General features: G+C 36.2%; 2 protein-coding genes across 3 annotated transcripts; one reads left to right on the forward strand and one right to left on the reverse strand.

The window, feature by feature from the left end:
* Positions 1–16,244: 16,244 nt before the first annotated feature.
* Positions 16,245–41,886, reverse strand: MS3_00002252 (uncharacterized protein; the record flags this gene model as incomplete). Of its 2 annotated transcripts, XM_035731230.2 has the most annotated exons (15): positions 41,316–41,886; positions 41,179–41,280; positions 41,033–41,146; positions 40,893–41,000; positions 40,721–40,855; positions 36,550–37,240; positions 35,176–35,281; positions 32,712–32,773; positions 31,209–31,510; positions 29,204–29,807; positions 29,065–29,084; positions 23,329–23,374; positions 21,668–22,258; positions 19,908–20,015; positions 16,245–16,378 (listed from the first exon to the last, which is right to left on the reverse strand). In XM_035731230.2, the coding sequence occupies exons 1-15, from the start codon at positions 41,658–41,660 to the stop codon at positions 16,245–16,247; spliced, it is 3,468 nt and encodes a 1,155-aa protein (XP_035588323.1). In that variant the 5' UTR covers positions 41,661–41,886. The 2 variants fall into 2 exon arrangements, with proteins under 2 accessions (XP_035588323.1, XP_051075287.1); XM_051209824.1 differs by lacking the exons at positions 16,245–16,378; positions 19,908–20,015; positions 21,668–22,258; positions 23,329–23,374 and having other exon boundaries at positions 26,073–29,807.
* Positions 41,887–53,797: 11,911 nt separating this feature from the next.
* On the forward strand, positions 53,798–68,269 carry MS3_00002253 (uncharacterized protein). Its single transcript, XM_051209825.1, has 7 exons — positions 53,798–54,076; positions 54,108–54,232; positions 54,270–54,380; positions 54,416–54,619; positions 55,522–55,762; positions 61,570–61,787; positions 65,164–68,269. The coding sequence occupies exons 1-7, from the start codon at positions 53,941–53,943 to the stop codon at positions 65,428–65,430; spliced, it is 1,302 nt and encodes a 433-aa protein (XP_051075288.1). The 5' UTR covers positions 53,798–53,940; the 3' UTR covers positions 65,431–68,269.
* The last annotated feature ends 3,820 nt before the right edge of the window (positions 68,270–72,089 follow it).

The raw sequence follows: 72,089 nt of genomic DNA on the forward strand, positions 1-72,089 counted from the left end.
ACAAGTACCTTTATTATTTAAACTAATCACTTGAATAACTAAATGAGTAAAATACCAAGCTGTAATGCACTGTGGTTTGTAAATTAAACAAATACATATTTAAGACCTTGTTGTTCTAAAACTGGACTAATGACTATGTTTTTTTAAGTAAAACTAGAATAAAACTGAGGTAGAATAATGTGGTTTCAATGTATTGTGTAATATCACTCCAGCTGATTACAACCGTACGCGTATATATATAGCCTTCAATTGTCCATATTCATATTTTGGTGTGTTGAGCAACCTGAACTGTTTTTGTGGCCCTATATCTGACTCCAGTAATATCGTATGATTGATTGTTATTGAAATAATTACTGTCGAAATATACATCCTGACTATTCTCGTATACAATCATCGACTTAATTCGCATTGATGAATAGCCGAATTAAATAAGCCAAATACGAAAATGGATTTTGAATATGTATATTTCATGTACTCATTGATTTGATCAGGCAATCAAGGAGACGAAACAAAGAGAGAAGAGCGAAGCATATTGGAGAATGCAAGTGTGCCAACTCCATTTAGCCAAGCGTTAATCGGTATTTATAGTCACACAAACACAAGTTACAGACATGTGATGAGTAAGATGAGAAATGTACATATATACGCTCATATAAAAACAATCAAGATTGATAAGTGAATAATTAACAAGGTTAAAATGTGACTCAAGAAGGGTGAAGCCAGAATAAGCTATGAGAACTCGACATAGTGCCAGCCACTATAGTGTCTTCTCACCTGGTCTTCAAGTATTCTGTCAAAGACCAACTTTTGTTGTACTGCAACTCTTCATTTCGTCGAAAAACTACGAGGTCACGTTTCGCAGAATATTACTTATAAGCAATGTTGTGAGCAACGTCTACTACACTGGTAATCGTTGTTATTTTATATCTTCATTCATTGGTTTCTTGGTAATACTCGCCTACTACTACTACTACTACTACTACTACTACTACTACTACTACTACTACTACTACCATCACCACTACTACTACTATTACGGTGCATGTTACTTATGTCGGCAGACAATCGGATGTGAAGAATCTGACAGCAAAATAGCTAAAAGGATCGAGTTGAAGAAAACATAAAAGGAAAAAGTAAAGAGTTTTTAATTTCAAGAATCACACAGAATGTGGAGGACAATTGGTTGAAAATCTACAAATGAATTATATAATGCATGGTTCTTATATTTTATGAAGATATTTTGTAATTTTGTATGAATCAATAAATTGGTTGTCACTACCTAAGTCACTTTCACAACACTCATTATTATTATTATTATTATTACTTATATATTTAGTCGATTTAGTTTGTTAAATGTAGTCATAATAGAATTTCTTTTAATTTTATTCTTTTCATCATTCTATCATACTTATTAGAATCGAAATTCCTTAATTTTAAACAACAAAACATTAGTCTACTATTAGATAGAACTACAATGTTATATTATTGAAATATGTATCTATTTCATATACTCTAAAAGTTATGCTTTATATAACGGTAAATATTCCTTCATCCTTTAGAAGTAAAAGAAGAAAAAAAAAGATTTTTGACCTCATACCATTAAAAGTCAATTTAGCTTTTACGTATATTCTATTTTATTATTTATAATAAAAGTCAATTATCAATCATAATATACATAGAGTATTTTTTTAGTGTTTTTAAAAAGGTCATAAATACCATGCCATATGGTTTTCACATTGAAATAACAATAAAAAACATTATAAATATCAATACCATTAGTTGGATTGGATCATTTTACTAATACTGATATCTTTAATTATAAAATATGGCATTATATGGTATGATTATCTTGTCTGAAGATCTTGATTGTTATTTTCATGAAATTCACTTTTGATTATACGGGGGTTTTTTCACTTGAAGATCAGAACTTCAGTAAGAATTGTGTAAGGATTATGCTGGTCATAGGATTTTTCGTCCAAATTAAGACGAATTATTACTTAATTTATTAATCCAGAGGTTTGTATTCTGTAGAAAATAGTCAAATAACCATGTAATTTTTAATAAAACTTATGGTTCCAAACAGTTTGTGACTGATAGCTCCGTGATTCTCAGTGTTTTTCTGTTTGGTACCGATAAGTGTCGAAAAACTATCTCTACGTTACAATAATCTCCACAAACTATTTGAAGAAAGTCTGTGGTATTTATATCGTTCTAACGTGAACATCTGCAATCTTACATGGAACCAGACACTGAAAACTTACTTCTTAGGTGCAGAGAACGTCGAGTCACGTCGATTGATGGATGTATATGAACTGTGTTAAAAGAAGTTTATCAGCACTAAGAACTAGACAAACACGGAAATTTTAGTCAACCCACAATATCGAACTACCATAAGCGATGCCATTAGCTGATCATTGGTTGACTACATAGTTACTGCGGCAAAACATATGTATACGTTTTTTACTACTAATAAGTAGTTTGATAATTTACATTGAAGTATGATGACGGACAGTGTTAAGTATGACAATTAACACGACTTTTATGTGGCAACAAAGGACCAGTTCCAGTCATACGTTTTGATGCTTTGTTTAGAAGTAACTGAGATTCAGCTGCCTGGGTATAAATAGCATTCGTTAAAAACACAAAGTGTTCCCGAGACTCTTTCTGCGAAGCAATTCAATAAAGGTCTGAAAGTACAAGGACAAGACCGTAATATCTACGGCTTATATATGAGTATTTAATGGATATCGTCAGAAATCCTAGGCACTTTATGTTTTTCTTACTTTCTCAGTAGGATTACTAACCTAAGAGAAACTCATCTTTATTATGAGGATATATTCAAGTAATTCAACTTAATTCTTAGCTATTGTTCTTTTAATAATTTGATTCCCTTTTGCTTTGATTTTTTTTCCTATGTTAACGTTCCGTGGTATTCTTCTTGTAACTACAACTAAGTCTATCACCTCTCAATCAGTTTGTACTTTTACTTATCGCAATTTGTTACCTGATCTATTGCTCTGTTATCACTGACTTGGATTAACTTCATATTTTCTATATACATAAGTAAATGTTACTGTATATAAGAGTAGAGCCCGATGAATATCTAGTTGAGAACAATGTGTCTTCTCATGTATGTAGTTCGAATCAGTAATTAGAAAATAGAATTTAATGGGACGATATGAAAACAGTAAGGGAATAAAACAAAAGGAAACTAATGTTTATTATTTAGACACAAAGTAAATAAAAATACAAGTCAGTTTTACACTTTAAAATAAATTAACTAACGCCTAAACTTACTTACTTTGAAGTTCCTAGGATACATAATTCAAGCTTTAAATTGTCTGCTTGCTGATTTTAAGGACTGTAATTGATCAGTCTCTGCTTACACTATGCATCGTGATCAGAATGCCTCGATCAGAAACGTCGGAGTAACTCAAGCCCTTCAACCTAAAAATGATGGTGGATGAAGAAATTCTTTTATGAATACGCTAAGATTGTTTGCTCTCGGAGAACACATGACACATATTACCCAAGGGTGATGTATAAATGCTTTTACTGAAAACGAAATGTACAAAGAGACAACATATTTGAAGGAATACATGACTATGAAGATTGAGTTATTAGAAAAAAGGCACAAACACTGCAAACGTATTTGATTACCAAGTCATTGTTTATGAATAATGGATAGATTGGCGATACTGAACCCCATCATAATTCGGACTTGTGATATTCAAACGAGGATAGTTCGGCAACACATGACGTCTTAAGCTATTAGTATTATTCTATTATTATTATTATTATTATTATTATTATTATTATTATTATTATTATAATCGTCACCATCATTGTTTTTTATTTCTTATGCACACATTAACCGTTTCTAATAGATATAGAGTGATTAGTCCCAGTATATTTTCTATTATTTTTTTTAATTAGAAAAATGTCATTTTTGAAAAGATAGTGCACATTTACAAACTTGTCAATGAATGTCATACATTTCTAGTTTAAAGTTACTTCATCCTTCTGGTTCACACTGCATCAAACTATAGGAATATTCTTTTTAAGAATCAATTCATATCATAAAGTGTATACCACTAAGGCATATTACATAAACAACTTCTTTTTAGAAAACATCAGAACCTGATTTGTAGATGATTACATCTACTACCATTAATTGAAATTAAGCCTACATAATAATTTGTTTGTACCAAATCAGTTATCATCTAATCATTGATGTGCATCAATTTCTGTGATTACGGCCAATATGGAAAATAATATGACGTTTTCAATTTGACTATTTGACATGTGACTTAACCATCTAATATTTGATAAGAGTGAAAAACTGTTTGTTTGTTTTTTTCATCCGAATATTACTTATCAATGGAATGTGAATAGGACCTTGATTGTTTGATGTCTATGTAATTGTCATCTTACCGACATCAATTCAATTCTTCTATTCAGAATCAATACAAAGACAATATAAACTGGATTCCAAAGAGAAAGAGATTACTGATTTATTAGGTTATATCATAAATCCTAACAAAATTGTTTTGTTTTTTTTATAATTCAAACAATAAATCATAGTTGATATTTAAAAAGTAATTTAACATCATTATATATAGTATTTACTGGAACCTGTAAGGAGCAACCTAAACTGATCAAATTTTTGATTATAATCAGCAGCCAAATAATTCACAAAATCATTTATATACGAACTTTATTCAGAAGAGTGAAAATACATTTCAACAAATATATTTAACAGAGAAGTGTGACAGAAAAAATGTCTCCCAGCACATTTTTACATTTTTTTATATTGAGATCATGAACCGATTGATGTTAGACCACCACCTTTGGAAACCTGGAAGCAATGGACGGCCGTTTCGTCCTATTGTCGGACTCCTCAGCAGTGCGCATCCACGATCCCGCTCGCGGGATCGAGTTTAGAGTTATATGTAGATATTAATGTAATGAATAATCCTACATTCTATGAAACATATCTCATACGTAAACCCAGATCAACAGAATTCTTCCCTCTCAACTTATGGAAAGTGATTTAATATGCACTTCTATCACTTCTGAAAATATTACATAAAAGATTTTTGGGCATACTCTTCGTCTACATTAAAAATAATTAATTCAGTTTCAGTTTGGAAAGGACAGGAGGCTTGATGGCCTGTGTTAGTCCTGGCAATGGTAGTCTCTCAGTTGATCCAACTTTCTTTTGGAAGAGTCGATGGATGGAGCGTCAACCACGTGCTGAGGTAATGAATTCCACTCGTTGATGATTCGATGGGAAAGTCGATAGTCAGCTGACAAGTAATTTGTTCTTGGCTTGTGAACTTTTTTGGAGTGTCCTCGTAAATTCTCTGTTTTGGAAGACAAGAAAAACGAGGGTATATCAGGTGCAAATTTATCACTAAGCAACTTGTAGACTGTAATCAAGTCGCCTCTAGTTCTACGATATGACAACGAGAAAAGGTTTAGCTTGGCCAGTCGAGCATCATACGGAAGCTTCGCTATTCCAGGAATCAGCTTAGTTGCTATTCTCTGAACCTTTCCCAGAAGCTCACTGTCTTTTTTAAGCAGGGGCTAGCCGCTTCTATGCAGTACTCAAGTTTAGGAAATACGAACACTGTATACAAAGTTAAAAACTTCTTAGCGTCGACATGAGTAAAAGCCCTACGTCTTAACCCTAAGGTTCTAAAACCTTTGGCAGCTATTGCACGGCAGTGTGCAGTAGTCTTTAAGTCTTGGCTAACGATGACTCCTAAGTCATTATGTGTCCGGACGACAGGTAGCTCAGTGTTATTCATCGTGTATGTATCTGTACCTTGATGACCGATATGCATCATAACACAGTTGGAAGTATTTATTGGCAAGTGCCAGGTTTGAGGCCATTCAGATAATTTCTTCAGGTCATTTTGGAGTTCTAAGCTATCATCCTTACATCGTATCGTTCTCCATATCTTGACATCGTCAGCATATAGCAAGACCGATGATGATAGGATACAAGGAAGGTCATTTACATACAAGAGGAATAGCACTGGCCCCAAAACTGTACCCTGGGGCACTCCACTAAGCACAGTTTCCCAGATAGATAACTTTGAGTTCACCCGTACTCTTTGTTGGCGCCCAACTAGGAAGTCTTTTATCCACATCAATAAATTGCCTCCAATTCCGACATTTCTTAAATTATATAACAGTCGGTTGTGAGGAACTTTGTCAAAAGCTTTGCTGAAATCAATGTAGGCTACGTCTACGGGTAACTTTTGGTCCTTAAAAGCGCACCACCTTTCACGAGCCACTAATAAGTTAGTGAGACAAGAATAACCTATTCTGAAACCGTACTGCTTCTCTGAAAGGATCCGGTTTTTATCGAGATACTTAAACAGCTCCTTCCGGATAATCTTTTCTAAGATTTTAACAACCACACTAGTTAGGCTAACGGGACGGTAATAATGGGGTTTGTGTTTCGTACCTGTTTTGAAGACAGGACTTACTATGGCGTTTTTCCAGTCTTTGAGTAAACGACCCTGCGTTACGGATAGGTTAAAGCATATACTTAAAAGGTTCGCAACGAAGTTAGATAATTCCTTCAGTAGCCTAGGATGTAATTCATCGGGCCCCGTAGATTTGCCCATGTCCAATTTATTTACCAGACCAAAGACATCGAGTTATTTTATGGCCACGCTGTTCAGTGATGGTGTGGGGGATTTGTATGGACTGATGGGACGGGTGTTTCTTCGGTATATACATTGCTGAGGTAGTTTGAAAATACTTGAGCTCTGCCAAACTCGTCCTCCACTAATGATAGAGCTGTACTATCTACCCATAGTGCCGGAATATTGCCCCTACATTTTGTCCTTTGGTTTATATACGAATACAATCGCTTAGGACATTCTATGGATTCCTTGACAATTTTCTCTTCGTGCGACCTTCTAGAATTACGTAGGTCCGAGGCATAAGTATTTCGAGCTTCTAGATATTGACATTTTGTCTCATCAGTCCCCAGTAACCTAAATCTATCCCACATTTTTCTTCTCTTACGAAGAAGTATGCGGACCTCCTTGCTGAACCATGGTGGGGAGTTTCTCGGCCCCCTTGGTATAGTCCAAGAGATGTGGGGTGTGGTAACTTTCAATAATGGATTTCGAAATGCGTCCCAGGCCGTTTCAATTGAGTACCCTGGGTCTATAGTCCAATCTACTAACGATGCTGAGTGTATGATATCTGGTATGTTTGCTTTCCAGACGTTAGGTCTGGATTGAGCTAACGCGTGCTCGTGATTGACAGTTATATGGAAGTCGAAAGTTAAAACTGCGTGATCACTTTTACCTAGGGGTGGCACGTAATGGAGGTTCGCAACGTCATCCTCATAGTGAGTCAATATATGATCTAGTAAGGATGATTCAGTGTCCGCGTCGTACCTAGTCGCTTCTTTCACATTACCAAACCTTCATACATATCTTCGTATATATCATTTCCAGTGGACATTTCACAGTGTGACTGTAAATGGTGTGTTCGTATTTACACATAGCACAAAGAAGATCAGATAATCTTTTCAAGTTTGGTGTTCAGGTCATTTCGCAATCAATAAACAAATTTACATTGACCCAGTTTACCAACCAATGAGAAATATAATAATCAACCACAAGGTCAGAGATCGGGCTAGAAAAACAAGATCGAAATATGTGTACAAGGACTGACAGAACATGTACTAAAAATAACCAATCATATCACATGCCGATGGAATAAGTTGCTACCATTTATTCAGAAATTCGAACAACTTTCTTGTGATTTTACCTAGGGAATGAATGTAGTGATTCATATGCCTATATTTTAGCTACGATAATTCAACACCATTAGCCTAAGCTACAACATTCATCTGTGAAATAAGTCAACAGTCATATGCTTAAAGCCTAGTTCTTATCATTTGCACAAGATCTATTCGATTGCAGATCTTGGCTATAGTGACATAGGTCTTCTGCGTTATTCCTATATACATTTTGTAAAGATTGAATAAAGTGAACAGACACAGAAGTTTATCAGAACTGACAATGTTTGTCTTCTTCTTACACTACTGAAATTTATCAAAGGGACTAATTGCTTTAAATTTCTCAAATAATTCTTAATTTCGTAGCTTAAAGGAAATTTTCACCAACTTAATTTTGTAATACAAGAGAGTAGTGGTCTTTAAATAAATTAACATATTTGTAATATCTTAATGAGTAAAAAAAATAGATTTTCGGACGTTTCGTGACTCAGTGTAAGCCACTTCTTCAGAGAATAAATAACTAAATCAAAACTAATCCAAGTTTAAATAGTACAAAGGAACAACGCAATAATATTATGTGTGATCAATATATGGTAACTAAAATGAAGTCAGATCAATAAGGTTGACTGAAGCAATCAAACATAGTAAACACATTACAGTATGATGCTATAATATTCAGATTTTAATCATAATTAATAGTAAAGGAACATTTATGAAATTATTCATAATGAATTTACTCACGACGACAGTTCTTCAGAATTTATTCACATATATTTTGAAGTCTCATTTGAACAATTGACCAAGTTATTACAAAAATTTGTATAATAGTAAAATTATTAAATAAATCTCTGGAATTCTAATTATATGTATATAAACAGAACGTCTGTTCAAGTAATTAGGTATATTTTAAACGAAAATGTAATTTCTATGTGAAAAGATAACTAAGGGAAGTCAGTTTGACTATGCTATGTTTATATAATTGATTAATGAAATAATAATACTTCAGATTTTCGAATTAATTGTTTACTCAATAAATTAATACCTTAACCATAAGAGAATAAGTCTTGAAAGACAAAAATACTGAGAAAATAACTAAATTTTAATAGTTGAGATCATGAGTCAGTCGAAGCTAGACCACTATGGAAAACATAGAAGCACTGGACGGCCGTTTCGTCCTATTGTAGGACTCCTCAACAGTGTGCATCCATGATCCCACCTCGTGAGATTCCAAATCAGGACCTATCAGTCTAGCGCGCGAGCATTTAACTACTAGAGCACTAAGCCGGCATCCTGCGATGTTAATGTCTAAATTCAACTAATCCACAAAATTAAGTGACACATCCACTATTGTCTTCAATGAGTCAATATCTCACAACAGACCCAGTTGAACTCCACTGGTCACGGCTTCTCACTAGAACTCCAGGAAATACCTCTTGAAGCCAGTCACTAGTGAGCATAAAATAACTAAGTGTTGGTTAGGAATGGATAAGTAATCACGCTTATAAAACCCTAATTCAACAAAAAAACAAAATAATTACAAATTATTCATTATATTATGTGATGTAAATGATAATAATACAAGTTTATCTAACATCTACAAAACGTGAGCAAATAAAGAAGTGGTATAAAAATAATGGTCTTGTCCTACATAACGGTGTGAATGGATTAAGTTAATTAAAACGAATGCTTCAAAACTTTTATAGGGATTAAATGAAACGATATTAGAAACAGTTGTAAGTTAATTTTAGTTGAATTTGAGACATTACTTACTTACTTGCGCCTGTTACTCCCAATAGGCCACCAACCAGCATTCTCTAATCCACTCTATAATGGGCCTTCTTTTCTAGTTACATCCAATTCTTGTTCATTTTTCTCATGTGTATCACCATTTCCCTGCGTAACATGTTCTTTGGTCTTCCTCTTTTCCTTTGGCATTGAGGATTCCAAGTGGGGGCTTGTCTTGTGATGCAGTTCGGTGCTTTCCTCAATGTGTGTCCTATCCTTATTTCTCCCTCCACTGGGATCTGGTTTGTTCTATTCCACAGTAGGTTGTTTCTGATAGTGTCTGGCCAACGGGTCCGAAGTATTTCGCATAGACAGCTGTTAATAAACACCTGTATCTTCTAGATGACGGTTTTGAAACATGGTTAAAGAGAATTGGGATAGTTTCAAATGTAGGTTAAGATGAAATAATAATAATAGTCTAAGGTCAATGTGACAACTAAGATAAGGCTTTCATTTTGTATACAGAAATCAGATTTAGTCTGATCAATGAGGAAAAGGTATTTGTTATTTAAAGTGATTAGAAATAAAGAAATCCTTATAAATTTAGACGGATTATATGAACAACCTTTAAATTTACATATAGGTTATTTTTATAATCAGAGTTAAATGAATGTTCAAGGGTGAAAATTCCAAATGCTTTGTTTTCACTTTTGTAATAACAGGCTGAAATATTTTTTCATATCCTTTTTTGGAAGGTAGGCTCTGTATGTTCTTGCTCTACAGGAACAGGTGAACTGTTAAATAAACATTTAGACAAACAGCCTGATACAGCTTATCGTTTACAGATGAGTGAAATAATTTTCTTATTTATGAATATTTATCACAGTTTTGTTGAAGACATAAGATTCTTGGATACATCTGAAGTTTGGTCACCTTTGAAACTGGAAATTTACCTAACTTATTCGTACAGTTTATTTTATTTGCTCATTCACTGTGGAAATTACACAAACTTATTTACATTATATTGACCAGTATTAAAATATTTCTATTGTATAGTCATATTTATCAATTGCTCATACTTCTTCATGAAATTAGTTCTTCAAATTTTATAACTATGTATATGAAGAGTAAAGCTCAATAATAAACTAGCTGAAAAAAGATCCCTTCTCTCTAACTAACGTCTAACCTTACTTACTTTGAAGTTCCTAGGATACATAATTCAAGCTTTAAATTGTCTGCTTGCTGATTTTAAGGACTGTAATTGATCAGTCTCTGCTTACACTATGCATCGTGATCAGAATGCCTCGATCAGAAACGTCGGAGTAACTCAAGCCCTTCAACCTAAAAATGATAGTGGATGAAGAAATTCTTTTATGAATACGCTAAGATTGTTTACTCTCAGAGAACACATAACACATGTTACCCATATTTAAAACTGTTTCAACTACCTCAGTCAGCTCCCATCAGATTTATAATAAATCGTATCTTTTACGTATAGATTATATTATTGTAAAAACCTTAATGTGAATACCAGCTTGTTCTATATATATATAGGAATAAACATTTGTTTTTTTAAGCAAAGATTGATAGTGGTTAGCGGTGGTATCCAGGACACGCGTTTCGTCCTATTTGGGACTCGTCAGCTGGATGTACCTGCTAGGCACTATCCATCTTTGCTTAAAAAGCTTGTGACTTCAGGCTATATCGAGGCAATCAGCACAGGATGCACATATGCCAACGCGAAACTGATCAATTGCTGTCCCAAATAAAGATGGGAAGATACAAGTAAAACAACACTAAGTAAATTTAAACATCACCCCATTGCACAAGCCGGTGGCTATCAGGGTCCAGTAGCTAAATGGATAACGTGGTGACGTTGAAGCGAATGGTACTGGGTTCGAGTCCCGGAATGAACATCAACTCTGGGATTCGTATACAACCAGCTGACGAGTCCTAAATAGGATGAAACGCGCGTCCTGGAATCCACTTCTAGCCACTATCCATCTTTGCTTGTGACTTAAAGTAATATCGAGGCAATCCACACAGGATGCACATATGCTAACATGAGACTGATCAATCACATTCCTAAATAACAATAAGAAGATATAAGTAAAACAACACCAAGTGAATTTATTGTCATTATTTAATAACTTCCTTTCTAGTTGATGGCGAAAGTGAAACAATATATCTACTTTCATTTCCTTTAAAGATAGTTATATGTACACAGTATATATATATATATATATATATATATATATATATATATATATATATATATATATATACAGATCATAAAACAATGTGAATAAATCTATATTTCAGTTTGTTTTGTTGTTGAGAAAAGACAAAAAACAACTATCAAAGAACCATAGTTAGTTATACATTAATAACAAATAGTTTATGTATAATATATATCAAACAGTTGTTTTATAGGATTCTTGATATATAGTCTTATCTTTATAGGTTATTGCTTGTTACAACTAATAGTTTTGTCAAATATTTTTCTTACTTATATTATGAATAACAATAGTTAGATAACTAACTATAAACAGTCAATTCATTTTTAATAGTAAGAAGGTTTTTATTCATGCAAATATAGAAATTTAAAAATTGTAACAATACAGTATGATCAGGTAAATTTTTCTGTGTATACACATTGAATTATAAATTGTGATGAGAATGAAATTTGTGGAGATTGTAGTAATTTTAATAGTTGAATGCATAAGTCGATGTAAGCTAGACTTACTTACTTACTTACGCCTGTTACTTCTCGTGAAGGAGCATAGGCCGCTCACCAGCATTCTCCATCCAACCCTGTCCTTACCAGATGTAAGCTAGACTACCATTGAAAATCTGGAAGCACTGGATGGCCATTTCGTCCTAGTGCGGGACTCTTAATTAGTATGCATCCACGATCCCGCATGCGAGACCCGAACCCAAGACCTCTAGACCACTGAATCGATCGGCATCCAACAGTGTTAATGTCTAACTTTAATCGATCTATGATCTTGCGCAATCATTCATCCATTGTGTGAAGTAGATACTTGTCTCCACGTGACACGGATTGAACTCCACTGGTCACGGCATCTCACTAGAAATCCAGGAAATCATTTTGAAGTCAGTCACTGGTGACCACATGACGATTGTGATGAGAATGATGTTTATGGAGATTGTAGTCATTTTAATAGCTAACGTCGACTTATGAATTCAACTATTAAAATTATAAATTAGACTAATGCAAAGTGTTCGTAACTGTTAATCTAACTTTCTGCTGTTCTAATTAAAGATTTGTATAGAGTATTTTATCTATCATTTAACAAATATACTAACAATGTAAATTAAGTTGTTGTTATTTGAAGATATAACACATTTATATCTGTAGTTCATCAATAGATAAACATTCGAATGTGTATTCATCAAATTAATAAGCCGGAATACGTTTTACTAATCTTCATCCAAAATCCCAAATTTCATTAATCAGTATCACTTGAAACACATTGCCATCGCAAATATATTTGCGATTGTACAGCTTTGAAAATGAACTCGCCGAAAAGAGAACTCTACGCTGAATTAATCTTATTTAAAATCCATAAAACATGAAATTATCATTAGTATTTATACAGGTTGAAAAATTTTAGTTCATGAAGAAATAATTTAGATTATTGATCAAATCTAAAGTTAAAAAGTTAGTTTATTAGGGTAACACCAAAAATCATGTTATTAATACACTTCAAAGTATTGTCTTATCACATCGTACTGTACCTCAGTTCAAAAATCCTGCTTATTCTCCCTTTGTGTATTGTTCAAGTTATAAGAAACCATTGTATAACATTTATTTCAGTATCGCGTAATCAGTACATATTTAATCATGTTGTCAATATAATTTATCTTTCTCCAAACACTAAATAGTCTCTTGTGCAGATCTCTCTTTATAATTATTCTGCATGGGCAGGTGAGTATCACTGAATTGCAATAGCATAACAGTTCCTACTGGAAAAATTATTATATTAGATCTAAACTCATATTCTGACTACCAGTAGATTCGTATTATCCTAGGTATAGATCACAACAATAATCCATCATCCAAGGTTATCTCCGTTCAAAGTAAAAAATTATCACTAAGTAAATTAATATTTCTTCAGAACCGATCAACCTACCAGAAGATAAACACTGTGAATCAAATAAGTAAATAATTAATATGAGGCCTGATAATTTACATGATTCATTTTTCATGTAATATCAGTGATTACTTTGTTATGTTTAAGGTTATGTGTATTTTTCTCACCAAATTATCAATCATAAGAGCATAGACTATAAGACCAGAACCTGATATGTATGACAAGAAACTACCAATAATCAAAGCTGTGAGTTTCTTCTCAAACTAAAGATAATTTTTAGAGAATGCTATAAAATCATTTCCGTTTATTCCTACTGGGCTAATAAACTGTTATTTTTAAAATATATCCCAGTTAGGAAGTAATTTTATCGGTTATAAAATAAAATATGCCGTATCTATTCTTGAACAATACTCAAATATTTACGGTTAGTCAAGCATCTGTAGCTTCACTGAGAACATCAAATTGTTTTTCTCATCCTTTAAGTATGATGACTTGAGCAAAGCAATTATTCTCTTCACCAAATCGATAAGGTGGACTTGTGCATGAGTTATACACTTTCATATTGTTAATAATGTTCAACAATTTTTAAAGACCAGTCTCCTATCTTGTGTTCATCTTGTAGATATAGACTCGATTGCATCTCACAAAGAACATAGAGATTTCACCTACCATTTCTTAAAGTACGCCAATGAACTATACAATTGCTTACCAACCTATGCTACGATCGTACATGTAGAGGATGTGTATCAATTACAGACATTTGACCCTTTTTGCGGCACCAAAAGGGTAGTGCTTGAGTAGGGAAGAATCTCCTACTCAAAAGAATGTCTGCTTTCGGGTTCGGCCACGTATTAAACATATCGATTCACCGATTACCTCGATGCGGGATACTGATTAAAGCGGAAATTAGACATAACTGAACGTGGCAAAAACAAAATATTACATTTATTGTCAAGTAATAAAATATTACATTATTCACTGGATGCCATTCTACGTTGTAAAGAAAAATTCGAACTTCCTAGATGAGACTCATGACATAATAGCACTGGGTGATTATGCAACTAGCTTGATATAACTCAGTATTGACCATTATAGCGCAGATGTTTATAATACATATTTCCCTTTTATTTTTATGTAGTTAATTTACATCACTTTTAACTATATCCCTTTATCGTTAAGTCTCTACCGTTGTAATGTGTAGCACTTGGACCCATGTGCACTGGGAAAAGTTCTTCATAGATATTTATCTGTAGAAACGTAAGGTAATAAATAATCCAATGTCATTGATTGAGATCATGAATCGATCAATGTTAAATTAACATTAAAATCCCTGGGGTCATTGGACGGCCAGCTCGTCCTAGTATGGGACTCTTCAGCAGTGCGTACCCACGGTCTCGTACGCAGGATACGATTCCAGGACCTCCGATCTCGCGCGCAAGCGACTAACCTCTAGACCACTGAACCGGCCGGCATCCAACGGCGTTAATGTCTAACTTAAATAGTGATCTAACGTTCATTAATTTGTGGTCCAAATCGAAAACCCAACAATCCCTACAACCCCAAACTGATAATTCAATGTCAGTTAATTGGTGCAAATATGTTGGTTTTGCTACACAAGTTTCCAAAACTTCGCGTTATTAAACGCATATACCTATACATTTCAATGTTTGGAACATTTTGGAAAGAGTTATGAAGATTTCTTAACTTACATTTAGATAATTGATGGAGATGCAATAATCCTTACCGCCTTATCATTGCTGATACTAATAAACTCGAACAACTGTTTTTCATTCAAGTTGCCAACTACTATTTCTTACTTCACAAAACTGATGGTACCAGATAATTGGGTTACACGATACAAGTGAAGAAACACAACAAGAACAAAGTAAACAATGTCATACATGACTCACTAGGCTGCTTCAAAGAATCCTTATTTAAGAACAACTATATGCTTATCAACTTCCTTAGAAACGATAAGGTTTTCATAAAAAACTGTCATCAGAAAGTTTTACCTGTACCCTTCAATGTACACCTAGTTAAGAACAATTACGACTGAAGCTCCACTATAGAAGAATCTTCATATTCATAGATTTCTAAAATCACATCTAGCACAGTAATGTCTACTTTTTTACAAGTATCACAAGTCTAATATTACTTTGAAGTAAAAATTCAGGAGAAATATGTATATTTCAGCAGTTTAAAAATCCTCACAGAATATTCAAATATTATTTGCATTTAAATATGTATATAATTTGAAAAGATTGTATTATGGTTTAAACAGTAAGTAACACAATAAAAGAAAGTGTTCTGGAAATTACAAGACATTATAACACATATATATATATATATATATATATATATATATATATATGGAAATAATCATAAACTTTTTGCAAGTCCGTTTACTTAGTACGTAGTATAGGACTGGAAAGAAATAAGTAGATCAAGAATATTATATTAATGTTAAAATCGTTTACAAGTAAAGGTCAGCATTCTCAAACAGGATATGAATATTTGGTTTCGAGGAGAGAAAAGTTCATGGAAAAATGCCATGACAGTAGTATATATTTCCTCATTCTTGTTATTTAGTATATGAAACTAACATATCAGATAATCCCAATTATTGATTATTTATTTCTAGATTGATCAATATCGCATATTTCACAATCGTCATCCTGGAGTATACGATGATAACCTTCAGTGGAAATTGCATCTAAATCATCCAAATTATTTGTCTCCCAGTAAACTAACTTTTCAGCACCTAGAATTAAAGTTAATTACAGAAATTAAGAAAATTTTCAATGAAGATGGTGTTGAAATTCATTTTAGGTAGAACATTAACGTGACAAGAAATGTTTCATAAATGTAACTTGTTTTTGAACAAAAAAATGATTGGCATTGGTATGTACAATCAAATCAATCATCACCGAAAACCAAGAAGGCAAGTACAGTGAGTGGGCATACGTTATGCATCCCAACCATCGAAATCGATAAACATTCACTATCTCGTCAATGGATTTGACATGTTTAACTAAAACTATGGGTCCAATTTCGGAACTGCTGATTCGACGGTCCAAAAATACACGAGCAATGTTTCGAAGAGACCTATGATCAGGAAATAGTAATCTACGAATATGCTATGTTTTTAATGGTCACCTTTCAAATCCATAAAGCAGAAGGGAGAAAACTACTCTATAGTTGATAATGATTGGCTGTTTGTTTAGTCAGACTGGTAGATAGTCTAACAGGTATTAAATTAGTTATATATTCTCCTACCCTTATTATTACTATGACTGTTGCCGATTTTTGGTGTGGAAATATACTTACGTTCTAGTCAGGCTAGTGACCTGTTCTTGATCTGAGTTGTGTGGAATTCCAGTATAAAAGACAATTTCGAGCCGTATCATCCAAAGTCTATAAACATTCATCACGATAATCACGCTAACTCCAACCAGGTGGTCTCCACCAACCTACATGGACCAGTTCAAAAATCACTATTTCCAAAAATTAATTACATGTCTTGGTTTCTATATCTCATCCAAGCCAAAAGTTAGCAAAAGTCAGTCGAGCTTTTAGAATGCATGTCGAGATTTCTTCCGACGCCAATCAAACTGAGATGATTAAGCTTTCGAGCTAAGTGAAGCGATCGACAAACTCAACCAATTCATTACCTATTATTAGTTCAACTGTTGATGCCGACCAGCCACTGAAAAAACATTTTGTACTTGGAAGGAGAAACACATACCAAATATCAATCCATTTTTGCTTAACGTGGTCAGAAGACTCTGAATTTTGTAAACGTTCTCATCAAACAGAACTAAATCATCTGTATATTCTAAGTCAACAAGTGAATCTCTTAGTAGAAGATTAACCTCCAAAAAATCAGATGATGAGAACGTTATCTCCAGAAAAAGTCAATATCACAAAGTTAGATTAAAATGAGGAAGGTGGATAGCCTGACGAACACCAATTGAGGTCATCACTTCCGATGACGATTCTCTATGAGCTTTCACTCCACCAGTAGTATTCCAGTAGATAGCTTGTACAAGGTTAGTGTGATTCTTCAGTACGCCTTTCAGTAATAACTACTACCATGAAACTTGTCAATCAACAGAGTCGAACGCTGCCTCAAAGTCGGGAAATACAATTGTGGTTGAGAGTTGACAGGTGTGTGTTCCACAACCTGGAAAGAGGTGAGTATTCGATCTACACATCCACACCCAAATCTCAAACCACTAGTTTTCTTGACTTTGCTCTTCATATGCCCTAGTTGGGGGTTGGATGACTACGGAGGCTGATATTTTAAACGCTATGTTAGTTGGTCTGATTTCTCTGTGGTTTATCACACGAAGACTTTATCCCTGCTTATAGACTGGGACAATCAGTGATTGAGACCAGTCAGACAGGATTACTTCCGATTCCCAGTCTCCAACTAATATCTCAATCTAACAGCCAGAACTGGACTGCCACCCTTAACGAACTCTAGGGGGTCAACCCATCAGGGCTTGCTACACACCCTTGTTTCGAACTAACCATGCTTTTTCCTACTTCTTCAAGAGTCAGGAGGCTTTGGTCGACATCTCATTCAGCTTGCTTGGTGAAAGTAGGCAATCGAAGTGTAGCTGGAGAGTAGTTAAACTGTTCTATCCATCGTCGCATTATTCTGTATTGAGAGTGGATCAATGTCTAGTCTTTCTGAGAAGTCGTTTCACTAACTTCCGAATTTTTAGTACATATTTCTTTAGTAATTTTGTTGTTACCCACCGCCACCGCTTTTCCCATCACTTTTGCCTTAGCTACACACAACTGCTCACGATCATTGTGTAGACTTGTTGTCAGTCTACATTTAAGTTACCTTGGCTCCTTAACTTGTTCGTAGCCTGATAAGTTTACTAGTATCCATACGTTTAGCGGTTCTGAGTTTATATTTGAGAAAGCAAGTAATTTATATGTAACTAATAATGTATATAAACCTAAAAGTAACGAGTTGCCCCCCCACCACCACAAGGACATAACGTTTATTCATTAAGACTGCAATAAAATTAGTCGGTGAGAATTTTCACACTAAATGATTGAAAATCTAGATTTAAACTAATACGTGAATTCTGAGGATCCTGAGAGAATGAGTAGATAAACATGTAATAATCACAATCCACAACGAAAACTCAACTACTAATCTTGGTCAATTGTTTGATAAACGACACTTATCAGACTGAAAAGATCTTACATTAAAGGCAAATGTTTCAAACGATTTAGTTAGGTGATGTTAACAACTTTAGGAAATTGACAATTACAAGGGAAATCATCAATATTTCTTATCTTAAGTAAACAAAAATCACTTAAAAGAATATGATCACAATGGTGAAGCCATTTTGAATTAATCCGCAAATTAAAATCTCACCCGACCAAAGGACATAATTATAATGGAGGACAATGAGAGACAATGAGAGCTCTACAACTATATCATAAAAAATAGAAAATATCCAATACCGATATATGTTTAAGGACTAAAAATTCACATGTTTCTTGTGATATCTTAAATCGAAAACAGTAGATTTTAGTAGCAGTAGTTGGAAATTGAAAACAAATAACTTACGAGTCATAAAACAATGTCGACAGACCTTTACATTATACTGTTCCATAGATCTTTGATGCACTTGTTTAGTGAATATGAATATTTTGCAAATAGTTTTAAAGGAATGCAGTAATAAATTATGTTGATTACCAAATATGTAGTAATCTTAAGTATCACCAAGGCTATCAGACGCGATAAGATGACAACTAAAATTACAGATAGACTCATATTTAAGAAAAAATAAGTTTTTTTGGTGGAGTTTTGTTCTCTGAGCTGGATGGTTTGGTCGTGGAGCTTTCATTGTTCTTCTGAACGACATCATCGAAATTCGAACACTTCTATCTCAAGTTTGTACTGATGATGTCGTTCAGAAGAAGGATGAAAGCTCCACGACCAAACCATCCAGCTCAGAGAACAAAACTCCACCAAAATCATCCACCTGAGCTACAAATCTTCTCCATCATCTCAAAAAATAAGTACATGGAGGAACATACCGACTGCACGCCCTTCAGGAAGTGATTACATGTGAATAGCATGGTACATAATTAAGCTATAATTTGTTCTTCATGATTATAATCGAAGAACATTAAACTGAAAATCTATGTCTATACATTGGTTTTACTTGACAAAATACCAAGTGAGTTACAACAACAAAGCGATTACTCTTTTTTACAAAATTATAAAGAATCTAGAAAAAAATGTTGGAATGACTTACCGACAGAACGAAACCGTTTCTTTTTATGACGAAATATCCTAAAAAGACTTAGATTAGAAGCATCTGAACGACGTGGCTGACTCAAAGCTGTGAATGTACCAGGACTGTCTATAAACATACAGAGAAAATAAGAATTTAGTTGAAAGGATTTTGTAGAAATTAGTTCAATATGCGAGTTGTATTAATCACAGATTGATTTCAGTTGGAAGTATCATTGAAAACTGAAATGAAGCAGTTGTCATTAGTGGCAGTGCATGATTGTCGCACTATTTTACAAGTCGATTAAAGCTGTACCGTTGAATGTCCACTTAGTCGTTCTAATGATTAAGCGTTTGCTGCGAGACCTAAAAGTTATAGGTTCAAACGCCGGTAGGGTCGTGGGAACACATTGTTGAGTAGCTCCATACTATGGTTCAGTACTCTCTAGTTGTGTTCCAATTGAGATTAATCTGTGACGAATACAACCTATGAAAAATGAATATTTGTCTTAAAAAATCTTTTACGATGAGTTCGAAATATAATCTGATATCATAAAAAACACCAAACATATATCGTTCCATAGTTAAGTAATATATCTGCAACAGCATAAATATGAAACTGAGTTACAGGAAACTTTTAGATTAAACCACCGTAGTTCTATATTTTTGTTATAAAATACAAGAGTAAACGTAGTAATAGTTTTTAAAATTAATTAGTAGCATTTTCCTTTCTTTATAGTTACACAGATACATACAAGTTATTATCCGTTTAATTTCTGAAAATAAAATTTTGAACTTTAAAATATATATTTGCGGAAAACAAGAATTTCTGTATACAGAAAACAGTTCAATAGAAAGAAAGATAGGTTTTATATACCATCAATTTACATGTACTTGTTAGAGAAAGTGTTACATCTTAAGGTTGAACCCAGGTACTGGCCTACGGTATTTAAGTTTAGAACGACCAAACTTAACTTAACATAGAATGGTTATATGGCGGAACTCGAGAAGACAGCAACCGGCATACAGTACTTCAGTAATTATCCGCTATTACGAAGGGGTAGGAAAACTCTATATTCAAGCAGACTAATATATAGTTATATATAGTAACAAAAACAAAACCTTAAAACGCACAGAAAATTAGTACACCAAAAGTAGTAACAACCAATCAGAAAAAGGGTGAAGGTCAAGTGAATATTCGAATTAGGAAAAAACAATTTTCACAGTTATCATTAACAGCAAGACTTTAATATTTATTAACAGAAATTGAACAATCCCTAGTACAAGGAAAAATTAATAATAGAAAAAGTGGATGAACCATCCACTACTCTACATATCTCTAAAAATCAAGTAGAAGCAACAACTTCTGTTTGTTATTACTTACAATTCAATTGAAAGGAAATGAAATAGAATGAAGTAAACAACGTTGGATTATACTACATCATTTATTGAGTTTTTAGTATACCGAAATCTATCATTCCTAAATCATGACAACAAGAATCCCAATCAATTTTAAAGAAATGTGGAACATTGAAATATTCCTTGTTTCCCGAATGCTTAACGATAATTAAAATAACTATTTTTAGACGTAAAGTTAACTAAATGCATGAAAGAGAACTAAAAGAATAGAAAAATTGCCATATGTTGCAAATTCTAGTGAATATAACAAATGTATACTTTAACAAACTTACTAAGATTTATTTTGTTAAAATAAAAAGAACTTTCACATTTTATAATTCTTTGTATTGATTATTTAGAAAGAAAATCTTCATAACCACTTACCAGCGGCAACGTAAGTAGGAGGTGGTACAAAATGTACAGGTGGACCGAAAGATGATACATTAGAATGTGGAGGAACTGATGAATCATCAGATGCTTCTAATTTACTATCTCTTCTAGATAATAAATCCGAAAACACTGTTGAACCACTAAGTAATTGCGCAGTATCCGAATCGATAGGTAATTGAGGTTGCCAATTACCAGTTGCACCGACAACAGCCATAGCGGAAGCAAGTGCAGCTGCAGAAGGCGATGTCGTAGAATCTGAAGCTAAAGAGCTTAAACCTGCCACTACACCAGCAAGTTGACGTGAAGGACCGAGTAATGCCAAAGAGTTGACATTACCACAACTACCAGTTGGCTCATCTGTTGTTGAACGTCTTCCTGAACGTAAAACACTTGAATTCAATATACGTGTTGGTTTTAAACGACTGGCTAAAGAGTGGGGTCTTGATGACACAGATGGGCTATCTAAGCTTACTGGTGAATCAACCCGAAGTAACATACTTGCTGATTCTAAATTATTCGATAAATTAGTACCAGTAGAACCAAGTAGAGCTGAGCGTTTACATAAAATATCACCCTGTTTGGAATCTGACAAGAACAAAGCAAAAATTAATTAGTTTTTTAAGTTTTCCAATTCTTATTAATAAAGCTACAGTAAAGGAAAATTGACAAACATTAGTTTTTGTGTGTTCAACATCTTTCACGTGTACCAATTTCACAAATGCGGTTCGTAACAAACAAATACACAATAGTTCAGTTCAGTAGATAAGTTCGGTTTATATGGAAATAAAATTAGTGAGGAAGATCACATAGAAATTAATGGCGACGAGTATGTCAGATTGAGCTATACAGATAGGTGCAGATTACATGGTTGGGGCTACAGTGGCTATCTTAACCAATGGTTGGAGACTTTGAGTGACATAGCTTCGAATCATTAGCAGTGGCAAGGGTGCGCCCTCACTATTTGTCTTTCCTCAGATCCTAAGTTTCTTAGTTATTTCAAATTTATTTTCCATTCCAAGAACCTATATTTTCTTTTCGAATCGTGTCCTCATTATCTAATCTATTACTATATCTGTTACTATTTCCACTACCCTGGAATTTGCCAACATTTTTATTGCACTGTGTTAATGATGTATGGCAACTTGAACCAATGTACATATGTGCCAGGATCTACTTGGAGTACGACTGACTGCTTGACCAAGGAGTTCATTCAAATCGATATCAAACCAAGCCAAAAAAAATTCGACCCTTAAACAAATATAGGTCCTCCCATTATATGGTTGGTGGTAGCTTTTTAAAATATCTTAGACTTTTAACACTTAAAGATGCCTTCATTAGAGGAGTATCATCTGTAATCATAAGAGAACTGGTGTTATTATGAAGATTCTAGTCAGTGTCGTATACAGACTAGTTATTTTACAGAGTAAATTTAAACTATACTCAGTAAGTAATTCAATCTCATGTTAACTAATTTATTATTTTAGTACATAGTCAACACAGGAAAATATTCATAAAATTTTGTTACAACAGATTATTAAAGCAAAAGCTATTCCAATCATAATTTGAAATAAAATGCGGAACTTAAAACTAAACATTTTGAGAGACAACAGTTTCAAACACAATGAAACGTAAATATGCTACAAACTACAACCCACCTATTTTACTTCCATACGATGAATTGGCATCAACCAAAGTAGCGGTCTACAAGAGATTGAAGTTGACAAACATTCTGTTGAAAATGACGATATAACAGTAAATTATAGGATAAACGTTAACAATAAAAATAAACTAATAGCTTGAGTCTTAAGTGTTTTGATTGTACTTAAATGCTGATTACAACAAGGCGGTGAACTAATGACTTTCAAAACGTTCCATACACGAAAAACACAATATTGATACCAACAAGTAAACCATAAATCCGTGGTTTCAGTAATATAAAAAATAAAAATATCGTGGTTAAATTTGAAAAGAATCACTTTGGTGAACAGATAAGATAGACCATTAAATAGATAGTGGTAAAACCATATCAACTTTAAAGAACTTTGTTATATGAGTCTGGATTGATAATTGTACTGAAGCAAATATAGCAGGGAACTAAAAGGTGGAATTAGGAATTGGAATTCCTCATTTAAAGATTGCTTTGAGAATAGAGACTCATAAGAAACATTGGTGGAAACAAGATTTTGTCGAGGTTGACGTTTGTTTTGGTAAATATATAGGTATGATAAGCAAAACAGATTAGTTGTCTGAAACATTTAGGATTATATTTAAAAATAAAGTGAGTTAAATGACGGCATAGTTACGACTTTGAACAGTGGCCCAACCAAGGAAATTATTTCAAGTTGTCATACATGACTACATCGAAAGATGCTTGCGATTTGGAGGAAGTGGAAGAATGAACCCAGTAGTAAGTTAGTCATATACACATAGGACGTCGCATAAATATGCATATGATATTTCTTATGAGCATCTTGTTCCTTCGAATTACATTTACCAAAAAACTTTTCAAAATGTTGACATTAGGTGAACTAGAGGTAGTATATAATAAGAAATCACTAAATCGCTACTAATTTAATAGTTTTGCAATTTGGAGTTAACTTGAAAATTTAGGAGTAGAATCCAAATCTTCCTATAACTTCTCAGAAAAAAAACTTAATAAGCTTAATGTAATGTTTTACTGAGACACTTAGTAATCGATATTAACATATATAAATATCAAATTATGTTCTTGGAGATATTCATACCTCTAAAAAACAAGTAAAACATGATGTTTCTAAACTTATTCTATACAAATGTGAATTTGTTGTTTTCATCATCAATTATCTCAAAGCTGTCTTTTTAGTGTTTTTATCATAAACTCTCTTATTAATTGCAAATGTTTTAGTCGACTAATACTTCAGCCTATTCCCGAGGCCACTGTAAATATATTTAAACACAATAATTGCGCATGTGCTTTTTTATGAATCTAACAAATCTTATCATTGATGTCCTATCATTTTATTTCTACAATGACTTGAACCGGCTATGGAAAGTTGACATTCTTTTATTATTTATGACAGTTTTTTAAAAATTAGTTACATTTAATTATGATGTATCATAGATGTCCGAATGTTTTTAAACGTATTTTCTAGCAGTCAGAGAAGATCAAAAGAAGCTTTTCTGAATCTCATATAAGTTCAACTGAGATTAAAATTGACGTTGTTTAGTCCTGGTCAAAGATCCCACTAATTAAACTATTTCAGCTAATGACTTGTTATACGATCATTTTACATATCCGAACTGAATGTAAGTCGGTACCAAAACTCGTGATGTCTTAATAGTTAAAGCCACCTAGCTATTGAGTATTGTAACCCAGGTTCGAATTTTGTTAGACTCTATTGACTAACTCATCAAAAGAATACACTTCAATAGCTAAACTGTACCGTAAACAAGTATGATCCCTCCATAAATGTACATTTAAACGAAGATAAACTTTTACATTTGTTATGAATAATATATTTTATAAGAAAAACTATCATATTGTTCAGGGTATTTATTTTCTCCTTCCCAAAGATAACGAATCGTTCACTTGGGTAAATTATAACGTCGTCAATATTTTTTTAACAAACGTGTGCATTGCCTTATAGTGGAAACTAATAAAAATCAATATTAAGTAGAAAATTATGAATGCACATTGTACATACGCATACAACACATGCTAAAAGAATAGAACTATAAAACGGACACCCAATGCAATCTTATAAGATAATGCCAATAGCCTGTAAGCTAACGTTATATCGACGAATAGTGTATCAAAAGATGCACACACGTACACACATGCGCAGGTTTATTTCTATTTATGATTAACAAATATAATGTGTTATAGAATAGGATAGAGATGAAGGAGGTCAAATTGAAAAAAATCAATATTATTCGTCAATCTAAACAACAATTCGAATCTTGTTAGACTTTATGCTTCATCTTTAAAATGAATAGAAATTCTTAGGAACACAAGGGAAAGAAGAATAGGAAGGAAAGAAAACAAGAGAAAAGCAACTTCAATTATAAGAAAAAATAGTTGGCAAAAAAAATAAATAATAATCATTTGAATGAGTGTTTGGATAAATACGAAAAGGATAAAAAGAAGGTAAAAATATAATAAATACCTTTTTTTTGTCAGGAAACAAGTAGACTAATTTGAAACAAGTAAGACACAGAAAAGAAAACACGAGTACGCATGAATATCACAGATACAAACGAGCAGGAGTAAATTGAACATATGAAAGAAGGAGACAATGTGACAATATTCACATGTGTTAGTTATGATCGTATATATATATATATATATATATATATATATATATATATATATATATATATATATATATTTAAAAATGTGAATAAGGTGAAATTAAAGAAGAAAAAATTATACAGGCAATAATTTCTCAGTTGGATAAATTATGACCAAAAAAAAATATTCTGGTAGATATTTTTTAACTGAAACCGAGAGAAAAACAGCAGGTGTTCAAAATTACAGCTAGAAATTTTTTGTATGGTGTTTAATTAACAGGGATACTGTATGAGAATACTAATCATTCAGTTAGTTAGTCAGTAAGTCCATGGACGAATCCTTGAAATACATATTAAAAGAGATATCTTTTCAAAACATAATTTTACATTGGGTATCAAATAAAATATACATAAGTCTACTACTACTCCTTACTAGTGTGATGTGCGCTACTTATGTGAACAGATATAAGTAGTATGTAGTGGGAATTGAAATTATAATGCAGAAAATTGAAATAAAGAGAAGAGAAAGGAAAACAGAGAGCAATCTGAATAATAGAATTGGAAGAATGATAGAGTATGAAAAGGACAACTGAAGTCAAATGTGTAAATGATGTTTTTTCAATGTATGATTTTCATATTTTACAAAGACACTGTATGATTTTGCATAAAATTATATTTGGTCTTCGTTCACTACACTGGTTGTATTGAGTTCACCTTAAGACAAAAGTAGGTCAGCAAAAGTAATTGCTAGGTTGTGCATTGGGACACCTAATAATTTGCTATAGGAAAAATGAATTGGAACCTTAATTTAATGGGAAGTTGAAATTAATTTGACTCCAAACCGATAATAACTCTACCCAATGATTACGAGCCGTAGATAACAAGAAAACTACAAACACAGAATGTGTTGGAGAAAGACACAAAATTAAACAGTTGTTCGAACTTTTCAGGTAGAGTAGGAGCTCTAAACTTTAACAAATGATGAGACTATTCACGAGAAAGACAAATCAGTAATCTACGGTAAACCAGGACGATGAATAAAATACTCTAAAAAACCAGTTTAACTATCCTTCGTTAGTATCCTAGTTGCCTACTATTTATTAATAGTCTATGTGGGCCATTGATAATGGGCTCCAACTTTCAGTGAATTTGAGAGAGCAGCAACCAACCTGGAGCAAGGTAGGTCTATTCCAGTTGACTAGTTAGAACGGATGACCATAGAAATTGAGTGTTGATTGATCATGATTGAAAAACTTTCAAATATACAAGAAAGGATGGTAATTTTTTTACTGTAACCACGCAATAATTAGTTTGATTAGCAAAGTATTTAAGATCCTAAGAACCATCATCATGCGACGCTCAACTAAACCTTGAAATCACCAAATCCTAGAGAGTTGGTGACTGACTAGTTGTTGATTAAAAAAGTAATAAGTTTAGCTTTTACCACCATATACCATCTTTTCCAGGCACTTATTTAATAACCTATCAGAAAACTACTTACTGAGCAACAGTCTGGTTCTTATATTACTCTAAGGTTAGCGAATATATCGATTGGACGGACAAGACATGTGCAGAACTCAAATATTCGATCATAGTTGGCTTGAAAGCATTGCGCGTTGATGTTAGAATCTTATTTATTATTTATTTATTTTAACACATAGATATTGGTACAAGGAGGCACCATATACATATGCGCCACACAAATCTCGTTTGATTTGTGTGAGGGCTGTGATACTGCCCGGGTGCCCAAACCGAAGCAAGTGGTTTTCTTAGAGGGCCACACCCCGAGCCTTCGACCTGAAGGTCTGATCCACAAAGCAGTGGAGCATCGTAAGGAGATGCAGTCCCATGGAAGCCGGTGACCAACAATTAGTTCATACGCCATTTGTTTTTCCAGGATACTGGAGCCCATGTGCACGATTGGTTTGGAATCCGGTTAAAGCGCCGGACATTCGCTTTTTGTCCTCTCATTTTCGTAAACAACACCCCGGCCACGTGAAGGCAATGAGCAGGACTTCCCTGGCAGATGCTATATACGCGTGGCCATGTGAGAGCGTTTCGAGAGGGAGAGCGGACTCTCCCCACCCTCGGCCGTACCAGGGCATTTGGGGGCCATGTTAGAATCATGGAATGGTGAATAATGCTAACAGTGTGTAGAGCACTAGGTTAGTTAGCATATAAACTAATGTTGACTGAGGTGACTGGCATGTGACGTACTGAAGTTGTCACTGCTTACATCGATGTGGTAGGCTGATTATCATAGAAGCACATAGAAAGTTAGCCAAACCGTGACACAGTATGCGTCTGAAGCACAGGTTTAATTAGTGATTAGAGACTTCAAGTATGATTCACAAAAAGTAGTAGGGGACTGCATGTTAGTAAGACATTATATTTGTGGAGTCTTGATTGAACATTGAATTTCTTGAAACCACTGGTCTTGCCGGTGTTTCGCTCTTTGCTTTTTACTTATATTTCTTTATTATTGATAAAATAATAATCTTAATTGCTTCATTTATCATTTTATTAATTTTTTAACTGTTGTATCGATATGAAAAACGATAACTTGTACCAATACATTAATACTAAGTTTAATATTGTTTGAAACCGTTTGAAATGGTCTATAGATGAAACAAATTTGAAACAATTTTAGGAATAAAATATTACTGACTGAGATAAGTACATTAAAGTGATTGCTTTTTAGAGTTGTAGCTGTTTGTAATATGTAAAAGAAAACCAATAAACAAATCGGGCAAAAAGTACCTTATCTACATACATGGGTCTAAACAAACGTGTAAAATGCAAATAAGCAATGAATACAACAAAGCATAGTTAACTTCAAAGGAAATTGATAGGATTGCACTAAAATGAAGTAAATAAACTATGTAACAATAATATTTCTTATTGAAAAAACTGAAAATCCTCTGGGCTTAAAAAGAACTTTTAATAATAACCGTATACCTAGATATGCTCATTTTATCAATGTAAAAATGTTTTCTCGGGTTACTCACACTAGATACCAACACGTTAGCATGCAATACATCGACTTTGGCAGATCAACTGAGTACATGCAGAACATTTTATTATCACCATCCGTACAAAGTATATGCACGTAGAAAACTCACTAGTGATTTTACATGACCGTCTAAGATATGGTTATTGTTTTTAGAAAAAAACGAGTTGTAAATGAAGAGATATTTAAATTTGCACATTACATCATTTCTACTAATATTTCACTCAAAATATAATCAATAAACACTTTACCTGATTCTGATGCTCCTTGAAATACATGTTGCTCATTAGAAGAAACGGACTCCTTAAATTGCTCGTTTAAATCACAAGAAGAACCATGACCTTCAGAACTGGTTTCTGACAACTTTGTTGTATCATAAATTAAAGGAGATGATGGTATGCTAGGATGTTCTTCATCTACACTACGAATAGTATGTAATTCATAATTGGCTCTTCGACAAGAAATTGGAGATGAAAGGTTTCCTGTTTTTAATATTCCACCAATCTTGATCTCATTAGTTATGTCTTTTGATGATTGTCTAACAACATCACTGTCTCTTGATGTGGACAAATTATCAGTTTCCTCGCCAGAATCAGTTTGAATATGCTCAACCACGGATTGCATTATGTGTTCGGTTATATTTTTATTATGTGTCAAGAATGTAGATTTGGCATTGGGAAATTCTGAAGAAGCGGAATGTGAAAATGCACAGCAATGATCTGTTGGTTGATGATCTTGGTTGGGATTATGAATACTTGGAGGTTGTGTGGTCCGTGAAGAAGAGAAACGTATTTGTGAAGAACCAGGCGATGCACGTGAGCGAAAATCTTCGGTAGCTTTTTCCATAAAATTGAACTATAAAGCGGATAAATGCATTCATCAGAAAGATCGTAACATAATAGTTAAATTCATGAGTCGATTAAAGCGAGACCACCACGGAAAACGTGGAAGCACTGGATGGCCGTTTGTCTTAGTATAAATTCGAATCCCGCGAGCGGGATCATGGATGCGCACTTCTGAGGCGTTCCATACTAGGACGAAACGACCGTCCAGTGCTTCCAGGTTTTCCATGGAGGTCTAGCTTTAATCGACTCATGAATTCAACCATTAAATTAATACAATCTCCACGAAACCCCCTTTCTGATAAAAAATCTTAACAGTTTTTGAAAACCCAAAAGCCTGAAATTGACTTTAAATTACTATCAAGTAAATTACAACTACGAAGTAACGATAAATTTAACATCGTACGGGACTACAATTAAATGTTGACTAAAGATGATATTTTTAAACAAAATAGATATATCCAGGAAGAAATGGATCTTCGATTATTTAAATAAATGGAAAATACAGTATTCCGTGTAAACTGGTAGCAAACAAAGCATACATCTGATGAAGTGAAACAAAGCAGTGAAATAAAGTACTACAGTTATGAACATGAGAGTGCAACAGTATTTTAGAAAAATAAGAACCTTCTTTAGATATACTTAATTTCTGAATGAGCAAAAAACACTAATTCATATAGTGATCATCAACATAAAATATATCGGTAACCATTACCGTTGGTAAATATTCAGGATTATGCTTTTATTTTCTTTTGATGAATACGTCGGATACTTGGTTAAATTTATCAAATGATAGAAATTTTTGCCTAGTTCTAGTTTGAAACCAATTTATACTTTGAACCTACATGTACTTATACATCAATCGAATACAGTTATCAACTTGAAATAATAAACTCCAAGAAACAAGTATCTCTTCTTGATCTTTTTAATCACTGAAGTAAATACACTGTAATCGTATATGTAACTCAAGCTAAACAGTTCAACAAGCCAATGTATGTTGAGCATAGACAATGGAACGCATTTGATAAGGATACTCAATGTGATAAGAGGTTAGATCACGAGAAATAAACATTCTAGTGGTTATTGGAATCAAGTAACAGTATACACATGAGTGGATTAAACTGTTAACTATAACTATCTTGTCCCAGCATTCCAGAATAAAGTAAATGGAGTGCTATTTAAACCAGTGATGCATTGATTAACACTTAAGTGCTTATACGTCTACTGGGTGAGAATTTAAAAAAAACATGTATTCAATTAACGAAAAAAAAACAGTAGAGACAGGTGACCCTCAACTAAGAATTTATCTTAACAAAATAGCCCTGTTCGGATGTGATTCTGTGATTTGTGAAAAATTTGTAGTACACATAATGTTTAAGTCAATAACATTTACATCCAAACTTATTTGACTAACCTCTGCTATGATGCTGGGGATCGAATTCTCAGAGGGCTGACCAGAAGCATTTGTATTAGTAGATATACTTTGGTTGGTTACGGAAAGGCTGTTTCCTCCGCAGATAGATTGAACCGCAGGTGAAGCAACAATATTAGACGCACTTGTACCTTCGAGCAAGCTACCTGATCGATCAATGAGTGGTATTTGACGTCGAATAGTATCACTTATATTGACGGAATTCGTTTCCAAATCTCCATCAGAATTAGGTTTAGTTAGCAAGTGTATTAACAATAGTTCTGCGCGACCTCGTGAATACGATTCTACAAAAACATATATGAGTAAGTATCTTAAACAACGTTAAAACCCTGTGTATTTTCTGTTAGTCTTGTTTAATGGCTGAATTCATTTAAACTAAGTCACAGGTGCATTTGCCATTCCTTAGACTTCAAGTTATTAAATATCTTACCAATTTTTTATCTTAGATTTTCTTCTTGAATTGTGTCCTGAATGTCCAGTTTTTTCTACTACCTTTAATTCGGTTGCCACCTCTACTACTCTAAGTTTTAGCCTGATAATTTCATGTTGTTGTGTCAGTGAAGTGAGATAACTGATGTACACATATGAAAGGTTCTACGTTGCATTTGACGGACTGACTGAAGTCACTCGAACTAGTGATATACACCAATTATTCAAAATGTTGAACTAGTTAGACAAGTAAAATCGCATTTTCTGGAGATAGCAGTACTATTCTAGTTGTATTAGATAAATTTCCTTGTTGAAATAAATTTAGTGTGAAAATAGTGCTGTATCTGTTTTACATAGAAAAACAGATAGATGCACAGTATTGAGAAGTTGAACAAACTGTTTCACCCCATTAATTAAGCATGATACTGTATAAATATCATAAAATAGACACAAGAGAGAACTTAGTGACAACACCGTAGATGCTTCCGTATATTTGAAACTTCATACGAAAGTCTAAATCATAAAACTAGTTTAGCCATAAATTCCAGTGACAAGACAGAACTATATGTTGCCCAATAAAAGGCATAAACGACTATAGAACAAAAGATTATTACAACCAGCGATTACGAGTAGATGAAATAGGAAAAAATAAAATTTTAAAGAAAATGGACTACATTGAAGCTTAAAATGTAAAACACTTTTGTTCACTGAAACTCATCCATCATACATTTGTACTACAACAAAAATTAGGATTTTCAATAAGATATATGCCTGGTGTGTAATAGTCTAAAGTTGACTGGTACCAGTTTTCCTGTATACTTGGAAAGTGACTTATTTTAAGTGAAATAAAGTTAGTGTCTGGTGCTTACAAAAGTGAGATTAGAAGCGGTGAATTCTATCTCTAAATATATATTGTCTTAACATAAAATGGGGATGAGAACTTGAATATCTGAGTTCGAAATCTACATTAACGTAAATCTTTTGTAATTACTTGGACATTATAAGTGTGCACTCTCAATAAAATACCTCATAACATTTACAACTGAATGGACTCACTTTTTCGTTTGCCTAGCTCGAAAATTTCAAGTGCGATTCGTTTGGAGTTGTTATTAAGGTCGCTAAAATTGTTAATAAAATATCCAGTCAAGTTCTATTTGATAAAAATAATGCTCGTTGATTAAAACGAAAAAAAAACTATTTAAAAAAGTGTGAGAAAAGAGCCGTACATAGATGAATTGTCATATATTTGATAAAACCGTGAGTATACAGTTGTTCCAAGATAGTGTTGAAAAATTTACCTACTGTTCGTCACTGCCTACCATGGGACTGCATCTCGTAACGTTGCTTCAGTGCCATGTGGATTAGATCACTAGGTCAAAGGCTCGGAACATCCCCTTCCAAGTAGAACCACCTGCTTCAATTTGGAGGACCGGACAGTATCCACAGTATCTACATATTGATCCAAAATCATTATTTATTTTAACACATAGATATTGGTACAAGGAGGCACCATATACATATGCACCACAGATCTCATTTGATATGTGTGAGGGCTGTGATACTGCCCGGGTGCCCAAACCGAAGCAGGTGGTTTTCTTAGGGGGCCACACCCGGAGCCTTCGACCTAAAGGTCTAATCCACAACGTCAGGAGATGCAGTTCTATGGAAGCAGGTGACCAACAATAGGTTTATACACCATTTGTTCCTTCGGGATACTGAAGCCTATGTGCACCATTGGTTTGGAATCAGGGTTTTCCAACTCCCCTAGGTGGACTCCGTGTCCACCAACCCGGTTAAAGCACCGGACGTTCGCTTTTTGTCCTCTCAACTTCGTAAACAACAATAATGCCACGAGAAGTCAGTGAGTCGGACTTCCCTGATAGAGGGGCTATATGCGCGTGGACATGTGAGAGCAATTCGAGAGGGTGAGCTGGTTCTCCCCACTCTCGGCTGTACCAGGGCATTTGGAGGTTGTTCGAGGGATATACCTTACTGCTGTTATACCTCTCTACAGTCGGCAGTACGACTTCGCCCTCAGACCTTGAGTTGCGGCTTTTAGCCTTACTGTAATCCAATCGACCTGCGTGGCATGGTAGAATCTACAGAAACGTATGTTGTTGTAGCGGAAGGACTGTTGACATACAGTGACATGTTAGTGTATTTGGGCACAGAAACGATAATTCAATCTTGAAACACCGACTTCGATAGCTTGGACCTGTCTGACGAATTTCGTCCCAGTGAATTCCACGTCATGCATTACTTGTCGACGCTAAGACCGGTTGGAGGTGATCAATGTATGACATGGCGTCGTGGTATGGAAGAAAGTCAAACAGGACTGGCTTCTGTGGGAGAGAAGGAACCAGCTTCCATCTGAAGAGGAAATTAGGAAAAGACAATGGAGGTGTATGGGACATACACTGAGGAAATCACGAGGCAAACACTAACTTTGAATCCTAAAGGGAAACGGAAAAGAGGAAGACCAAAGAACACATTGCGTCGGGAATCGGAAACATACATCAAAAAGATGAATAGCAACTGGAAAAGACTGCTCAGGGCAAAGTTCGATAGGGAATGCTGGTAGGCGGCCTAGGCTCCTCCACGAGGGGTAACAGGCGTAAGTAAGTAAGTGCATTAATGTTTGTGTTCAAATAAACAGAACAATGCGAAAGAAAGAATGTAGTCAGTCAATCACCTATACGCAACGTAGAACCTGACACATACAGGGCTTAGTTCAAGTTGCCAAACTACATTAGTAGTGCAGTGGGATTGTCAGGACGAGTTCCAATAGTAGAAGTAATAATAGTACCAGTAGTAGTAGAAAGGATCAAACCTCAACAATACGGTTTGAGATTGAATTAGCATGACAAAAAGTGTAAGCTAATTTTAATGCTGAAGAACTAAGGGAAGACAAAGGGTGAATGCATTCATACCATTGAGATAAATTCTGAGCCATGTCACCCAGAGTCTGCAACTTGTTACGATAATCGTGAGGACCTCAACTAGGTCGTCTGCATTTACTCGTATGGTTCAATTCAGCAGTCACTAGCTTGATGGGTTGGTGATACGCTTTGCTTTGGTCCCTTCTAGCTTTATTCCAAATTACTCCTACACCAGAAAACATCACCCATAGAGGTAGGCAGTCCCAACCACCTTAGTCAATCAAGAGTCAATGCTTCACCAATCAATCTACCATCCTTATCTAGTATCCACAGTCTAATCTCAGCACTATTTACTCAGTAGTCTCAATAAACAACAGCTATGTTCCGTAGGCATTTATGGTTAAATACCAATAATCTACGAATAACCTCTTTCTAAAAGTCGTGTTTTGCAGGCATAAAGTATGACAAAACTAATGTACAGTGAACCCGCTCTAAATATGAGAATGAAACGAGCTGGAACTGTGTAAACAATCTCATGGTCGGATGACAAGTGTTTGTGGCTGTCAAACAAAAAACCAGATAATAAACATGAGAAACTGAAACACCTTGTCTATAGCACTTGAAAAAATTCTTTGACTCACAACAACAAGTGTTGATCCCAAAATAACTGCCCAGATATGGAACAATGAGTCGAATGTCTTTGATAAGGTTCATCCAATTCTACAACGCAGTAAGCACCCGAAATGCCTAAATATCATCATTAAAAAAGAAAGACGTACTTTATTTACTTTTGATAAAACAATATGTGATATGGATTTATGAGTAAAGTCAATGTGGAAAAGCATGGCTATACCGTTGTAAATAATGTGCCATTTAAATGACTGCTGGCTTGGAGCGAATATAAAAGTGTCATATTTGTGGTTTGAAAACAAGAACGAACATAATGATCCCCTTTTTTAGTTGTTTAGTCAGATGAAAACACTTTCGTCTATGTGGTAAAATCTAGCTAGAGCAAAGCTAAAATCTCATAAGTGATATTGATAGATCAAAATAAATATCCATTATAATAGCAGTTACAATAAATACCAATTTATTTTAGATATCCAGTTATTAAGATAATTAAAACAAATATTGGAACATGCGTATCGTGAGCTACAGATGTTCTGCACTATATCAGAAATCAATGCAATTATATCGACTCACACTTTAATAACCGGTTTTTCTGTCATAGATCAAAATCGCACTAAATCTCTAGCATTTTTTTTGTGTTAAAGCTGTTTGATAGTAACATTTATAAATTAATGCATATCGGGAAATAAAAGGAGTGCGCTGAGTGATAAGTGAGGTGAACATTTCAACTAACATACGACATTTTATTAACTAAGTCCTTCCATTGCTATGTTTACTCAATATGCAGAGTTCTTGATGTCTATGTTAAGCTTTGCTTTCGAAACAATATAGCTTTTGGAAAATCTGACTACAGAAATCTATGTAGACTTTCCGTCTCCTAACCTTAATGTCCCGAACTAACTGAACTTATTAGTTTGCATGTTGCTGATAAAGAAGAGACTGAATATAATGAAGCTATCGTTTTCTGCTAACACTGTTGTTCTTGCTTTGTTTACATTTGTGAAGACCAACCAAAATAAATGTAACTAATCAGATGAACGGTCTCACGCATCTCATTTCACAATCAGTACCAACACAGATTGTGTATAAATAACAACCAGGGCACCAAGATACAAGATTAGAAGTCGCACTAGAAACTCGGCGACTTGGATTGTGTGAAAGCGGTTTATCTACGATGTACACATTTATGTTATTGTGTAAATACAATCCGAATAAATTCGCAGAAAATAGGGACCATTTACATATTTCTCAAAACGTTTTGTTTGTAAAACTATTAAAAAAGACTAATAATACAAAAACTAAAACGCTCCACATTTTGTGAGCGAAAATAACCAGTGTTGTACACTTGTGCTTCCCGCAATATAAAGATTATCGGAACAACTTACTTTTAACTGACAGTTTTTCTGCTTTAACTACTTTAACCAAAAGCTTTTTGGATGCAAAATTGTTTGCCACGCGTTCCCTCAACGGTGACACATCTACTTTAGTATTTGGTTTACGCACTGGTACTGTGTGACTGAACTCCTGTAAAGAGTCTTTATGACCAACATTTTCAGTAATTGAGGTCTCAGTTTCTTTTCTTTTCACAACTTCTGTACTGGTCGCCTCTGATTTATTAGATGGAGCAGAGATAGTTTCCATTCGTATTTGAATCTCAGACTCGACTTTACTGCATCCTAAATCCCGACAGTTCGCACCAGCAACACCTTCTGACTCAAAACTTCCTAAGTCTCGCTCTTGAACCAAACTGGATGTTCCCTCTTCTCCATAGCAAGATGCCGACCTGATCATTTTACATACGAATGGCCGTGGAGCATGGCGAGCTACTAAAGACTGACGTAAACGAGCGTTATGTGCGAGTACAACTGGAGTAAATGACTTATCTTCCTGAGCTAACGACTGAGAACTCTCTTCTCCCGGCATCACAGTTTTTGCCTCAGCATGTCCTTCGGATTGAGACTGGTTTAAATCCTTGAGATCGGATTCACATGACTGCGTTTTGACATTGATGTCGATCCAGTTGTGAAGTGAATCTGAGGAATCTATACCTTTTGGTTCTCTTTGCAGTAAAACATTCTTGATATAAATGAAAAATACAGGTAGTATGTCCTTTTATTAACCAGGTTAATGACTAGATAAACTGACAGAGAATAATCAACTCATATATATACTTCAATTCTACTAATAAGAATTTTGTTTAAAAAATGCATTATGAACTCTATTTGCGTATCATTATCGGTGTTTTCAAGGTCAAATACTCAATACGGCAAACTGCTAAACGTTTTATGATAATTCACAGTATTATTGTAATCATTATCCAGCAAGCAATCGTTATTTGGCTTTCATAAAGCCTTATGGTTCTCAATGGAACGGTAAGGTATTTTCCAACGACAACCGGTTGGGGGATCTTTCCAATATGACATAGGATGTATGCGTACCAGACAGACAGGATGACGAACACTGCAACACTTCAACATGAATAATCCACATCCGGGTAAAGGAGAGAATTCTCAAGATATGTTTTGTAACAGACCAAGAATTACTTTACATTAAGGTTAGTTATAAATTGATTAAATTCAACGATTATTAATCACAAGATTTACCAAATTGATTAATTATCACTTGGATGCAAAATCGTTTAATTAATAACTACAGTGAAAGATACATTGAGAACCAGATAAACTAACTTCAGATTGAAAGAATTAATACGATTGAGAACGAATCGAAAGTCAATGAACGAAACTTATTTTGGACGTGGGTTCGGATCCCACCTCTATAACAGCCTTGCCCCCAAATGCCCTGGCACAGCCGAGAGTGGGGAGAACCAGCTCACCCTCTCGAATTGCTCTCACATGTCCACGCGCATATAGCCCCTCTATCAGGGAAGTCCGACTCACTGACTTCTCGTGGCATTACTGTTGTTTACGAAGTTGAGAGGACAAAAAGCGAACGTCCGGTGCTTTAACCGGGTTGGTGGACACGGAGTCCACCTAGGGGAGTTGGAAAACCCTGATTCCAAACCAATGGTGCACATAGGCTTCAGTATCCCGAAGGAACAAATGGTGTATAAACCTATTGTTGGTCACCTGCTTCCATAGAACTGCATCTCCTGACGTTGTGGATTAGACCTTTAGGTCGAAGGCTCCGGGTGTGGCCCCCTAAGAAAACCACCTGCTTCGGTTTGGGCACCCGGGCAGTATCACAGCCCTCACACATATCAAATGAGATCTGTGGTGCATATGTATATGGTGCCTCCTTGTACCAATATCTATGTGTTAAAATAAATAATGATTTTGGACCAATATGTAGATTTTAACATTGATTGCTTTCTAAATATCGTATTTGGGGATTCAGAATCCCTGGCAAGCCTCTCAATTGATTGAATATTCAGTGTTTGTTCAATGAAATATAACCATCAAAATATGAGGGACAAGACGATTAAACTGTTTTATCCTCAAAAATGCTTAGTGACACAGTTCTTAAGAATAAAAATATTGTGAAGAGATCTATTTAATTTTGTTTTTGTAAAAGTACTAATTCCGTGAGGAAATGTGAACACAGTTAATATAAAGGTTATAATACTAGATTACGTAATATGAATAATAACAATAACAATAGATTTAGTGATTATAATAAGATGATTAAATTGATTAAAATGTTTTTGATATAATAATTAAAGGTCATAGAGGTGTACAAAAATAAACTGATATGATGAGCGTTCATGAATAAAACAATGAGAATATAAGACATAAGTAAAGGGGGAATGCAGTAATAATAATAATAATAATATTCGGTATCTTTACCAGTTAGGCATACGGTTAATATCTACTGCGTAATCCACTTCCAGGGCACATAATCTCATCAGATTCCTGATTGCTAACGCACATCATTATAAGCCTCAAATAAAAATTAAAACTGTTTGCAGAAAAAGTCAGTTCTACAAACTACGAAGATGTGAGATGTGGATATTAACACTTACCAAGCAATCGGTTTTGAAAACGAATGACGGTTTAAACAAATTAAGCCGTTAAAATTAGAATACGGCTCACTAACTAAGTACGTCCACAGATAATACCAAAATGAATACCGAATGATGGCTAGGAATGAATACTAATACTATTATTCATTTACCAACTATGGTTTCGTGTGCTCACTTTCGAGCCACGTTGTTGAGTAAGTTATTGAAACTATCCGGATGTCAAAGCTATAGTTCGAACCCGTGAAAAGACTAGACGTAGATGATTCAAAGGGGAAATACAAGTGGAAATTTGAAAAGTTGTGAAGCAATTCAACAATAATGTTTGCTCTTAACAAAACCGTGTAGAACGAGCTTTATTCAATTACCAGGTTTTCAGACTACTAAAACTTTCAAGAACAATAATATCTAATGTTAAGACATTGAACTTCTCAGTACCGGTATTTAAAGTTTACGATCACATCACATAAAAGATACAAATTTAGATTAGATAATAAGGCTTTACTGAGAGAACACTGGACGAAATATAAATGTTATGTAACTTCAAACACATTCCTGGTGCTACCGCATGTGAAGAGCCAGAGTTCATAGACTTGGATACCGAACTTTAGACATGTGATTCACGTTTCAGTAGTGCTTTTCTAACACTCGGGGCACATGGCTTAAGATATAATACACAGCAACAAACTTAGTCGTTGAGTTACGTTCATTTTGTTTGTTCTATAAACCGGCAATACTTCGAATATACGAATAAAGGATCTATGGTAGAGGACTGTTTAATGTTTTTGGTGGCAGTGCATATCGCCATGGTGTACCAGAAAGTTTTCATGTAATGCACTTATCTTCTAGTAGGTAGATGGAGTGGATTTTAACACTAAGGGTTATACTAATCAGAAGGTGGATACGGAGAGTCCACATAGGGGAGTTGGAAAACCCTGATTCCAAACCAATGGTGCACATGGGCTTCAGTATCATGAAGTAACAAATGGTGTATGAACCTATTGTTGGTCACCGGCTACCGTGAGACTGCATCTCCTGACGTTGCTCCACTGCATTGTGGATCAGACCTTCAGGTCAAAGGCCCCCCAAGAAAACCTACTTCGGTTTGGGCACCCGGGCAGTATCCCAACCCTCACACAAATCGAATTATTTATGTGGCACATACCTATTTGGTGCCTCCTTGTACTAATGTTTATGTGTTTAAAGAAATAAAATATACTAGTCAGAAAGGGGGTTCGAAATTTATACTTAACCACCAAAACATGATAAACCCGAAGTATTGTAAACGACTAAATTCTTGTATTTTTTTTACGCCTCAAGTATTTTTAGTTGAAGCGAGAGGTGTATAGGTGGACGCGAGTCCTGAGTTGAGGTGGTTAGTGTCAGAATCACATTCTTTTGACATTTACGGTCAAAGTGAGGAGCCTCTCAGATCAACATACTAGTTTAAATTCAGTTGCGTTTTGTTAGACTTATTTATAAAATCACCGGAAGTAACATGTCCTCTACTATTTACTAACAATTTATACTATTCCGAGTTTAGTATAAAGTAAAATAAACGTTTTCAGATATCCACCAACCTGATCAGATGAATAGTCATCCGTTTGTATTGAAGCCACCAGAGGATCTTTGCCATAGTGTATGGAACCATCTGGAGACCAGGACACAATTAATTCTGAAATTATGTCGATGAGTAGTTGTTTGAATTTTGATGGCTATAAAAAATCCAAATTATAAGGAGATAAAACTTACAGATAAGGGTATTACTGAATCCATCAGTAAATCGAACTGTGGTGAAGATTCAGAGTGCATTTTCAGTTCTAAGAGGACCAAATCATCAACTTTTAACATACAGCGCGTCTGAAATTTGATAGATAATCTAATTACCAAACCTTCATGTGGTAGTTCCTTAGTGATAATGTCACTTTCTGCGATGATTTTGTTTGACCTGTGACTACGTCCCCATGCAAACACAACATTGGTATGGAAACAGAAAAATACAAAGCCTAGAAAATGAATGAAAATAACTAATACCTACCACCCAGCCAGGCAAATCTTCGCTACGTACTTCGAAATCCGAAATCTTTACATCGGAGAGTGTGTATTCCGAAACAGGAGTAAAGTGAATAGATGTCTCTATCTGAATAATAAAGTTGTAGACACTAAACAACCTACTAGAGAGTTGTTAATACAGTCATTAATTTTTTGCAACCAAATGTTGCACAACCCGGACGCTGTGAAATTACACGACTCATATATTCGACGTAGAAGCTCAATATTTGGGGTCCCATGCCTGGGGCAGTCCACAGTTTCAAGAGTGGTTTTTTGACATTTAAGCTCTCTGGACCAAACTTTTTGGAAGGAATAGGCTGTCACATATATTATTAACAATATTGCAAGAATTAGAACGAAGCTATTGGTGGTCTTCAGTAAGACCTTAAGGTTCAGAAATGTAGAAGAAAGTAAAGTTTTAACATCTGTCCAGTTGTAAACAGCAATTTTAGCTATGAATGACTCCATCCCATCATCGTGACGTACACAACTAAAGAGAAGTCATATGCCCGCTCTCCTTGATATCGCGGGCAACCCGACTGTTATCAGTTTCAGTTCTGAAAGGACATGAGATTCAGATTTAGATTTATGTAGTGAAGACAGAAAGCATACGGCCTGTGTTATTATTTTACTAGTATGCTTCTATGAGTGTCTAATCTTCTCTTGAGTGAGTCAATTTGAATTGAAGGTGCGGACACTGCTTCGGGTAACAGGTTCCAAGTATTGATGACTCGGTGTGAAAACCTGTATGCCACGGGTATTTTGTTCGTTCTTGGTTTTTCTACTCGCCTGTTATGTTCTCTGAGATGTCCCGATCTAGTGGGAAGAAAGAGAGAGAATAAGTTAGGTCCAAAATCATTTCTCTGCATTCGGTACATCAAAATTAGATCTCCTCTTAACCTGCGATAGGACAGAATAAAGAGGTTCAGATTTTCAAGCCGCTCTTTGTATGGTAAACCCCGGAGTTCTGGAATTCTATGGAAGTTGTCTTGGTCCTGTTTTATGTATGGGAGTGACGATTGCATCTTTCCAGTCCGTAGGTAATACACCTTGGTCGAGTGACATATTGAATATCACAGTCGATGAGGCTGCAATATGTTGTGAAATCTGTCCCAGGATTTTAGGATGTAGTTCGTCCGGTCCTGTTGGCTTTTCTATGTCTAATATGCTAAGAGCCTTAAATACATCGTCTCGATCAAAGTCCACGGTGAGCAGGAGGTTTGTTGACTTTTATTTGGGTCTATTTCTTCGTCGGGAAGAGGCTCCTGAGAGAAAGCTGCCCTGAAATAGTTTGCCATAGCTTCTGCTTTTTTCCTGATCATCCTCTATCGTTTCAGATCCACTCTCTTAATTAGGTTGGGAATCCAATGCTGCATCCTTGTTCTGTAATTTATGTACGATAAAAGTCTCTTAGGCTGCTTGATTGCAGATTCTGCCCACTGCATTACACATTTTCTCTGAGCTTCCCGAATTTTAGTTATACACTTATTTCTTACTAACCTGTAGTGTTTCATCGTACCTGCTGTGCCAGAGGCTGGTAGCAACATCTCAATATTTCTTCTTTTATCTTAGTAAACGTCGAATATCTCGTTCTATCCAGGGATGGCCGTGCTCACAGGGTATATATAATTGAGTTGGCCGATTGTTTAATTGCCTGAAGTGAGTCCATGCCTCTTGTACTGATTCTCTTGAGTCAATTTTCCAGTTTTCAGCCGATACTGCAAAGTTGATTGCTTCCATATCTGCCTTCCACATGTTAGGACGGGCCGGCGCAACTGTTTGACTGGCAATCTAAGCCATGAATTTGAATAATATGGCTGCATGATCGCTTCTCCTTAAAAAGTGGGAGGAATGTCATTTGACCGATGTCATCACAGTACGTGAAGACGAAGTCCAAGAGAGACGAGGAGTTTCGTAATTCATATCTGGTCGGATCTCTAACGTGCTGGAATAAAGCTAGTGTAACTAAGGTTTCTAACAGTTTGCAATCAGATGACGTTGTCGATGACCCTACTTCTAGGTGTACCCAGTTTACATACGGTGCATCAAAGTCGCCTACCATAAGGCTTTTTTCCCATATTACACCAGGACCTAAGTTTGCTTAGGAGGATGTCATCTACTACACATTCTGGGCTGCGATATACTACAATTAATCCACTATCTTGTCGTCTACATTTCAGCCTGCAATGCACCAGTTCACATATCCCTGAATCACGTGCTACTGTCTCAACTACTAGTATGGTCAATGTACTTTTCGTGTACAGGATAACACCGCCTCTCCTGCGGTTTAATCTATCAGCCCTACTGGATAAATACCGATCAACTGAATTTCATTATCAAATACTTCTGATATTACCCATGTTTCTGAGACAGCAATGAAATCCGTTTTTTTTCTATATCCACTATTGTCTTGAGCTCCGCTATTTTATTTAGTAGGCTGCGAGCATTTATGTAGCACACCGTTAATTCTGTGGAGAACTTTCGCTTACCACCAGAGTGGTTTAGTAATTGTTTTGCTCCGAACTATTACAATTTGAAAACCCTTAATTACGAGGTCTGTTTCACCGTTTCGGCAGGGCTCATTTATTTCTACTTCTGCAGCTCGTCTCTTAGTACGGTCAACCAGGCTGAGATCCTCACGGACGTCGAATCTGGATCCAATCAGTTTCCAGTATCAGTTCCCCAGTATCATATTTCGTCAACTGTACCTTCAAGAGGCGGCTTTTCTGATTACTTTCAGAATCGACCTTTTGTCCTATTCTATAAAGCTTACAGATGCTAACTCCTGAAACTGTTTCTGGTAATAGCTGGCTTGTTAAGGACTTCATGTAACCGAGGTCGTGCTCAAATCCAGCCTTTGGTTCCTTTTCAGAAGATTCTCTCAACCTATGAAAAATTACTGACCTCTCAGCAAGTTCCGTCCTAACACGTTGTGAAATTTTAGTTCCTGAAAACGTCTCTTCCCTGTGATCCGATTCCAATTTAGCGTCAAACGCAGCAGTCATATTCTGTTTTCTTACTTTTCTCTTTCTATGTGTGACTGTGAGAAACTCATCTAACTTATTTTATCTCTTAATCACATCCTCTACGCCGCTCAGATTTGACTCCCCCATAGTTTGTTTTGCGTTGTTATGTATATCCGGTTCCTAAGCTATCCTCGTAACCCCCAAGCTAGAACTACACTGTGGCCTGAAGACTGGAGAAAAAGCGCAAAACATGTGAGAAGCACTTTACTACAAAGGTTCGTTTTAGTACAGAAAATATAGGGTTTTTTATAGTATTTTAGATGTCCTTGGGTTTCTCGAAGATTCTGTAATGCTACGAAACATAGTAACAGTATAGCAATCAGCCAATCAGAAACTCTACATGTGACTTTTCACTCTCTTGATGTTTCTGGCTAAACTTCAAGTGAACGCTGATACGATAGTGTTGTGAAGAGCGAAATAAGAAGCCCAGACAACTACGAAAGCTATTTTCTTGGGACGTTATATCATTTCATTCAAACCTTGTAAAACACATATTTATTTTTGTCCCTATTTTATTCTACATAACATGGGCTTTCGTTCTATGTATCATTCACTGCCATACCCTTTTTTGTTCCGAAAACACTGTAATTTAAGCATAATATTTTGCATCTTATTTTCTACCCTAATTTCCAGTTTCGGGCATAATTGTATTTTTCCAAATTATCGTACGTTGTGGTCAGGATATTCACTTATTTATTCATGTAGATTTTTGCACTAATCCGAATTCAGAATTCAGAGTGTTCCAACTGTCTTGTCTTCTCTCATTTGCGTGCTTGCCAACCAATCAGGTTCTAGAATAGTTCTCTCTCTCTCTCTACCCCACCTCGAACTCAGGCGTACTAGACTCAAGGTTAAGCCGCTCAGCCTATCGCGCCAAGGTCATAATCTAGACTAGACAGATCAAGGTCGAGTCGTAACAAAGTATCGACGAGGTAAAAGTGATTCAAGGTCATAACAGATAGAATGCTTCTTAGCGTGTCCTGAGCTTTTCTTGGCTCTTGCGAGAAGTTTTTTAGACCACTCCAACAATGGGGTGTCATTCAAATCCAGAGCTTGGCTGATGATAACGCTTTCTATTCTCTCGAAATCGAAATTTCGCCCATCTACTGCTGCCTGCTTATCTGAGGGCAATTTTCTAGCAATGTTCAGCAGCTCAATCGCTTCTGGAATCATCAGAGACTTTGTGGAACAACATGCTTTGCACAGCCAACGTAATAATGGCTTGCAGCACCTTTGCCATGTGGTCGGTGTGAGCCCGGTGTACAGATTGTGATACCACTTACAGCAGTTGTCACACTGCATCCCATCACCGACAGGCTAGAATGTTTGTGTTATTCATGGCCTTTGTTTTGAAAGAGTCGACAGTTGGACATTCAATCACGTGTTAAGGTAATGAATTCCACTCAGTGACGATTCGATGGGAAAGTCGATAGTCAGCTGACAAGAAATATGTTCTGGGCCTACGAACTTCTTTGGAGTGTCCTCATAAATTCTCTGTTTTGGAAGACAAAACATTAGGGGTGTATCATATGCAAATTTATCACTAAGTACTTTGGAAACTGTAATCAAGTTACCTAGAGTTCTTCGATATGACAACAGGAATAGGTTTAGTTCAGTCAGTCGAACATCATACGGGAGCTCCACTATCCCGGGAATCAGCTTAGTTGGGGTTCTCTGAACCTTTTCCAAAAGCTCACTGTCTATCTTTAATCAGGCGCTGGCCACTTGTACGCAGTACTAAAGTTTAGGACGTACGAATACTGTATACAAAGTCAAAAACGTTGTGGTGTCGACATGACTAAAGGCCTTACGTATTGACTATATAGTTCTAAACCCTTTATCGGCCATTGCGTGGTAGTGTGCAGTAGTTTTTAAGTCTTGGCTAACTATGACTCTTAGGTCATTGTGTGTCTGCGTAACAGGCCGTTCAATGCTACTCATCATGTATGTATCTGTAGCTTGATGACCAATACGCATCACAATTCACTTGGATTATTTATTGGCAAGTGCCAGGTTTGGGGCCATTCAGATAGTTTTTACGGGTCATTTCGAAGTTCGAAGCTATCACCTTTACTTCTGATTGCTCTCCATGCCGTGACATCGTCAGCACATGAGAGGACCGATGATGATAGGATACAAGGAAGGTCATTTACATACAAGAGGAATAGCACTGGCCCCAAAACTGTACCCTGGGGCACTCCACTAAGCACAGTTTCCCAGATAGATAACTTTGAGTTCACCCGTACTCTTTGTTGGCGCCCAACTAGGAAGTCTTTTATCCACATCAATAAATTGCCTCCAATTCCGACATTTCTTAAATTATATAACAGTCGGTTATGAGGAACTTTGTCAAAAGCTTTGCTGAAATCAATGTAGGCTACGTCTACGGGTAACTTTTGGTCCTTAAAAGCGCACCACCTTTCACGAGCCACTAATAAGTTAGTGAGACAAGAATAACCTATTCTGAAACCGTACTGCTTCTCTGAAAGGATCCGGTTTTTATCGAGATACTTAAACAGCTCCTTCCGGATAATCTTTTCTAAGATTTTAACAACCACACTAGTTAGGCTAACGGGACGGTAATAATGGGGTTTGTGTTTCGTACCTGTTTTGAAGACAGGACTTACTATGGCGTTTTTCCAGTCTTTGGGTAAACGACCCTGCGTTACGGATAGGTTAAAGCATATACTTAAAGGGTTCGCAACGCAGTTAGCCAGTTCCATTAGTAGTCTAAGATGCATTTCACCGGGTACTGTGGATTTGCCTATATAAAGATTGTCTAGCAAATCAAAGACATCGAGTTCTTTAACGGTCACATTGTCCACTGTTTGTGCAGGATTTGTATGGACTGATGGGAAGGGTGTTTCTACAGTATATATACTGATGACGTAGTTTGAGAATACTTGATCTATAAAATAGTCATCCTTCACTAATGATGAAGCATTACTGTCTCCCCATAGTGCTGGAATATTTTCTCTTCTTTAGGGAAGTCTATAGGTTCCCTAACTATTTTTTTCTTCGTACAAACTTCTAGACCTACGAAGGCTCAAGGTGTAAGTACTCCAATCTTGTCGATACTGAGATTTTGTGTCACCAGTACTCAGTAACCTAAATCTTTTTCACATTCTTCTCCTCTAACGGAGAACGGCGGTAACTTCTCTACTGAACCATGGTGAAGGGGTTCTCTTACCCCTTGCTGTTGTCCAACAGATGTGATGAGATTTAAACGCAAAACTTTTTAAGCGGAATTGGCGAGCTGTTCTAGCTTTTATACCTGCGTCTGGACAGGCGATGAGGATCTTGGTTACAGAAATTTATGATTCTCAATATGTTCCTTGTAAAAAGTGACGGTTAAAAACGTGTTAGTTTAGTATTCATGAATAAGGAAAGTAGATCGAACAATATGTGTTAATATTTACTTGCTAGTGAATATCCATTCTCTCTCCGAAGCCATTTATCTTTGGAGTTGATACCTACAGCGACAACATTGTGGCGATAATATACCGCTACTTTCTTTTGACCTAAAATAATAAAGGATGTGTTACATTGAGTTTTCTTTTCTGTGTCTTGGAAATCATTTTCAGACCAATGCTAGAAGTTTACAGGTAAGAGGATTAAGAAGAGAGATTTACCCCTAGACTGGTTTTGTGAGACGCTTGACTGGAGGTGTCATATTGTGGTGTCAGCTACTATGTTAAGCCCATATAACTTATTCTGACTTCTGAACAGGTCAATTTATCCATTCTTCTTGAGTTACGTTTTGACCTTTTTAATTAATCACTTATCAACCTTGATAGTTATTATGTAAGCGTTCGTCTGCTCATTTAATAACTTACTCATCAATGTCTGTAACTTATTTTTGTTCGGCTATGAATATCGATTAATGCTCGACTGAGTGGAGTTGGTCTACATGCCTTTTCCACCGCGTGTCATTTCGCTTCGCTCTCTTCTCTTTACTTCCTTCAATTTGTCCCTCTGATTGTGCTAGGTTTGAAGCTATTACGAGTTCACTTAGTATGAAAACGGAACAAAGACTTGTGACCGTAGACCAATAAGCTAGTTAACTGATGCGTCCCAGCCCCGCTAACTAGGGGAAGAAATCCAAGCTTGGAACGGGAAAGTATATTCCGTAAACCAGTAGCATGAGTGAATAATAACAGACACAAATATATACAGCATAAAACTGTCCTTGGGAAGCGTAGCAAAAATAGCATACTAAAATACACAATGGATCAATAGCGTTAAAGATCCTCCCAAGTGGGAAATAAGACATGAAGGTGAAAAGTGCGCTTTTGGAGCGAAAACAAGGAAATTTAAATTTCCAAAATAAAATTATAAAATTAAGACATTTATGAAGTGAGTTCTAGGGTTCTAACATCACCACCAGATTGCCTGTCCAGACCGGTGAATGTACAGGATATATGTATTCAAAATCCATTCTCGTATTTAGCTTGTTTGATTTCGCTATTCACCAATGTGATTTAAGTTGATAATCATATACAAAATAGTCAAGATGTAAATTTGGACCGTAATCATTCAATAACGATCATCTGTCCGATCTAACTGGAGTCAGATCCCCGGTCAGTAAAATATGACCAAACATGGTTGATAACCAAGAACATACAGTGGCTTTTACGAAGCGATAAACTTAAAGGACTTATCACACCATGAAATGCGATTTTAACTTCAAAAATGTGGTCTATCGATATATCGATTTCCGCTCGTTTCTTTGTTATTCTGCACTCACTGATCTTCGACCTTTTCATAACCTTATCTGCAACCGAATAGCTGCGAACAACAACTGTTGCCGTGATTACCATTGCGCGACATAGAGTTATGTGATACAACCAGACCTGGAGGAAAAATTCCTATTGGATTTATTTTTGTAGACCTTGAGGTTGTCCAGTAAAGCCGACTGCCTATAGATACTCTCCTACAATCATTTTTCATTATGGTTAAATTTTGTCAAGCCCCTTTATTAACCTGCTTAGCAGACAATGTTATTCGATCAGTAACAGCTCGCCTATTTCTTTGTACTATTATAATCACTATCTTGTCTGTATAAACATATATGCTTGATCACACGACAGCCTACATACATATCTCTTTGGCTAAAATTTTAATAACTTAAATATCGCTCGATGTACCATTTTCTTCCCCATACATATATGTGCTCGAATCCTATCAATAGCCTATGTCTTGCCGTTCCCCTATTCGATTTAACTATAAATTTGCTTCTGTATTTGCTCGCACACATAGATTCACCTCTCTGCTTCAAATTCGCCCAATATGCTTGTAGTCTTGTTACTTGTGCTATCCGCAAATAAACTGTAGTCTCCGCTCCATAGTGCCTTCTGATTTGAAACGCCGTTGAGATTTGTATTATAACGGTTATCGAAATGATGGATTAACGTAGCAAAGCCGCTACAATATATATATACATTCGAAAGCTTGATAAAATAGAATTATTCAAACCAGACTTTGAGGATCCTGAGTGTTCTTTTGTCGTATATGTGTCCATAAGACTTCAATTTAACATCGTGAGGCCTTTTAGTTTACTCAACGTATCTTTGTGGTACTAACCGATAACGTTCTTGGACTCCATGTAGAAGCTCCTACAGAACAGAAAGCTTTGGTTGTCGTTGGTATCACAATGGCGATGACAAGTATTTTGGAGCTGTAGAAGGTCTTACACTAAAGCATTAACGTTGGGAAACTATTATTTCAACACACCACGGAGGAAATTGTTGAAGGTGGTAGGATGTACACATTAAACACCACTGATGGAATGGTCGGGATCTATTATCCCAACCATACCCACGAAACCCTGATAGACTATCAAAAGGAAGCAATGTAAAATATATGTGTGCCAAAGGAGAACATTGCACGTCTGAATGAATTTGATTGAACCCTGATGCGTACACTAGGAATTTGTACTAATGAAGGTTTCATTGTTTTAATGTGCGTTTGTCTATTGTGGTACATGACTGAACTAAGTAGACTTAAAAATAAACGATCTGTCCACAAAACACATTTCCTAAATGTTCATGTTCATCTGAAGTCAAGGGCATGATCGATCCCTACGTTAAACCATTCTAGTGCAGTATCCAGAACACAGTCTGTTAAAAATGTAATTGCTCAACTTCGCCAGCAATCTTACATGCTACTTCACAACTACATCACACTCCGTCCCTTCAGAAACAGTCCGCTAAGCACAAGGAATTTCGGAATGACCAGAAACTAATTCAAACAGAGGGTTCTGCGTCTTTTCGACCTAAGTATTCAGCCTCCTCGATAGCTGAAAGTGGTGTACCTGATCCATATTTGTGCATAAATGTCGTCAAAGGAATTATGGTAAAGGGTAAACTTCAGGAACTATCTGTAGGTCGGAATATTCTGTTCGTTTGGCGCTTTTGATCTTTCTTTACAATAAGGCCATCCATACTAGATTTCTCTTTGAAATTTAGAAATAAAATTGACTTTATTCCACCTTTCAACAAATATATGTGTAGTATAAAGCTTAGACAAATCAGTGTTGAAGGATAAGGTCCGGTGCATCGTCCTCTGAACAACGGATAATCGCTTATTTTGAGACTTTGCCAAGCATTCAAAAGTTTTAAGTTAAGGTTCATAATATTCAATACATATATGATTGTAACGGAAAGAGAACAATCAAAATCCCTCCGCAGATTTTCCGTTGAACAGTGCTGTCATTTATTTGTTTCTTCTCCCTGTCGTGTATTCTAACCTTTGTCCAGATCTCGTCTAACCACACCTTTTGTTCTTCAGCCTTCCTCGTCTGAGCCTTTATTATGTGATTTTGATTGAAGACTTATCCTTTGTTACTACATTTCTATTGCATGTTACCGGACTATTGACAGTAAGGTCGTGTTTGACTAGGTTCAAGGTCACGGCATAGTTCAGTGTGTGTCTGTTAACCTTTTGACTGTCTGCTTGGAAGGATTGATGGAATCCCTGCAGATAAATATTTGATCCCATCTTGTTGGGAGTCCTTTTATTGATTCTCAGGTGTCGGACCCTTTGGTATTAACTGTTTATTTTACTGTTTAGCGTGCTACTTTGCGCTAGAGAAACTTCTGACTGTATAGAACAGGCTGTACCGTTTGAGGTATTTTGTATTTTTGATATAATTTGTTCTATCCTCCAAATTAGAACTGTTTAAATTGAGCACAGAGCTTGTGTTTTGATATAATTTAATACGAGTATTTCAAAAACACTTGGTATGCTATACACAAGGACGTAGTCTGGCCTATTCGAGTACATTTTGATTCCTCAGTTCTGCTTTCAGACCGAATACAAGTAGTTCGGTCGTTACAGTCATTTTAGAACCAAAACAAAGTGATTTGGTAAAATGACGGTCTTGAAATTCATTATAAGTCTAAATGTACACTATTACGTGAACAAATATGACTACCCATCTATTCAACCAATAATTGTTCAGTTAATCTAATCCAAAATTCATTAAATAAGGAAGTTGATAAAGGATGCGAGAAAATTGACAATCGCAACAAATAAATGTTATTCTATCCTGCCTGGATAGATCACGCACGGATTCGTCCAAAAAATAATATTTGGTTGCTTCATAACACTGAGTGTTTCCAGTTCTAGAAGAGTGCTTCAATTCACAATCAAAACTGCACTATTCTAGTCAATACAACAACACAATCAAAAGGAAGAACAAACCAATATGGTTGTCGCCAAGACTAAGTGTCAAGTAAAACAACATAAATGCAGCTCAGGAAGAAACATGGAAACTTAGCGAAGGCCTAAGAAAAAAAATAATACAATACAAATATTACCAACTCAAATGGAATCGGAAAGACTAACAAAATGTACAACTAAAGGAATTAATAGGAACAAACTGCAAGTGCATACATGGAGGGATTTTCACACACAAAACATTGAAAATGGATCTTACATGTCACTTTCCGGAGACATCAGCACATAAAATTAAACTTTCCAGATAGTTGCAGAGGGTATGTAGTGCAACTGGTTTTCAGCCACATGATTCTCGAAGCCGAACATCTGATAACTGAGAAAATTCACATTTCACATTTGACACGAGATGGTAAGAAACAGTGAACGCGTTGAAAAGTAGATCGGTGTGGCATGGCTCAGCCTTGCAGGCGTAGTCATTACGGGTAACTCATTACTATTCAAGTCAAATATATTATTCGACCCAAGTGTATTCTTTAGAAGTGCAAAAAATCATACTGCCGATTGTCTTGACTGGATACGTTAGTATAGACAGCATTCAACGTAGGATCTTATAGATATGGTAGTCACATCATGACGAAGCTACAGTGCTGGGATGCAGTCAACTAATATTGTAGCAAAGATAAGTGTAGTAATACCGAACTAGACTGTAATTCTACAGATATACGTCAAAGAATTCACAACCAAGAAGCTTAACTTCTCCAAAACAGAAACGTATTAGGGCCATTGAGAAATGTCCTAGTTCTAATATTTGCACGACTAAAAGCCTAGTAGACTATGTGCGTTCTTCGTGCCGAATATGCGTAATTACGTAGTTTGATGTACTACGATAGTATAGGCTTGTTGGTCAGCCCAAAGTGCTTGGTAGCTGGCTTTGTTAGAATGAAACCATCATGAGCTATTTTATTTTTCTATCGGCATGTAGTGGTACTGGTTCGAGGCGGAACATATAATTACTGAGGGGCTTGACATTCACCATGTAACCATTGGAGGAGATTGGTAGCGGCGAATGCGGGGACATTCGTTTTAGATGATCTAAGATCAAAAATGCCTTTCGAGAGAGCCATTCAGTTACGATGCTGAAGCGCATTTTCGGCGAATTTGACATATGAAAATTCCACCTGATCTTTGATGGTCTGTTTCAGTCTCATGTGGAGTGTGGAAATACAGTGTTTCTTCCCTCACACCAAGAGGATACTAATACACCGGAACGTATCCAAAGTCGGGTCACGAAATCATTTCGGGGATACTAATCCAACATTTGTAAAAAGTGCCTAAAACCGATGGATCCCCACTCATTATAGAAGTTTCAGAGGTAACCTTTTAGTGAATAATAACACCCTAAAAACCCCTAGGGAACCGCTGAAATACTTACTTACGGTCAATCACAACACAACCTGGGGCCCATAGTCAGAAATCAGAGACAAAATATTGGCAGGGTAGACTGTAAGGCTATCTTATGGTTCTTAACAGAAGTAAATACCTTCAATTTCTGACGGCAGTATTTAAAGCAACTTCCCAGGGGTCCTTAAAGAAGAGACGATACATTTATTCTAAAGGTCTCGTGTTGCATCATGATTATAATTGGTAATTTAATTTGCTGATATTTCCCTTGTGATAGTTAAATATACCTTGAAATCCTACCTGAAGGCATCGTCGGTCTACTGCTATTAGATATGGAAGTCCATTGACCGAAAGTCCCTACCCTAACGTCCACAGCCATAAGAACCATTTGAAATATTTGTACTTTCGTGCACGTTATGTTAAACCGCATATGATTATGAGTAGCTACACTATACTACATAAGTTCAATATTACATATATGAGTGGCCTTTAGTAAGAGGGACTTTGATTTATCAAGGTCATTTTACGAAGAGCGCGTTATGTGTTGTCGCTGAGTCTGTGGAGGGTTCGCCGTGTATTGTCGTATACCTATTAACTCTTAGAAGCACTAAAGATCTCCAAAACACTCGTTTTCATCCCCAATGACTAAAAGCGCTGAGGGATTGGTATCAGTCGTTCTTGGTGCTCAGTGGGGAGATGAAGGGAAAGGGAAGTTGGTGGACCTTTTGAGTGAGTCCTCCGGTGTGGTCTGTAGGTGTCAAGGGGGAAACAATGCAGGTTGGTTAAAGTTCCTTCAAAAGATTTTTAGGCCATACCGTTGTTGCTGGAGGACAAGAGTATTTCTTTCATCTATTGCCCAGTGGTATAGTAAACCCTAATGTTTTAGCTGTGATTGGCAACGGTGTTGTTGTCAATTTGCAAGCTCTTTTCCAAGTGAGACTCTGTTTAATATTATTTTTGTCATTTCAAGGAGATAGATGAGGCTGTGGGCAAAGGGTTGTTGGATGTAGCTTCTCGTTTACGGATATCTGACAGGTGCCACTTGGTATTTGACATCCACCAAGAGATCGACCGCATGGAGGTAATGGAATCGTGTTTCATTAATATGTTTGGTAGGAGGAATTACGGGGTGTAAATTCTCTTGGCACGACTAAAAAAGGTATTGGTCCGACGTATTCTTCAAAAGTAACTCGCAATGGTCTGCGTGTATGTGATCTCATGGGAGACTGGGTACAGTTCACAGCAAAATACAGAGAACTAGTAAATTATGTTAAAAGAAGATATCCAAAACTTGAGACTAGTGTTGAACAATCATTAGAGGTTAGTGCGTATTTGAAGTTCCCACTTCCGTAATTTTGTGACTGTGTTTAATTATTCGAGTGACTATCACTTCAAGTACAGTATTTCATTGGGAAAATTTTGTTAGATTTGAGTTAATTTTTCACTAACTTGCAATAAAGGTCCTCGTGAACGTGAAATGTTGTGAAGCAGTTTTAAAGGTGTGAGCAATTAACACTAGCTGGCCATATTAAGGAATAATATTTCTTCTTGCGGAACCTAAACATGAGACCGGGGATGGTTGGAGGAGCAGCTCCCTGAGTGTGTGGAGCATTTTCCTTCTCGTGACCGGAGTATAGCAGCATCTCTCCAATATTTAGCCTTTTCTGTCCAGCTTGGGTCCAATGGGTTTCGCTGATTCCCAGTACTGCTAAGTTGTATCTCCTCATTTCCATTGCTATTTGACTGGTCTTCCCGGTTTCCCACATTGTTCGGACGTTCCATGTACCTTTAAAAATTGTTGCTCTGGTTGTTAGAAGGGGCATTTGCCTCGTGGTTTCCGAAGGAACTCGGCTTTCACTATGAGGCGTCATAATTCTTCTAAATGAAGACCTAACTTTCAGGGCAGAGTTTAAATGGTTTGAATTATTTTTTCTGGTGAGCGTTTTTTTAGCGAGTTAGTTTTCTACGGGATGGGGTCGCTAACCCCATGCCCAACCCTCCTCCTTTACCCGGGTTTGGGACCGACAGTAACTCTAAAAGAGCTACAGGCGGAGTTATCAAACAGGTTACTGAGTAATAATTCGTTAATATTTGTCTTTTTAACTTCTTAGGAAACAGATCGGTAAGGAACTGTTTAAATTATTCACTTCACGATCTCAGTACTGAAGGCACCAGTAATATATGGATATATACAATTTTCATATAAATATATTTTATTTTAGCAACTGAAAACCTATCGACAGAAGTTGTCGGGGATGGTGTGTGATTCGGTCACACTGATTAATAAACTTGTGGAAAGTAAGCAGGCAAATATTTTGGTGGAGGGCGCTCAATCCTGCATGCTGGACATTGATTTTGGAACATATCCTCATGTCACCTCTTCGAATTGTAGTGTTGGAGGTGTATGTACTGGCCTGGGGCTTTCTCCTTCTCGTGTTGGTCCTGTATATGGTGTTATCAAAGGTAAAATTGCTTGTTTTTCTCCTGTATTTATTTTCAAGTCGCATTCGTTTCATATATTTCATTGTAATTGTTTTTTTCGCTGTCTTCTGTTTGACAGCAACCTTACTCTGACACAACTATCTGTGAATTCTGTTAGTTTTTTCATCGTCGAAGCTGTGTATCAATAGTTAAAGCGTTCGACTAATTCACTAATTTACGGGTTAGCACCCTTCACCACCTACTTCGACTTCGGCTACTGGGCAGTATTATTGACCCTCACACGTGTCCGGACTTGATGAATAAGTCAGTTACAGCGGTCACTGAAACACTGGTTCTCACATCAACTAACCCACTCCATCTGTTTTTCTTTATTTGATAAAGAGATTTGGATTCGTTTATCCGAGTTTCTGACTTGAAAAAGGATGGTGCGCAAGTGTATTTATTTAACTAAAGCCTGTCTTGTTAGATTTGTCATGTGAAGGTATTTGTTGAGTTTTTATCTGGGAGTGTTAAAATAGGTATCCTATAAGGATATCAGCTGTTCAGCTCCATCAAACACATGTTAACAGAAGTAACCATTTATCTTCGAGTTTTCAGGAATTATTCTCCTAACTAGAGGTTAGCTATTTTACTTATAGTATACGGATGACATATGGCTGTTTAGTGAAAACTGACAAAATAGGGTATTCTCTGCATTCCATAAACAAATACTTTTGGAGCCTTCCAAATACAAGATAATGCTTTAATACTGACCACACTCTGTGTGAGGAGCTTCGTTTCTACTATAAACTAGCCTTTAACAAAGTGTTCGTCTGTATGTAAATGTAGCTCGATAAGGTAATCACTTTAATGAAGTCAGACCACAACCTCTAATTAGCCCTGATGCTGCTTCCCATAGCCTCGCTGGCGTAGCTATAACATTGAATCTTAGGGAAGAACTGGATCCCATTAGACAGTCGTTTGTGCGCTGTCCGACTTAACGGAACAGCAATGACTTGGAAAGATGGGGACACTCGTTGTTGCCTCTTCGTCGTCTCTACCTACTCTCCCACTGACTGCAGCTCAGACGATGTAAAGGATGAGTTTCACGTAAAGCTTTCTGACCTCCCCCAAAAAGTTAGGCGCTCTGATGTAGTAATGGTGGCTGGTGACTTTAATGCTCAAGTAGGTAAACTAAGCGAAAGGGAAAGACACCTGGGTTGATCTTATGGAGTCGTGGCTCAAAGAACAGATAATGGCGACCGTCTGTTGCAGCTATGCTCAGATAACCGCCTGTTCCTTGCAAATACTAACTTTAAGCATAAGGTAAAACATCTTTTAACATGGCGACCCCCTAATTCGTCCCAACGTTGGACCCAAATAGATCACATCGCTATCAACCACCGATGGAGGGGCTCGATAGAAGACTGTCGCTCATTCTGGAGCACATGCCTAGATTCAGATCATGCTCTAGTACGAGCGCGTATTTGCCTGCGTCTTACTGAACGTAAGAAAGACGCTGCAATGAAACCTCTTAGGGTCCTGTTTAATGATAGTCAAACTAAGAGTACATTTCAGGAACAACTAGAAAAACAGTTAGGCAGCCATGTATGTGATGCCCACCCCGAAACAGCATGGAATGATATCCGAAAAGCCGTGGAAACAGCAGTGATATCTGCTAGTAAGGTAAACCAGAAGGTTAGGGAGAAACACTGGATCTCAGCAGCATCTATCGCACCGATAGATGCTCGGAAACTCATTCCACCTGGCTCTGAACATAATGAAGAGCGGAGTCAGCTTAAGCGCAAGCTGACAAGAAGTCTACGCAATGATCGCGAACAGTGTTGGGTTGCGAAAGCAAGAGAGATGGAACAGGCAGTGGCAATAGGTAACAACAGACAACTGTTCAGACTTGTTGATGAAACCGGTATTAGGAACCCAACTATTAGCGAAACTATCTCGGAAAAAGATGGACATATTATTCATCCTCAATCCAGGGGATCGGATCTATGGACAGAACACTTTAGGGATCAGTTCAACTGGCCTTCAGCCACACTTCGGTTTCCCACGATCTCCAGTCGACCTGAATGGCAAGTTAATGTAAGTTCTCCAGGAAATTCACTTGTTGACTTAGAATATGCCGATGACATAGTTCTATTTTATGAAGACGCTGACAAAATGCAGAGTCTTTTGTCCACCGTAAGCAACACTGCAAGCATGTTCTGGATGTGATCCTCCCCCTCGAAATGCAAAATGTTGCTTCAGGATTTGGTTGCATCGACACCCGAACTAATGATAGGGAGTGAAGTAATTGAGTGTTTCGACCGATTCACTTACCTTGGGAGTCTCATCAGCCCTTGTGGTCTGGTGTGTGACGAAATCTCAGCACGGATACAGAAGGCTCGACTAACTTTTGCCGACTTGCTTCATTTATGGCGTAGGCGAGATATCCGTCTATCAACCAAAGGACGTGTTTACTGCGCGGCAGTTCGTTCTGTTTTACTTTACGGCAGCGAAACATGGCCATTAAGAATTAAAGATACTCGTAAGTTACTGGTATTTGATCACAGATGTCTTTGAAATATTACTTGCATCTGCTGGCATCACCGGGTGAGTAATAGTGAGGTTAGACGCAGGGTATTAGGGGACGATGGTAAATCAGTTAATGAGGTTGTGAATCTTCGTCGACTGAGATGGTTGGGCCATGTGTTACGTATGCCTGAACACCGATTACCAATACGCCTAATGCTGACTAATGTTGGAGATGGTTGGAAGAAAGTTAGGGGCGGCCAAACCAAAACGTGGCATCAGTGCTTGAAGACACTAACTTCTAGTCTGAGCCATGTTGGTAGATGCAGAATACTCGGTTGGGATCCGCGGGACTATCGTAACCAATGGTTGGAGACTCTTGGTGACATGGCTGAGGATCTATCACAATGGTGTCGGTGTATACACTCCCTGTCTTCCCTTAAACTGTGGGATTAACGTCGCTTCATATCTTTCTTTCTTGGAACTAATTCTTTCTTCCTGTACTATGTCCTTTTATGCAATCTTTCTTCTATATATTGCCACCACTGAATTAACTACTTCTATGAATCCAGTGTTCATCTTGTTGTGTTAATGCGGTATGGCAACTTGGACCGATGCACATATGTGCCTGGTCCTACATTGTAGATGAATGACTGACTGACTGACTGACTGACTGAGTTCATTCCGTCCTACTTTACGGCAGTGAAACATGGTCGGTAAGAGTGGAGGATATTCGTAGGTTACCAGTATTTGATCATAGGTGTCTTCGAAACATTGTTCGTATATCCTGGGACCATCTAGTAAGTAACGCAGTTGTTAGGGACCGGTTACTAGGTAAGGATGGCAAATCAATTGATGAAGTGGTGAAACTTCATCAGTTGAGATGGCTGGGATACGTGTTACATATGCCCAACCACCGACTGCCTCGACGTGCGATGTTTTATGGTGTGGGAGTAGGTTGGAAGAAAGCTAGTGGCGGCCAGACCAGAACATGGCACAAATCCATGAAGTCACTGAAAAGTGGACTGAGCTATGTTGGTAGGTGTAGACTAGCTGGTTGGGGACCGTGAGACGATAGCAACCGATGGTTAGAGACCTTGAATGACATGGCTCAAAATCGTTTGCAATGGCGCAGGTGCATCTACTCTTTGTGTTCTCCTAAATTCTAATCTTCTAAATTCTCCTTGTCTCTTTTTTTCTCTTTCCAAACTTATTTCACTGTATTGTACTCCTTGAATGACATCTTCAAACCCTAGTCTTTCCGATTACTGCTTATACTCTTACTACCTCTACCACCACGGGATTTGAATCGACAACTGCATCTCTGTGCTAATGTGGTATGGCAACTCGAACTGATGTACGTACGAACGAAGTTCTACGTTGTTAATGACTAACTAATTAGCATCTACGGTTGGATATTGAATCTGATGGTTTACAAATATTATATTTAACTGGGACGTTTTAATGTAAGAGGAGAAGTTAGCTGGTAAGGCAACTTTCACTGAATTCACTCTGAACTCTTGTGCTTAAGATTACTTACTGGAGATAGTAATATAGTAATTTACAAGCTGTTAAAAACTGTACCCTAATGGCTATTAAACTCTGCTTTAAAAGAGCACATATATGATTGAGGCGTCTAAAAATGGAGATTTTCACGTTTTGAAAACGGTATATTAATTTTCTTTTCGTGAGCATTGAGAGAAAGAGAGAGATCAGACTCCACCCTCATCTGTATTCGGGCTTATAGATGCTGTTTATGATGCCTGAATGTCCGGTGGGTTCCGTGGGGTTTGTCTACTTAATAGTTCTTCACAGTGTTCTACTTACCTGTCCCTCCGTTCTTGAATCTCAGCGATCATCTAGCTTCTTAGTTGTATCTTGTAGTTGTCTTGTCCTTCTCTTGTAGCTTTTCCCTCTGCCATTGTTAAGTGTTCTACGTCTTTCTGTTTGTAGGCTTTAATGCTCCACTTCACTCGCTTGTTTGCTTCTGTTTATTATTTATTTATTTATTTATTTATTTATTTATTTTAACACATAGATATTGGTACAAAGAGGCACCATATACATATGCGCCACACAAATCACATTCGATATGTGTGAGGGCTGTGATACTGCACGGGTGCCCAAACCGAAGCAGGTGGTTTTCTTAGGGGGCCACTCCCCGAGCCTTCGACCTGAAGGTCTGATCCACAAAGCAGTGGAGCATCGTAAGGAGATGGAGTCCCATGGAAGCCGGTGACCAACAATTAGTTCATACGCCATTTGTTTTTCCAGGATACTGGAGCCCATGTGCACGATTGGTTTGGAATCCGGTTAAAGCGCCGGACATTCGCTTTTTGTCCTCTCATTTTCGTAAACAACACCCCGGCCACGTGAAGGCAATGAGCAGGACTTCCCTGGCAGATGCTATATACGCGTGGCCATGTGAGAGCGTTTCGAGAGGGAGAGCGGACTCTCCCCACCCTCGGCCGTACCAGGGCATTTGGGGGCGTTTGCTTCTGTGCATTCAGTCTGTGCCCTGGCTCTCTCTGCTCTTGTTCAACTGTTGTTAACTGTTGTCTTCTTTCTCTTCCTTTGTTGAACCTTGGTCAGGATTTCTATAGGGATCCATTTTTAGTGATTATGCTTGTTGCGGCCCATCACCTGACACGTTGAAGCCAGTGCTTGTTTTATCCCTTTCCAGTTGTCCTCCATAGTAGTTTCTCCTTCTTCCAGTAGATCTTGTAAGGCTTGTGACCAGATTACAGCCGCAACTCACCCGTATCTAGCCTTTGCTGTCCGACTTGGGTCCAATGGGTTTCACCGATTCGGAGCACCTACAAGTTGTATCTCCTGATTTCCTCAGCTATTTGATTGGTCTTCCCGGTCTCATATACTGTCTGAACATTCCATGTACTAATATTAATTATTGCTCTGGTTGTTAGAAGAGTAATCGGCCTCGTGATTTTCAAAGAACCTTGGGTTTCCTCATAAGGCGTCATAATCCTTCTAAAAGAAGGTTTTTCAATTCTGAGGACAGAGTTTAAGTGGCTTAAATTGTTTAATCTGGTTAGCGTTTTTTAGTAAGGTTGTTTTCTACGGGATAGGGTTGCTGACCCCATACCCACTCAGTCCCTTTATCTGGGCTTGGGACCTGCGGTAACCCTAGGAGCGCTACAGGCGGGTTTATCAAGTCCATGGCATATATTAAAAAACTGAGAATGTACAGTATTGATTTATATTTATGTACTGAAGTTATTATTAACTGTTTTGTTTGTTTATATCCAGAACTTATCACTTTTATGAACTCACAGTGTTTATTCTTTTCATTACTTTATCAGCTTATACAACACGGGTCGGCTCTGGTACTTTTCCTACTGAGTTATTAGATGGGATTGGTGAGTTCATTCAAAAGAAAGGATGTGAATGGGGTGTGACCACTAAACGTAAACGACGGATCGGTTGGTTAGATACAGTAGTTATACGATATGCACATATTATCAATGATTTTAACGCCCTGGCTTTGACGAAGATTGACGTCTTGGATGACCTAGAAGAGGTAGTTAACTTTACATTAGTGAATTAACATTATCGTTATTTAATTATTTTTCCATTCATTACCGAGTACTAGTACAATTAGGCATCAAAATAGGAATATGCGCCACATAAATAAGGAAACGATTTCCCAAAGAAATAGATGTAGGGGGAGTATAAAACCAAAAACATAGTAAAGAAATAAAAAGAGGTGAACGAGAGTAGTAAGTCGAGTGAGAGCTTATGGCGATCTGTCATCTGACTTTGTAACCTCAACTGGTGTCCATCAAGGCTGTGGTGGAATGGTGAGATTGGACAATCCTGCCTAACCCCACTGCTTGAACATAACAGTGAAGAGAGGTGGTTGTATGCCCTGCCGCTACCTGAGGTGTTAGTATATAGAGCTTTCAAGATGTTAATAAACTTGTCAGACACCGTTCTTCAATAGACGATCCTAGAGAACAGTCCTGTCCAATGAATCAAAGGCGACCTCGATATTAAGAAACAATGATTGTTGGCCTGAGAAATGTGTAGTGATGCTCTAACATTTGGCGAAGGATGAAGATATGAACAATACATTCTCGATCAAAACGGAAGCTGACTATTTAATCGCTAGTCAGGCTTTCATAGGTTTTGGATGATCTTTGGAATATAACGAAAACGAATAATTTGGATGATATCGGAAGTAAATATATCTCTGACATTTGTTGCACAGGTGACGTAGATTCATATCAGAGATGGGGATGACGGTTATTTAGTTCTAGGATGTTAGAGTACTTTCTAATTCCCAGACCTTACAATACAATCCAGTCAGTTGCGTGAACAGAAGTTCGTCACCGTTCCCACAAAGGTCCAGGGATAAGTCTTATGACCATAGTGGTTTGTGGTGCTCGTTAAGTAGGAGTTATTTGAGGACCTCTTCATTAGGTGTACCATTCATCATTTGCCAGAGAGAACAGGGCAGTCCGATCAATATTGCGAGGACGACAGGTCTTTTAAATTGTCCCCCAAACAACTCTGTCCATCGTACAAGGCGTCACGAGATGTTACTAATTGACGTTCTGTCAAATTCACAAATAATAAGTGTCATTACCAAGGTCTGACTTGATAATTTAAAAAAATTGAGAATTGGGTAGGTTGTTGTAAATACGACTAATATATTTGTAATATCCAGATGAGTAGAAAAACAAAGTTTTCAAATTTTCTGTTGTTTCGTGACTCAGTTTGAGCCACTTCTTCAGATTTGTCGGCTCAATTAGAAATATCAATGGAAATGGCAGAAAAGTGATTTCATTTAATGGCACTTCTCACTCACGGAAACTATGTTTTTATGTGACTATATTGAAAGTAACAACTTTGATATTTGTATCCTAAAACATCTAAAAGAGCTATTTCTATAATGTACTGCCAATGTGCCATTCAGATTTAATAATGATTTCTGTGGACAAACCCCGACCGTAGCTTCTACCTTGGCGCGGTTGTCGGGCTTGTCTATTGTGATGACCTAACCGAGCTATATTGACTGAAACATATGTTCTTGTAGGTTCTACCATGCCAGGCAGGTCGACTGGAGAACGGTAAGACTAAAAGCAGCAACTCAAGGTCTGAGGGCGAAGTCGTACTACTGACTGTAGAGGGTTGTGACGGCAGTAAGGTGTTCCCCTCGGACAACCAGCATCTGCTGCGATGCTGGCAGTGAAACATGGCTGGTAAGAGTAGAGGATATTCGTAGGTTACTAGTATTTGATCATAGGTGTCTTCGAAACATTGTTCGTATATCCTGGGACCATCTAGTAAGTAACGCAGTTGTTAGGGACCGGTTACTAGGTAAGGATGGCAAATCAATTGATGAAGTGGTGAAACTTCATCAGTTGAGATGGCTGGGATACGTGTTACATATGCCCAACCACCGACTGCCTCGACGTGCGATGTTTTATGGTGTGGGAGTAGGTTGGAAGAAAGCTAGTGGCGGCCAGACCAGAACATGGCACAAATCCATGAAGTCACTGAAAAGTGGACTGAGCTATGTTGGTAGGTGTAGACTAGCTGGTTGGGGACCGTGAGACGATAGCAACCGATGGTTAGAGACCTTGAATGACATGGCTCAAAATCGTTTGCAATGGCGCAGGTGCATCTACTCTTTGTGTTCTCCTAAATTCTAATCTTCTAAATTCTCCTTGTCTCTTTTTTTCTCTTTCCAAACTTATTTCACTGTATTGTACTCCTTGAATGACATCTTCAAACCCTAGTCTTTCCGATTACTGCTTATACTCTTACTACCTCTACCACCACGGGATTTGAATCGACAACTGCATCTCTGTGCTAATGTGGTATGGCAACTCGAACTGATGTACGTACGAACGAAGTTCTACGTTGTTAATGACTGACTGAAACAAACTGATTGATTTGCAATCAGTTCATCCCTGGACCCCCTCTTGGCTGATTATTTTATGGCCAATCTAGAGAATACCTTAACATCATGCCAGCCTAAATAAATTTATTTACAAATGGGAATTACATTTGGTGTTCTGAAAATTTATTCGGATGATACCTCTTCATCGAATAATTTCATACTTATGTCAACATTAATGTTAACATCATTACAAAAAGCCTTAACTTCCTGAAATCAGTCGGAGTGATTTATACAACTCTTGTAAAGAAAATATCTATGGTAAGTTTGGAAAATTCCTTAAGTTTCGAATTATTTTCCTCTTGGCAGTTATAAATTTATCTGGTAATCAGCACTTTTCATTCGAATAAAACCTACTTCCAAAGAAAAGTTAGGAGATTCCCAGGAAATATGTCAACTGTTAAGGAATTGATCAATCCATATAATAAAATGATATCAAATCTTAGCTTTTCAATTGCTGGTGTATGGTCGTTTCTTATGCTTAGTCATTTACCAGAGTAAAACTTCAATGTTTTGGGTGGTTTGAGGTAGTCGGCAGAAAGCCATGGACCTAGGTTTTGTGCTAGTCGACACATGTCAATAAAGCGTACGTGGAATCTTGAAGGAACCGATGAGCTTTGTGGGATTAAAAACCTGAATCACCTACCTTCACAATTTAAGACGTTACTACTGAGTTATTCCGGCTTGAACTAGCTTTCTTTGTTATGATATCTCTATCTCTGTGTATTATTAATCAAACTGAGAAATTCTGATTTTAATACTTTATGTTGATACATGTGTGCACCTACGTTTGATGAAAAAGTGCATTAAAAAATAAATAGAAGAACGTTTGAAAACGAAATGTGCTTGAAAATGTAGTGTTACTTTTTTCATACATCTGAAAAATGTCATAATAAAAGGATTTTATTCTATTCTATAAATCTTGTTTAATTTTTAAATTGCCTCGTAGACAGTCTGCTTAACTTTTTTTCATTTATAATTCATATTAAAGGTGAAAATAGCTAAAGCGTACGTTGATCCAGAAACTGGATGTGAACTTGACAGCTTTCCATCTGACTCTTCTGTTCTCAATCGTGTAGTTGTGGTTTATGAAACTCTTCCTGGATGGAAAACGTCTACACATGGTTGTCGTGTTTATGAGAAACTGCCAACTGCTGCCAAAGTTTTTGTAGAAACAGTTGAGAAATTGCTTAATATACCTATACGTTGGATTGGAACAGGCGCTTCTCGTGACTCCATTATAATTAGGTCTGTTTAATGTCAAAATTTTAAAACTGTAAAATAGTTAACTCGTAGATTCAGCTTGATTAAATAAATTAGGTGTAGAACTTTTATGTGTTCCCATTTCTACAACATAAACCCACTTTTTCTACAGAAATTATCTTACTTTTACCCGTTATACTTGACTACATTACACTCACCACGTCAACTTAGTTTGGTCATGTTTTCTGATTTAATTTTAACTTTCAGATTTTCATTTGTCATAAAGATTATTATCATTTATTTAATCATCCTCTAAATTTTTGATACTTCCCAGTTTTTTTTATTGTTTTTTTGTTTTGATTTGTGAAATCTCATTGTCACTTTAAAAGTAATTCCTTTGAGATTATTGTTAGATGCAATAATTAGTGTTTTATTAGTTAAATTAATGACTTTTTTCGTTAGACCGGTTAGTTTACATATTTATATACATTTTTTTGTTGGAGCTGTAAATTGTCGCTCCATGTAATTGAATTTCAACTGTTTTAAATAATCCGATGCTGTTCTACTTATATTAGTTTGAGAAACTATATAGTGTTCTTAACCTCGTAATATACGTTTAAGTCATTTTCCAACATTTTAGACTGGATAATATCTGATTTACTCATATTGTATATTGGTTAACTTTACCAAAAAGTAATGATTGTAGTATTTATTAAGATGGCACTAGTTTTGTTTCAACATTACTTATCTGTTGGAGGTTACCATGAAATTTTAAGAACGTTTAATCATGACAGTAGCTGATTTGTGACTGTTGTTTAGACTTCATAATAATCAGTTTTAGGATCATACAGGCCTCCTTTTTAGGAATAAACACGCTTCCACATGACCATCGAATACATTAGTTAGGATTTTGTATTCATGTCCTCATTATAGTAACATTTTATAACTACCTCGGTCAGCACCTTGTATCTTGTTTCTCATTCGTTTGGCTTGTACAACAAATTCAATCAGCTTAGTTGGTTCTTGATGTCCTGTGCTGAGAATTCTATATTGTACCAAAATATAATATTGAATAAAGCCATTAATTAATAATAATTAAGTTGCCCATTCTACATAGGATTCTTATTCATCTGAATTTAGCAGTTCAGTCGTTACTGCACATGTGATGACTCCTTCATAGTAATCTTTGATCAAATACTTTTAGTCTCAAGTCGTCTAGGTTTAGTAAATATGTCACAGCTGCAATTTGGCCATAAGGAAATCACAAGTAATCTTGACATTTGGTTGCTAATATTTGTCACGGTTTTCCGGGCTGATTTGAAGCTACTACATGAAACATTCGGCATGGTCTTGAGAATTCATAACTACATCGTCTGAGACGTTAAATATTGTCAGGTGCTAGGCGAAAATATACAAAACCAAATATTCCCATTTGTCGCATGTAAGAGGTAGTATTTTAGAATTCTTTTGTTCCAAAACAAATCGATTGGTTTGTGATCTAGTTTATACTTGTTGCAACAACTCACCACTGATTACACTAGAAATATCAATCCACAATCTAATGAATAATGAAAGACAAGTGGAAACAACAGCATGATGCTAAAGTCAACATGCAATGGCCATTTTTCGAATTTAGTCTTTATGTATAGCAAAAAACATTTTGGTGTCATTGGTCACCAGATATTGAAGTACGCAGGCGGTGCTGAAATCGCCTTGATTAGTGAGTTTTACTCAAGAGTTTCTCTAAACTCCTTGGGCACTAGGTTAATGCTCACGCGTTCTGATTCCTGATAAATCGAATGTTTAATGTACTTACTGTGTTCATCGACTAACGTGGGATTTAACCTGGTGTTATTCCACTGCCATTTGGATTATACCTTTGGTTCAGCTGGGGTTGATCCATTACGTAGACCATCTACGATTTGGGGAGTATAACTGCAGTCACACAATTGATGGTATCCACCAATAATTTGCCCATTGATAAACATAAAAATAGTAGTCATTCAGTATCATGAACTAACTAAATAGTATTGCGTCGCCCCTCATCTGTTAGTTTGACTGTTGGATTCACTGGATACGATCCTATATAACTAATCTTGGTAACAGATCGTTCCTCTGAATAATCACCGAACAATTTGATCACACATATACTTGTTAAGACATTTTTATATGAAAATTAAGAAGTCAACTAGACAGGTTAAAGGTAAGAAATAACAATAATAAAGTACACAAAAACAATGTGATTACCACTCTGGATAATAAATTAGTATTACCAGGGTAGGCTAAGGGTAAGGACAAATTGTTTTTGAACGCATAAACGGGGTTTCGATTTCCGTATAGCCAAGGCTTCAATAAACCTGATAAACTTCGTCTTCTCATTCCATTATCGAAATTTATCAAATGGACTATTTGTTTTAAATAATAATTTATCACTTCAATAGTCGGAATCACAAGTCGATTGAAGCTAGACCACCATGGAAAACCTGAAAGCACTGGGTGACCGTTTCGTCCTAGTATGGGACTACTCAGCAGTGCTCATCCACGACCCCGCCCCCCGCAAGATCCGAACCCAGAACCTGTCAGTCTCGCGTGCGAGCGCTCAAACATTAGATCACTGAGACGTCACTTAACTGTGTTAATATCTAACTTCAACCAATCCACGAAATTGCGCCTGGACTGATAGGTCCTGGGTTCGAATCCCGCGGGGGGGGGTCGAGATCGTGGGTGCGCACTGCTGAGGAGTCCCATACTAGGACGAAAAGGCCGTCCAGTGCTTCCAGGTTATCCATAGTGGTCTAGCTTCAATTTATTCGTGATTTCAACCATCGAAATTACTAAAATCTCCACAAAACCCCTTTTGAAAATTTATCATTTCTCTAACTATCTATTCTATTTACATGACACATTTCATTAACAAACATTATTTACAATTATCTAACTAGGAGCAGTAAAATAATGCACTTTTCATTTTCCCGAAAGTATATCTACATTGTACTTGACTCATTAAATATTCGATAGTATAACAATACATATCTACATACTATTACATACAGATACATGTATACGAATATGTATAATAATAATAATCATTGAATTAATATAAACAATTTTTTCAAGCTATATGAAAATAGACAGTAGAATGTATATATTGACAAGAAACATTACGCAGTTCAGATATTCTCTCAGTTTCAATTAACCTATTTGTGATTATAATTGAACTATATACAAAGTAAAAATGTCAAAAGTGTAAGCATTCGTTATCAGACTTATATTTTCCTCATAATGATCATTATCTTATAACACATTACTTTCACTTGAGTTTGTATATGTTTAATTTTGTTGAACTCTTCTATTAATAATGTCATTAGGTCATTTACGATTTGTCTATACCTTTTTTTATTACTGTTATCACGTCTGCATATGCATATATACTTGGTCATATATTACATCCTACATACATATTCTTCTTAATAGCTTTAACTTTAGTTGATTAAATCATTTGATGATTCATTAGTCTATTCTTATTCATTTACATTTCTACTCGTATTTACTTTGGGTGACTTTGTGATTTGCGCTGTACAATAATAAACTGTGATCAACAATTTGCATTGTTCACTGAAATTTATACATCTTTGGGAGTTATCTAATGATGGTTATCAGGATGAGTGATTTAAAAAGCATAGCAATTATCATGAATAAATTTCACTACAATGATAATATTAGAAATAATTTGTTCGAAAGATAACCTATCTATTATTCCTGTAAATAATCTAGATAAACTCTTTTGATTGACTTCATAGATGTTTGAAGCAAGTAATTTTTTAATGTTTATTCAGTGTTTACTTTTAATTGCTTCATACATAGGTGGATGATCATAATTTCTTTCTCTCTAATTACTATATACTAGTTAGTTTCGGGGATAGCTCTTTGGGAAAGTTCCAATTGGATTAACGGTCATGATTAGGTTAATTTATATCACTAGTTGATAAAGTGTTACATTCAGATTTCAACTACTTTTAGATGTCTACCGACAAGAGATAGTGGGTTTATAAATGGTTATTCTTTCGATGCATAGAATGAAAATCCTGTAATGAGAAACCGTATTATGTTATGTTTTGTAATGATAATAAATAGTAAATTTCTTAATCCAAAATGTTTGTACATAGTGAATTCAAGTAAGTTATCCATATAATGTTCATGGAATATAAGGAACTGAGTTTTTCTGTGATTGTATTTGAGACCGACCTGATCCAGCCCCGTTTTCAAATAGACTATTTAAGTAGATAGTTGGATGTCGAATACGTTTACCGATTAGATAAACTTCGAATGAATGCTAGCAGTAGAACTCAGAATGTGTATTTCGTTTTATCTGAGATTAGTCATTTGGATAAACTTGTTTATGTTCGAGATTATCACCGACTATACCTAGAACTGATAATATATCTATTTAATTGAGCAGAACTTGCATATTGTAACTCAGTAGCCTCATGATTACGAAATAATCTACAGTTAAATATAGATAATGCTTCTGGACTTTAAGGGATGGGTTTTATGTTTGCTTCAGTTATGGTATTAATACGATTACAGGTATTTCTGGCACACTAGTCCCAAGCAGAGCGAAATGAATACTCACAAATTACACTACAAACTTTTGTGTTAAATATAATTATACTGACTGTTTGTTCAATAATAGAAAATGAAGTAAATGTGCAGACGTTTAACACTACATTTGTTTTATTAACTTCACATCCAAATAGCACGGCATTTCTTAGTCAATAAATGAATCTCATCTAAGATATTTGAATTATATGGAAACAATTTGGACTAAATTATCATTACATGGTTTCACCAATTTGCCTCTAAAATAGTGAACACTTAGCATTGCTTGAAACTGAACTTCAAAACTTTGAGACAACAATACTATTTTTCGATGTTTTACACTAATCCTTATGTTTAATGGCTCTTAGAACTTGAGTATCGTTGGTTTGATTATGTTTATTTTACCAAGCTTCTGAATATGTAATGTATATATCTGGAACTCAAAACAGTTGTCAACCAACACCAAGGTCAGAATATTCAATACAAATATCAAAACAGCTCTACTGTATTGAGCGGAAACTTGGAGAACTACGAAAGCCATCATCCAGAAGATACACTTGTTTATTAACAGCTGTCTACGCAAAATATTTTGGATCCGTTGGCCAGACACTATCAGCAACAACCTACCATGGGAGAGAACAAACCAGATCCCAATGGAGGAAGAAATCAGGAAGAAGCGATGGAGGTGGATATATATATATATATATATATATATATATATATATATAATGGTTAAGCGTTCGCGCGCTAGACTGATAGGTCCTGTGTTCGAATCTCGTTAGGTGGGATCATGGATGCGCACTTCTGAGGAGTTCCACAAGACGGCCGTCCAGTGCTTCCAGGTTTCCTATAGTGGTTTAGCTTCTATTGATTCATGATCTCAACTATTAAAATTACTATATATATATATATATATATATATATATATATATATATATATATATATATATAGTAGTTATAAAATACGTACTGGTATTTCATTTATCGAAATATTTGGTTTTATATCTTGGTTCATTTAGACTCTTAAGGACACTTGAATGTCACAAAATCCTTATGGGTTATCTATTTAACTAAGTTGTGTTTATTTCAATCTATGCCTTACAATGCAAGGGACATCTTAATTACATTAACTAGTTATTCATTTTCATTTGAACTCTTATTCGTTTTCATATTGACACAAATTGTTCTTAACAAATTCAGGTCTGTAAACATTTATAGCCAGTCGACATCCTAATAAAAAGTGCGTATGTAATAAATAATCTAGTGTAATAAAATTGTTGTTTACAACATCATCTTGTGGTGTATGCTACTTATGTTGACAGATATAAGTGGTATGTAGCACCATTAGGAAGTGGAATGGCTGTGAGCAGAAAATTAAGGAGGTTTAAATAAAGAAAAGATAGAAGAAAACCCGAAGCAATAAAAAACAACAGGAACGAAGAAACGGTGAAATTTATGATAGATAACTGATGGAAAGATGTGCAAATGATATATTTAATCTATGATTTTCATATTTCACGAAGACATTGTAATTTATAATAAACAATAAATTTGTTATCCCTACCAAGTCTTCATTCACTACATTTGGTTTTTGTCAAAGGGGAGACGAAAAGAGTGAATTTCTGAGGACGATGTTGCGGGCTAGGGAGAAAAGACGTAGTTGGGGCGGTCTGGTGCAGGGAGGTGACGTCGAGTGGGGTGTTCTGGCGAGGCAGCGTTAGCTGTCGCATTGGCTGTTGACGCAGGGAAGGCTTTGGACATCCTGAGTGCTGGATGGACATCGAATTTCGATATTACTACGGTGGTCAGTGAGCCGGCGGACCCGACATTCCGACGAGAGGTGTGTCATAGACTGTGAGAAAGAAGAAAGCGGCATGGCGAGAAGAACGTCCGTAAGAGTGTCTTTCGTTTAAAGGGGGACGAGTGTGGTGCATGCTTCTTGTATGTAACACCAATCAGAAATGGAATGGCTGGCAGTAGAAGATTGAGAAGTTAGAATTAAAAAGAATAAAATGGAAAAATGAGAGCAATTGTTATAACAACAAACTTGAAAGAATTGTGAAGCATATCAAGGACTACTGAAGGAAGATGTGCAAATAATGTATTTAATCTACA

Source organism: Schistosoma haematobium, chromosome 1 (assembly GCF_000699445.3).
Source record: "Schistosoma haematobium chromosome 1, whole genome shotgun sequence".
Classification (NCBI taxonomy): Eukaryota; Metazoa; Platyhelminthes; class Trematoda; order Strigeidida; family Schistosomatidae; genus Schistosoma; species Schistosoma haematobium.

What these genes read in the sequence shown, in the direction of transcription:
- MS3_00002253 (XM_051209825.1), top strand. Translation starts at nt 53,941, where the DNA reads ATGACTAAAAGCGCTGAGGGATTGGTATCAGTCGTTCTTGGTGCTCAG. An exon ending in AAGAGATCGACCGCATGGAG is followed by an intron (nt 54,381 to 54,415) that starts GTAATGGAATCG and finishes TATGTTTGGTAG; the next exon opens with GAGGAATTACGGGGTGTAAA. An exon ending in GTGTTGAACAATCATTAGAG is followed by an intron (nt 54,620 to 55,521) that starts GTTAGTGCGTAT and finishes ATTTTATTTTAG; the next exon opens with CAACTGAAAACCTATCGACA.